General features: G+C 42.7%; 1 protein-coding gene across 1 annotated transcript; it reads right to left on the bottom strand.

Annotated features, from left to right (window-relative positions):
* Window positions 1-17,819: 17,819 nt before the first annotated feature.
* Window positions 17,820-69,060, bottom strand: TNFRSF12A (TNF receptor superfamily member 12A). Its single transcript, XM_030209102.1, has 5 exons — window positions 68,893-69,060; window positions 61,246-61,347; window positions 28,641-28,778; window positions 21,178-21,232; window positions 17,820-19,285 (listed from the first exon to the last, which is right to left on the bottom strand). The coding sequence occupies exons 1-4, from the start codon at window positions 68,969-68,971 to the stop codon at window positions 21,180-21,182; spliced, it is 372 nt and encodes a 123-aa protein (XP_030064962.1). The 5' UTR covers window positions 68,972-69,060; the 3' UTR covers window positions 17,820-19,285; window positions 21,178-21,179.
* Window positions 69,061-72,089: the final 3,029 nt, after the last annotated feature.

Here is a 72,089-nt window from a genome sequence, read left to right as displayed (position 1 = left end):
AGAAGGAAGAGGTTCCAAGGGATTGGAGAACGGCGGATGTGGTCTCTCTTCACAAAAGTGGTGATAGGGAAGAAGCTGGAAACTACAGGCCGGTAAGCCTCACTTCGCTTATTGGAAAAGTAATGGAAGCGATGCTGAAGGAAAGGATAGTGAATTTCCTGGAGGCCAATAAGTTGCAAGATCCGAGACAACATGGTTTTACCAGAGGGAAATCGTGCCAAACGAATCTCATTGAATTCTTTGATTGGGTAACTGGAGAACTGAATCATGGACATGCTATAGACGTAATCTACTTAGATTTTAGCAAAGCTTTTGACACGGTTCCCCACAGGAGGCTCTTAAATAAACTCGATGGGCTGAAGATAGGTCCCGAAGTGGTGAACTGGATTAGGAACTGGTTGACGGACAGACGACAGAGGGTGGTGGTAAATGGAGTCCGCTCGGAGGAGGGAAAGGTGAGTAGTGGAGTGCCTCAGGGCTCGGTGCTGGGGCCAATTCTGTTCAATATATTTCTGAGTGACATTGCCGAAGGGTTAGAAGGTAAAGTTTGCCTATTTGCGGATGATACTAAGATTTGCAACAGAGTGGACACCCGGGAGGGAGTGGAAAGCATGAAAAAGGATCTGAGGAAGCTAGAAGAATGGTCTAAGGTTTGGCAATTAAAATTTAATGTGAAGAAATGCAAAGTGATGCACTTAGGGAGTAGAAACCCACAAGAGACTTATGTGTTAGGCGGTGTGATAGGTACTGAGGGGGAGAGGGATCTTGGGGTGATAGTATCCGAGGATCTGAAGGCGACGAAACAGTGTGATAAGGCGGTGGCCGTAGCGAGAAGGTTGCTAGGCTATATAGAGAGAGGTGTGATCAGCAGAAGAAAGGAAGTGTTGATGCTCCTGTACAAGTCGTTGGTGAGGCCCCACTTGGAGTATTGTGTTCAGTTTTGGAGGCCGTACCTTGCGAAGGATGTAAAAAAAATAGAAGCGGTGCAAAGAAAAGCTACGAGAATGGTATGGCATTTGCGTTCCAATACGTATGAAGAGAGACTTGCTGACCTGAACATGTATACCCTGGAGGAAAGGAGGAACAGGGGTGATATGATACAGACGTTCAAATATTTGAAAGGTATTAATCCACAAACAAATCTTTTCCGGAGATGGGTAGGCGGTAGAACGAGAGGACATGAAATGAGACTGAAGGGGGGCAGACTCAGGAAAGATGTCAGGAAGTATTTTTTTCACAGAGAGGGTGGTGGATGCTTGGAATGCCCTCCTGCGGGAGGTAGTGGAGATGAAAACGGTAACGGAATTCAAACATGCGTGGGATATACATAAAGGAATCCTGTGCAGAAGGAATGGATCCTCAGAAGCTTAGCCGAAATTGGGTGGCGGAGCAGGTGGGGGGAAGAGGGGTTGGTGGTTGGGAGACGAGGATAGTGGAGGGCAGACTTATACGGTCTGTGCCAGAGCCGGTGATGGGAGGCGGGACTGGTGGTTGGGAGGCGGGGAATCCTGCTAGGCAGACTTATACAGTCTGTGCCCTTAAAAAGACAGGTACAAATCAAGGTAAGGTATACACATATGAATTTATCTTGTTGGGCAGACTGGATGGACCATGCAGGTCTTTTTCTGCCGTGATCTACTATGTTACTATGTAACAGGGAAAACAGAAAAAAGGAACAGAGCTTGGCTAAACACAGAGACTGGTTTAAACACAGAGCTTAACTATAGCAAGAGTCAAAAGCAGGACTAGACTAAAAGCAGAAGCCAAGGGAAGTCAAACAGATACAGACACCAAGGGCAGGGTGTGGCTCTACAACCAGGCTTTCAGGATCAAGGTACAAAAGCAAATACACAGAAACAAAGCAAAGCATTGAAACACAAGACTCAGGGAAACACAGAACAGACCTTCAGGAGCAAGACTCAGGAACAACGCCAAGCAGGGATATGACCTATACAGGTAACCCAGAGGCAAATTAAGAAACCCCTTGCAAAGGCAATGTAGGAAAGTTCCCTGGGTCCTTATAAAGGAGTAGGCTGATGATGTCACAAGTAGGAAATGAAGCAGAAGCAGGGAGACCAAAGCGAGGCTTGGCTGACAGAACAACAACAGGAAATGAAGCTGACAGAAAGAACAACAACAAGAAATGAAGCAGAAGCATGGAGACCAAAGCAAAGCTTGGCTTACAGGAACAACAACAATAGGAAATGAAGCAGACTGGAGAGGTCACAGAACTAGATAAGGAGAAACAGTAGGTCTGAACATAAGGGCACGGCCACAACCATGACAAACCTAAAGTGAGTAGTTAAAAGTAGCATATGGGGTCTGAATGCACAAGTGAATCACAGATGATGTTACAGAAAAGGGGAGAAGCAGAACGCAGAAGGGGCCATTTTCCCCATCTTAGATTGAAATGAAGGAGGAAGTGTATTCTCAAAAGCTTGCCAAGAAATTGCAGCAATAAGAAGAGATCACCTCATATTTTTCTGTTTGCCAACTTTTGATTGCATGTGTTTTAACTTGGATGTCAGCACAGAAGGAGATGGGCTACCGCAGGGACTGTAAGCATGTGTTGGCTCCAGTGGCGTAGCTAGGGTAGTTGACACCTGGGGATGGTCATTTTTTAACACCCCCCTCCAAAATCGAGTACTAGGCATGCCGAGAATACAAAACACTCAGGACCTATAGAGCAATTCTACCATACCATAAGCAGTCATTTCTACGAGTCACACAAGGAAAAGGAAAGCATCTTAAACACTACAGTGAGCACTAGAACATCAATTCACCTATTGTAAAACAAAACCAGACAGAATAGTACAGATCGTCGATCTGCACAGTCAATGCCAACTGAAAGCCATGTCTTTTTCACAAACACAGATACACCCTAATCCACTATAGAATAAGTAATCATAAACTTTCTATTTAGACAAAAATTAAACTGAACCCCCCAAGATGCCAGACCCTGCATACAATGCAACACCACAGAAACAGAAAATGTCCCCTAGTACTGTGCAAAATATAAAGACGGCAGATGTAAATTTGGAAAAACTAACAAGTACTAATGACCACTTTACAAATTAACAAATAGAAATAAAACAAATATAGAAAATAAAATAATACCATTTTATTGGACTAATACATTTAGCTTTCAGAGGCCAAAACATTCTTCCTCAGGTCAATATAGTATAGTGCTGTTACAGTATCCTATCCTGACCTGAGGAAGGGGGTTTTGTTCTCTGAAAGTTAGTCAAAATGTATTAAAATTAGTCTAATAAAAAGATTACCTTGTTTACGTTCTATTATAAACATTTATTAACACAGCTACAATACTACTTTATCCTAAAGCAAAAAAATAAAAATATATATTTTGTTTACAGTTTGTTGTCTCTGGTTTCTGCTTTCCTCATCTTCTTTTCACTGTCTTCCTTCTCTCTCTGCCATCCAGTGTCTGCCCTCTGCTGTCCCCTCCATCCAGTGTCTGCTCTCTCTCCCTACCCCTTCCATCCACATCTGCCCTCTCTCCCTGCCCCTTCCATCCACCATCTGCCCCTGTCTGCCCTCTCTCTCTCCCCCTTCCATCCACTGTCTGCCTTTTCAATCCACCATTTGTCCTCACTCTCCCATTCATCCAGGGTCTGCCCTCCCTCTTGCTCCCCCTTCCATCCAGGATCTGTCCCCTCTGCCCCTTTTTTTCAGTCCCCAGTTACAGCCCCCTTATCCCACCTGCCCTTAGTTATAGCCCCAGCCCACATCTCCCACATGCCCCCCTTTTTCAGCACCCAGTTTCAATCCCACTATCCCACCAGTTCCCAGTTTCAGCCCCAGCCCTTTTCTCCCACCAGTCCCGAGCTTCAGCCCCCAGCCACTTCTCCCTGTCTCCTTTTCAGCCCCCAGTCCCCCCAGTTTCAGCCCCTGCCCCTTTTCAGCCCCCAGTCCTAGTACTAGACCCCTTATCCCACCTACCCTCCTTTTCAGCCCCCAGTTCCAGCCCCCTTCATCCACATGCCTTGCATTAGGGCCCCCATTTTCAGCCTCAGACCCATTCTTCCACCTGCCCCAGGCATGCCCCATTTTCCCACCAGCCCCAGGCATGGCCCTCATTTTCCCTCATGACCCCTTCTCAGACCCCAGTTCCAGCCCTCTTCTCCCATCTGAGAACCCTCTCCCCACCCCAGTCCCCTTCTCCCATCTGAGAACCCCCTCCCCTCCCACCTACTCCCATCTGAGAACCCCCCCCCCCGACCTGACCCGACCTGCCTACTAGCTCTGTCGACAGATGACTGCCCTCTTCTCCTGCCACCACCCTGCCTTTAAAAAAAATCTGTGAAGCGACGTCGCAGGCAACGCCTTGCGTCTGACTTGCTTGTAAAAGAAGCAAATCTCGTCGCCGTCGGGCCTTCCCTCACTGTGTCCCGCCCTTGCGGAAATAGGAAGTTACCTCAGAGGAGGGCGGGACACAGTGAGGGAAGGCCCGACGATGATGAGATTTGCTTCTTTTACAAGCAGGGCAGATGCGAGGCGCTGCCTGCGATGCCGCTTCACAGATTTTTTTTTTAAGGCAGGGTGGTGGCAGGAGAAGAGGGCTGTCGTCTGTCGACAGAGCTGGTAGGTAGGTGAGGACTGCATTGCCAGCGGCCCTTTGGGTGGGAGCAGTGGGAGTGGAGCACCCCTCCACCTGCTGACACCCAGGGCGGACCGCCCCCACCGCCCCGCCCTTGCTACGCCACTAGTTGGCTCAGGAGGGATCAGATAACTAGGGATGGGCAGCCAGAAAATTTTCATGTTGTGCTGTTTCCCCGTATTGTTTCTGGAAATGTTTGTTTTGATCATTTTCATTTGGTCATTTTTTTCATCACAGGAGCAAAGTCGTATACCCCCTGATTCTATAAGTTCGCCAAAATGTACACATGCATATTTAGGTGTGTTCCCGATTTGTGCGTGCAATTTAATAGATTAATGAGCCAATCAGTTCCAATAACTGACTTTTTAACAAGCAATTATTGACATTAATTGGATTTAATTGGGACTTACCTGGGTAAAGTTAGGTGCGGGATCTCCATTAGGTGCAGAAAGGAGAGGGTCATGGGTGTTTCAGGGCAGATCAGGGGTGTAGTTTTGAGTTATGTGCGTAATTGTAGAATAATGGTGCTCCGCATGTAAATTTAGGGGTGGGCATTTGTATCATGTTTTTGTTGGTGCAAATGGCTGCGCCTAAATCTATGCACAACCTCTCTGCTTAAGTGTTAATTCTATAAACTGCACCAAATTTTAGGCATGGCTTATAGAATACTGTTTATGTGGGCTTTTTTTCCGCGCTGATTTTTTAGGTGCCATGTACAGAATCTAGCCCATAGTGTGCAGTCTTTTGAAAGGATGCACAATGGCGTCCTATCAGGAAAATAAGAGACCACTATTTCTGAAAGAGTGCACCCTTTTTCCAAATAGGGAACATTCTTTTGAAATATTGTGCATGGGTGGGCCCAAGTGGGCAGGTGCCCACTCACTTTGAGTTGAGGCCTACCCAGCAGTGGCGCACTTTGTTACTGATGCTGAAAGGGATCCCCAAGCCCTGCCAACTGAAGCTGTCCTCAGTGGAGCCTCTTGGGCCACCTGAACAGCAGAGAAATTGGCAGTGCACTTCCAGTCACCGATGCCAGCAACCCTGGCGCATGCTCAATTGCTTGGGGGAGGGGTGTTAATTTTAATGTGGGGGGGGGGGGGGGGGGGGGGGAGCGAGAACCAAGGACAGATAGGAAATACATGGGCCCTCCCAGCCCACTCCTGGCCCAGAAATACACTTCTGGCTACACTGCTGGTACGCATTATTATCAGCAAACAAACAAAAAAATTATACATTTTTGTGTTTTTTTCCGTTCATTTTCAAGTTTTAATGACATACAGTAACATGGGATATGTCAGGTAACTGTAGGACCCAGAGTTGTCCTACTGCTTTGGAGGAATGGGGAACCATCAGTTGAAAGCAGGTGTATGGGAGGAATAAGGTGTGATGCACACCCAATAGTGAAGGAAGTCTGAAGGGGGGGGGGGGGGGGCAGGAAGAAGGATGCTGTCAAATTTTGATGCTGCCTAAGGCAACAAAATTCTTTGCACCCACTTTACCATGTCTCCAAGGGAAGGTTTTGAGTGGCTTAAAATTCTGGCACAGGTCTTTTCATGCTCTGTTATTTCCTGCTTGACTTGAAGTGGATTCTCAGCTACTGAGTCAGGATTTTAGGATGCCTTGCTGCTAGAGATTCCTGCCCACACACACTGAGCTTTGACTCACAGCTCACATTCTTTCTGGGCCTCCGGTTTCTCCTTTCACATTTTTTTTCCTACTGTGTATTTCCTTGTTCTCTCTGGAATTAACCCATGCTTGTGCTACATGGAACTAAGAGTGCTTTGGCTGCTGATGTATTAGTGCAGCTGTATCTCCTTATACACTAAGTCTTTTTCAATCCTAAAAATGAGATGCTCTGGGTCCCTGTGCCAGTCCCTTGAACCATCTAGTTCTAGAGGTGAAAGGCTCTGTTAGCTTGTTCCAATTCTCTGAGTCACTCACTCCTAGAGACAAAATGTTCTGTGTTTCAAAGCCCATTCCCAAAGTCAAAGAGGTCCCAGATGTGTTCCTGGGGGAGTGAGGAGGTGAGTCTTTCACTCTGGTATAAGAGTGGGTCAATGTCAGCAATGATTTTAGGCTGGTATCATTCTTGTTTTACTTTACCTGAACCTATTTTCTTCCTCCAGTCAAGACTAGGGCACTTCCTAACAATATACAAAATATCAGTTATTTTACATGTAGCATGTTTACATTGCGATGTCATCAGGCTTTGAGCGCAGCTATATTGTAATGTCAGGTGCCATCAGCAGCCATGTATGGAAAAGGTGCATTGTGATGTCATCCAGTACTACCACAGCCTTAAGGTGATGTCATCAGGTGGAATTGAAGCCTGCTATGAAACAAGGAGGTTGGATGAAAACAGGAGATGGGATGCCTGTTATCAAGCAAGGAGGTTGGATAAAAACAGATGGGATGATGTCAAAAGGTTGAAGCCAATTATATTAACCACTGTTTCCCCTTCCCCACACAGCCTCATCCCAGTACACTCAGAACAAAGCAAACAAACCTATGAGCTGCTACATCTACTTTGTCATTCTTTATTGTTGGTAGCGTTTTTATTTAATCTCACTTATATTTTCAAACAAGCCAGCTTGTGCAGCATACTGATGTACACAGAAGTAGTATAATAATGGAATAACTTTTCATAGGTAGAATAATAATTTGTTATAAATCGTAATCTGTGTGTCATTTGGGGGGGCTGGTTATAGGGACATCCTAGCATGTATTATATCCATGCAGAGATTTGTTTTCTCCTGGTAAAGGGCCACGAAAACAGACATCATGTTATGAGAATCAGGTGCTCAATATTTAGAGTTTCTATCTATCTATCTATTTATTTACTTATTTATTTTTGACATTTATAGCCCACATCAAACATAAATTAGGTTGAAACCTGGGAATATTTAACATCTTTTTTGTCCTGTGCCTAGATCAAAAGAAAAAGATGGCATGTGGGAACTTGCTCCTTTTGTTTTGTGGATTGCAGTGGCATATTATAAAAATACACTTGATATTTTTTATTACTAGTATTTAAAAGACAGACATTGAATAATGAGGACAGAGCTACCTCCATGCAGAAGTTCAGAATAAGTCTAAATGTGCCAACATTGTCCAGTTCAACACACTATTAGCCACCAAGTTCATACAAAGTTAATTGTATTCAATGGAAAATAAATCTGTTGGCTCAGGCTGCTTGCTATGTGAATATTCCATCACTGTTTCATTATTGCTACCAAGTATTACGTGTTAAGGACATTTGCTTTAAACTTTGTTTTAATTCATTTAAACAGTCCTTACATGCACATGGTTTTGCTTTTTAAACCCAAAGGTTAATCCTACGGGTAATGGGACAATTAGGTATAAACTATGTTCTTTCTGACTTGTTTTGGACTGCTTTGGGTCCTGCTGACTTGTACATCTGCTGTCTAGAATTTTGGAAGATAGAAATGAGAAAATAAAAATTAAGTTTTGGATGTACTCTGTAGAAGTTGTTGTTTACTTTTGCAATGTGTGTATGGATGCCTGTTCAGGTATATGCATGTGACAATATTTGAATAACTGTCTATACTTATGGCTATGATTTCTGAACATGCAGCATCATTAAAGGATAGACTTAAAATGCCCAGTTGGGTATATATGCTAATCTCAACTTTGTTAAATGTTTCAGACATATCCATCTATATGCTCCCATGATATAACTGAATTCTATTATTCTGTCTCACTGAATTTTCAAATGTAAGCCACACTGAACCTGACTTTGATTAGGATAATGTGTGATATAAATCATTTATCCTCCACCTTTTAAGACACTGGCCTATTCAGCTGGATGGTAATGGCACAAGGAAAATAAGTTTGGTCCAGTGAAGACTAACTCAAAGTAACCTGTTCCTTAGCTGGGCTCTAGTATTACCATATTGAAAATGCGACCATACCATGTCTGTGTGGTTATGTTCTAATAATAAGTTAAACGATTAACTGGCTTTCTTGAAAGGAGTATATAAACTTTGGATGCATGACTAGGGACACAAACATACACTTATTTATTCAATATCACAATTCTTCATGTACAACCACAAAACAACCTTTTAGGGTGGATAGTGTTCACAATGAGCTTCTTTTATTATTGACCAGATAGAAGAGATGAGTTTTCAGTTTTGGCACAGTGTAACTCATCACGAGAACAAAATATAAGAAAAACAGTGGACTGGATTAGGGGGTTTATAGCCCATTTGTTTATACTTAAACAAATGAGAGAGCTGTATGAAACAAAATGTTTATTTTTATTTTGACTTATAAAACCACTTGTCCCTGAAACATGCCTAAAAACAGAATAATCCATTTGTGTATCTAAAATGTAAACTTTTACATAACAGATGAGGTGAAGATGTGATTTCATGTGCCCCAATGAAAGGAGAGTTTAATTTTACTTCCATTTAATTTCAATATATTCCATCTTTATAACACCAGGCAGATTACAACAGTTAAAATGAACCCATCAGGAAACAGGATATCCTCACTGAAATTTGGCCATCTGTATTGTATAGAACAGTGTAGAAAAATGAGTACAAAATACAGACTTTATTACTTCTATTTCTACCAGCTACAATAATGTTTAGGCTGTTTTAGTGATATTCAATTTTATTTCTAGATATGGGAAGCTTTCAAATAAATAAAAAAGATGTCAAATAAAAATATTAAAATCCCTTGTGCTCCTCCTTTAAAGGCAATGCCAATCCAACTGGAACACCTTTAGACTTTTTACAGATGGACAATTCACAGGCAGGGCCTTGTTTATAATAATCTTTTGCTATTCTTTTGGATGTACTAAAACGGCAGGCAAGCTCAGCTACTGCCGGCAAGCTCTGCCTACTGGCTTCAGCCCATATAATGGACTAGGTAGGCTTATAATATCAGAGATACCAAGTTACCCACTTCCAGGCAGGAGGTTTTGTAGGGTTACCATACATCCACTTTTAAGAGGATATGTCCTCCTTTTGGACTTCTTTAGATATGTTCTCCAGGTTTTTTAATTTTTAAGAAAATATTCTCTTTTTCTTTGATGTGCCTATGACAAATACACCTACTCACATAGTGGTGTGTACCAGGCAGTAATCAGGTAGTGCTGCATATGGCCCAGTTACCACCAGGTTTGCGCAGGAGCTCCCCCCCCCCCCACACACAAATGGTCACATTTCCTGGAGAAAAGCAGGACCTACCTTTTTACCTGCTGTGGTAAAAGGGGACCTCGGAGTGCATCAAAAACACGTGCCAACGCCAGTGAAGGCCCCCTTTTGCCGCAGCTTGGTAAAAGTGGCCCTCAATGAGAGAAATCATCTCTGGCTTATTAGTCAGTCTGGACACATGGGGGTGCTAAAGAGACAGAAAGACAATGCATGCTGATCTCCTCCCTGTTTCCCTGCTGGTTGAATCTGTTAAAGGAATTTTGTTCACGCAGCACAACTTTAAGCATATGTTATGCAAAGACTTTCACACCTATCTCAGAAGCCAGCCAAAGTTGTTGAGAGATACCTGCTCTTCTGATAAGCATACACGGGCTCAGACTCAGTCAAACACAAATCTGGAAGTTTTTGAAAAATAGATTATTGTCAACTGCTGTACAATGAGTCAGTTACTGTTTGATGTATGTTCACTAACTAAAATACATTTACACATTTGCTATGATAAAATATTTCTTTAGCAAAGGTAGCAACCATTTTAATTTTTTTGTGTCCTCTTTTTGTCTGTGCAAATATGGTAACCCTAAGGTTTTGGGACAAACCTGGTTTTGAACTTACCAGCCAGAGCAGGGTGGGATTTGTAGTGCCCAATCTTGCTCATTGAAATCAGTGCTGCAAGTCTCCTGGATGGAGTGGTCAGAAATCTAGGACTGTTCCAAAATCTCCAGCCTGGAACTGGGTAACTTGCATCTCTGTAATATCAGCACAGTAAGGAAAGGTCCTGAACTTTCTATTGCATTTTCATTCCTGCAGTGAATGTATAAAATGAATGATATGGGATTTAACCACCCATGGGGCCATGAGAAAACTTTTGTGGATGAGCTCCCAGTCCAGAACCCCCTGCTTCAGCAGTGCCCTTTTCTCCCTCATTTCTGGTCCAGCAGCACAACCTACCTTGCTTCCTGGGGATAAAAAGTGGCATCAGTCAGTGTCATTGTTGGCTCTACTGATTCCTCTCAGAAACATGAAGTGGGGGCAGGATCAGCAGAGCTGTCAGTGGTGTGGACTGATGGTGGCTGCACGCCTTTATGCCACTTTTTCGGAAAGGAAGATGCTAGGCTGGTGTGGAGTTTGCTTATAGGCTCCTCCTTGTTAAGCTGGGCCCAGGGCAGTTGCCCCCTTGCCCATTAGTAAAAGTGACCTTGATGAAAGCAGGTAGTCACAAAACACAGTACCCAAAGAAGGGTCATTTATACACAGTAACCTTTTGGCCCCAGAGAGTTAAATGTTAACACTTAGCAAGCACTGTTTCTTTAAGCGTTCTTTCCCCGGTGTCTACTTTCTTTTTATAGCTCTCCTTTATAAAAGCTTGTTTTCCACAGATTGCATCATTCGGGCATTCCTAAACTGTGAGATCTCAGGAAAGCAAGCCCTGCTCACTGTTCTTTCTGACCTGAACTATTTTATTTCTCTCTCTCAGAATTGCTTTTACATCTCTTTTATGCACAACTGTAAAACTGTTTTCCTCTCTCAGGCTCAACTTCTTAATGATTTACAGAAGTTCCTCGTGAGTGGGAGGGTGGAGATGGTACCGGGAAAATTCCAGAACATTTTTAAAAATGTGTTATCAACAGAAGTGTTTTACACTAGCTATTTTATTACATGTGCTGTTATCACTGTAATAGGTGTGCTATAAACACATAGCATAGAATAATGTCCATCAACATGTGTGAAATACATTATAAATTACATTTTAACACATTTTACAAGTGTGTTGTTTGTATTAACACAGCACAAATGTGTTATAATATGTATGCACACCCACATAAGCATTGTAAACATCTCATAAGTGTATCATAATTTATACCAAGCAGGGCTAGCCCAAGAGTATCTGACACTCTCTAGGTGAACCATTAGCCTTATGCCCCCACCTCATCTCACTCCACCCCAAGCCCAGCCTCTTCCCTTCCCTAGGTATCCAGCAGTTCTTTCTTTCCCTCCTCCCCAAGGTGTCAGCATCTCTCCCCTTCCCTCCCACCAGATGCCCAGCATCGCCCTCTCTTCCTTTGCCATCCCAAAGTGTCTAGTATCTCCCCTCCCCTTCCTACTGCCAGTGCTGTTACTGCCCCATCATCCTAGCTCCATGGGAACCCAAAGGAAATACAAGCTTCTGTGGGGCAGCAGCGCAGTACTAGCATAGCTGGCAAACACTGGCAGGCCAGCTCTTTAAACTGCTATTAGCAGCGGGCCATCTGCACGCACATGTTAAAGGCCTGCCGCATCCCACCCACTCTGACATCAGAGACAGTGGGTCATGGCAGGCCTTGAGCACATATACAGATGATCCAAGGCCTTCCTTGCTGCTTTCTCTCCCCTCTGTGCCAGTGCTGAACTGTTGCTCCTGCACCCCCTCCAAAGCCTACTGTCCTAGGGGATGCCCAGGCCATCTAGTGGTGGAGCCAGCCCTGCTATCATAATTTGCAGGGCTTCCTACAACAGGATAATGTGTAACTTGATGATGTATGCTTGCTGCTCTCCAGAAGCACCTCCTCCCTCAGAGAAAGCAGGCTGAGGCAGGACATGGGAATGCAGTGGAACTGATGTAATGAGACTGTGGTTCAGATCAGAGTTAAGTTTATGGTGCTGATTTTTTTTTTTTTTTTTTTACTACCCTAGAAAACTTTTGTGTATCTTATTAACTGACTAGAGTGGAAGTAAAGTGCACAGTAGTTAAATTGTGCACAGACAAGAAGGGAAGTTTAAAAAGGTGCACAAAAGTGGAAGTAAAGTTAACTTGAACTCCATTTTAACATTAATGATTAGGTCTTCCTTAATAAACAGTCTATTATTGACTTTTTCTCCAGGAACTTGTTCAAACATTTTTATTTAAAAAAATCAGATCTACTAACTTTTTTTTACATCATCCAGCAATGTGTTGCAAAGCTCAACTAGACACTAGAATGTTTTCTATTTGTTGTAAATGTACGACTTTGTAACAGTAGATTTGTGTTTACCTGTTCCAGTCCACTCAGGATTGTCCAGACCTCTACCATACCTCCTCTCACTTGTCTCTTCTCTAGCCTTTCCTTATAGGAAAAGCATTCCATCCCCTCCCCCTATCATTATGGCTTTGAAAATAAATATTGATGCTGTAACCTACCCAAGATTTCACTTCTATATTCAGGCCCTATCACCCTTAGCTCATTTTGCCTTCCTAAACCAGTCACAAATGTACTCTGTTCAATAAAAAAAAAAGATATCACCTATAACTTGTTTGTTGACTTTTATTTCCACAAATATAATTTTGAAAAAGAGGCTTCTCAGGAGTGCAAGCAGCCACCTCCAAGGACTCTAGATCTCTCTGTATTCCCTCTGTTTATGTGTGTCTCTGGCTACAGGAGATGAGTCACCTATCACGCCAGACTGCAGATCTGGCAGGGAAAGAACGTTTCCTGAGCCCTGTCCTTTTCACTAGCCGCAAAAGTGATGACTGATCCATGAACTTCCTTCCCTCCCCATTCCCTGAGGCACCCCCCTAGCTCTCTCTCACCAACTTTGTGTCAAATCTACGCCAGGGATTTACGTTTTACCATGAAGTTTATTGCCATGACTGGACTGGCAGCCCACACACCAACTCCCTACAGTCCAAAGTCTTCACTGCCAGAACCCTGCCCAGCTCCCTCCTCTCTGTAGTTCTGAATTACTCACTGTTTTCTTTGTTTCTCTTTGTCCTTTCGGTTGTCTCCTTTTTCTTTCAATCTTTCTTTTCTTTTGTGGTCTACATTTTTCTTTTTTTTTCTCCCTCGATCCCCCCCCTCTTTGTTATCTGTGTTTCACTGTACTTTATTCTTACCTACGAAGAAGTAGCCTAATAGTTAGAGCCATTGGCTGAGAACCAGAGAAGCCCAGTTTAAATCCCACTGCTGCTTCCAGGAGAGGGATAGAAAATAAGACAAAGAATATTATAATGCCTCTGTATCGCTCCAAGGTGCGACCTCACCTTAAATATTGTGCACAATTCTGGAAGCTGTATCTCAAAAAGGATAGAGCAGAATTAGAAAAGAGTAGCCAAAATTATTAGGGGGGGTGGAACTCATATGAAGAAAGGCTGAAGAAGTTAGGGCTGTTCAGCTTGAAGAGACAGTTGAGTTGGGATATGGTAGATATCTACAAAATCCAGAGTGGAATAGAACTGGTAAATGCGAATCGATTGTTTACTCTTTTGAAAAGTTACACAGTAATACTTTTAAATTAAACAGGAGAAATTATTTCTTTCACTCGGTGAATAGTTAAGATCTGGAACTCAATGTTGGAGGATATGGTAACAGCAATTAGCATGTCTGGGTTTAACAAAGGTTTGTACAAGTTCCTGGAGGAAGAGTCCATAATCTGCTATTAAGCTAGACATAGGGAAAGCCACTACTTATCCCTGGAATCGGTAGCATGGAATGTTGCTACTCATTGGGATTCTGCCAGGTACTTGTGACCTGGATTGGTCACTGTTGGAAGCAGGATACTGGGCTAGATGGACCATCAATCTTATCCAGTATGGCTGTTCTTATGTTCTTGTGACCTTGGGCTAATTACTTAAGAGGTCTTTTACTAAGCCACGGTAGTGTTTTTAGCTCGCGGTAGAAATCAGGTGGCGGTAAATGCTGAGACGCCCATTATATTCTTATGGACGTCTCAGTGTTTTCTGCCAGCTATCTACTGCAAGCTAAAAACACTACTGCGGCTTAGTAAAAGATCCCCTTAACCTCTATTGCCTTGGTACAAACTTGTAAGCCCTCTATGAACAGAAAAATACCTACTATAACTGAATGTAACTCACCTTGAGCTACAACTGAAAAAAAAAGGCATGAGCTACCGTAAATCCAAAATCCCATTCACTGAGGATGCTTTGCACCTTCCATGGTATGAACTTAAGGATGTCCTATGCCATGACAAGAAGGTAAGATCTGAGGTTTTACAGTAAAGCAGGGGTCCTCTCATTGCATTCATAGCTTTGCCCCCAAGATATCCCCCACTTCTTGTAATCCCCTGTTGCCTCATATTTCATCAAAAACAAACAAGAATCAGACACTATAGTTCAAACATGGTTTCTGAACTCTATTTTTTATTCATTTTCGTTTGTAAGAGCACCATATCTTCCAGGACTGTGACAATTTTAAAAAGTCTCTTATAAGCAAAATGTACAGACTTTATACAACTATGTAACAATATTTTATTTTCTTAACATGTCAAGGACCTGATTTACTAAAGCTTTTCTCCAATTCTGTGTCTACGGGAAAAAGCTTAAAAGGTCAATCTTCAAAAACGCTCAGCGCTTCTCTTAGCCAAAGTTTAGGTGCCTAAAATTTAGCTGAATTTTCATTTGACCTGCTTTCTGTTGAAAAATCACCATAGAACTAAGGACTCAATTTAACCTGCAATTCACTCCCATAAATTTAGGTGCTTAATGATAATAAAAATTGGTGATAGGCACCTAACTTTTTCTCCACCTCAGTTCCAGCCTCACAACCACCTGTGTTTTGATTACCTAAATTTAAGTACTCAGTGCTATTCAGGTTTCAAAGGAGCCAACTTTGGTACCTAATTTAAGTTGGGCACACAAACCCTTTGGCAACTAATCCCTTAGGTGCTGAGGACACAAATGGATTCAGGCAGATGGGTCTGAAGTGTAGTTGTTATGTTTATTTGTGTCAGGTTATGTAGCTGCTGTAAGCATGTGAGTGTATGTTTGTGTTCCTGTCAACAGTACACGCAGTAACTATATGCATGCACAACAGCACCTCTGCTTGTAAAACTTGCATCTGTGCATGTCTGTGTTTCTCTGTGGTTGTGTATCTGCAAGCAGATTGTGATTGTGTGTATATGTGTGTGTGTGTGTAAGAACACAGTTGTGCTTGTACCTACAGTCCCCTCTAAGCTGAGCGGGAGTCCTCCAACTGCATTGCTGCCAGTGGTGGGGTGGTGGTGGTGGTGGGGTGCTTCAATATTGTATTTTCAGTCACTAGGGCCAGACAGGTTCCTTGGAGTGCCGAACTTGCCTGTCTCTCACTATTGGAACATGGGATCGTGAAACAGTACCCCTCCCCCTTGGCAGGACTAAGTGGAGGATGTCTGCTCAGCTTAGAGCAAGGGTTCTCAACAGGGGCATAGCCAGACCTCACAGTGGGAGGGGGCAAGAGCCCGAGGTGGGGGGGCACATTTTTGTCTGCCGACCTGCCACACCTCACTCCCTCGCCCCCCTGCCACTTCCCACCAACTGCCGCAGCAAATGCCTTGGCTGGGGGGGGTCCCCAACCCCCGCCAGCTGAAGCATTGTCCAGCACCGGTCTCTGGTGCTACCGCATTGCCTGCCTTGTCTTCCCCTCATGTCGGGCATGCTCCTTTTAGTGAAATTGAGCATGCTCAGTTTTACTAAGCGGAGCGTGCCGGATGTGAGGGGAAGACAGAGCAGGGCAGGCAACGTGGCGGCACTGGACAACACTTCAGCTGGCAGAGGATGGGGACCCCCACCAGCAAAACCAGGGGACGGGAAATTTTGGGGAGCCCAGGCCCCCGTGGCCCCACGTAGCTAAGCCACTGGCTCTCAACCTGGTCCTTGGAACACATCAAGCCAGTCTGGTTTTCAGCACAAACGGTGGGAAGGGATACACGGGACAGCAGATTCTCCTAGCCATGGGCAAGTGAAACCCATTAGCCACCTAAACTATAGAAAGCCAGAAGCATAACTTTCAAATTCCTTCCTTCTTCCTTTCTCCCCTCACCCTCCCCTATGTTTGGAAATTCAGAGCAACCCATCTGCCTGATCCTCTGCCCTTGAGGATCATATAGCATATACACTATACATATATAAATAATATATTTATGTGTGTGTACATACACACAGTAAACAAATCACTTTGAGAACCTGCCAATATATGTGACTGACTTTTCCACCATTCATGGCTTGATGCTACATGCCTGTAACCCTTAGAGGTACTGTCTCTCCATGTTTAGTCACAGGTATACAAGTGGTGGAGGTAAATGGGCAGAGTCTGGCAAAAGATGGAAGGATTAGCCCAGAAAAGATGCACAGGCTTTCAAAATTTGCATTCTTTGAAAATACTCATACTCTTTAACAATATGTACATCCTTCAAAGATACATGCATCCTTTGAAAATATGTACAGCTTTAAAAAATACATACATTCTTTGCAATAGATATAGTTTTTGATATTGTACACAGCCTCTGGAAATACACATTTTTAAAATGTTCACATCCTTTGGAAAATATTATGAATAGTATTTGAACATCTGAGTTTGACTGTATGTATGTGATACACACACATACATATCCAACTACCCACCCATCCGCTGACACGTGCGCGCACACACACACACACACACACACACACATACATACCTACCTCATCCAACCACTGTGCAACGTTTCTCACACATGCACATCATGCATAAGAGATCTGTGACATTCCAATCATCCTGCTCCCTACTAAACTGAGCCAAGGAAGGGATATAGGGAAAGCAAAAGGTGATTCTAATTCCACTTCTCATACCAGGTTGTGTGATGCCATCAGCGAGGTTCCTTTCCTCTTTCTTTATGTCCAACTTTTTTTTTTTTTGCAGACCTTTGATGGAAGATGCTCTACAAATAACTCTTCATTTCATTAATTTAGGAATGATTTAGAAATTCCACTGCCCAAGTGATGAAACCCTCTGAATGAAAACCTTCTACATTTTCTAAAGCAAATATGGGGTCCCCAAACTTATCTCAAGTGCTCTGAGACACCGCAAGCCCCAGAAAAGCTGTTTCTTTCCAGAAGCCCATGGCACACAGCAAGCTTGACCTGTATGGTGCCTGAACCCCCTGTGCGCTTCTCTGAGGGGCCCTTTTACTAAACGGTTGGCACATGGCAACAGAAGCCCGGCAGTAGTTCCCACCCCCAGCGTGTGCCATTTGTGGCGCTACAAAAAGATTTCTATTTTTGTAGTGTTGGTGCTTACCCAGAGGTAATCGCTGCATGGTTACTGCCAGGATAGCACGGGAGCCCTTACCGCCACCTCAATTGGTGAGAGTAAGTGCTCCTCCCCTGATATGACTGTGTGGCAACTGATTCGCTTACCGCACGGCCACTTCTTTTTCAGAAAAAAAGGACAGATAGCCTTTTACCCGCTGTGGTAAAAGGGGGCCTCAGCGTTACTAGCACAAACTCCCTTTTACCGCAGCTTAGTAAAAGGACCCCTGAATCTCATGAGCAGAGTGCACAAGTTTGAGTACCATGCAGTGTCAAAAGGAAATAGCAGAAGATGCACTGCTGAGGTGGTGTACTCATATGGCACATGCAGGTACATCTGCTGCTGTTTGATGAAGCTGATCTGCTGGCCAGACTGCCCATTCCCCTCCCCTCCCCCACTGCCATGAAGTTCTATGGGACATTCCTTCCCCTCCCCCCACTGTAGTGCCTGCTTGAAAATACAACACTTTCACTCTGAACCCACAGCCCTCACTACTGTAACCTGAAAAGCATACAACCTACGGAAAGCCTCATAGTTGCCTTGGAGCAGTCAATAGCTTACCCGGAAGGGAGAGCAAAGCCTACATTCAAAGTCAATGAGGTTCAGGGTCACATAGCGAGGGACCGTTTCTCCTAGTCTAGCAATGTGCTCCCCATATGCATAAAGGCACCCACCCACACATACACAGCATCCATATACGCACAGCATATCCCAGTCCCCCCACCCTCCCCCCGGTGCAAAATACTGTGTGCAAAATTCAGCAGCATCAGAAGAAAAAAAAAGACCAAAAAATAAATTTTTAAGGCAATCATACAGTGAGCCAGCACCGCCTGGGTGCAGACCCTTACAAAGAATGAACTCGATAGATCATCCTGTCTTTAAAGAAGAAACCTGGCTGAATAGATGCATGTGCTGCTGGCTCATGCACTTTGTGTCAATTTGGGGGTTTAGGGTTTAATCCCCTTTTTAACTAAGGGGGAGCAAGAAAGCCAGTGAAGAAATACTAACTCATTTTTCATTTCCAAACAATATAAATTAGGGGTTTCAAGTACCCCTCTCTTCTTTTTCTATATATATATATTCAGCCCCCTTTGTATCTCTTGGAGAATAGAGCCATATTTATACACATTTTGCTTTCAAACAGTTTTTTTTTTCCCAAAGGAGCTACTCATTTACTTAGCTATAATTTTCATTGGGGAGGTTTAGCTTTACTAATGGTCTGCAGGAAGGCTTCACACGCTTTCTTCTCTCTTCCTTGGCAGGCAGTGCAGCTCCATACTGTGGATTTGAGGGTTGAGGGTCCTCCTGTGCTCTTCTCCTCTCCCTGTCAAGCAATCCCCAGGGAGGCTCCTGGAAAACAGCTGTCCACCTCTGGGGGCAAGAGGGGGAGGGGAGGGAAGAGAAGGGAAAGAAGGGGTTGTAGTTCCTTCCTGCCTCTGTTGCCAGCCTCACACACCCTCAGTGTTTCCCTGTAAAGAAAGAAAGAAAGACTCTCTTGCAAAAGTTGTTTTTGAACAGAGGCAGGGGAGTCAACGAATCAGTGAATTTCAGTAAAATATCAAAAGTTATAGTTCACCTTATTTCTTGATGTCCCTCATCTATAGATTTTTCCCCCTTTTATTTAACCACCTTCGCTCTAGCCCACTGTATGGGTTGTTTACCTGCTGTTTGGTCTTATGTTTTCATTTGTTTGCTGTGTGTATGGTATGCTTAGTCTCACTGGTCACCACTTTGGGTGGTCTTTTCAAGCACTGTGAAGGCAGACTACAAGAACATTAATAACTTCTCTCTCTATAAAACAGTGACAATAACAGCAAGATGAAATCCCAGGGTACAGAGAGGACAGCAATAGTGCGGTTCTAGAGCTGAACCGTAACAGTGTCTTGCTAAAGCAGCCATCCCAATTACATGTGTGTAGAGGGTTGTAAGGAGAGGGTGTAGTGAAAGCTGTCACTATGCCAGAGGGATTGTATAGCAATGGCAAGGACGTAGCTCAAGACTGTCAAAAATAAAGACCCTCTTTCCCTCCTCCCCCCCTCTGGATTAGAGACAGAAGGAAAGAGAGTGGAATATACAAGCTGTGCCTGGACATACAAAGAACAAGAGAGACAGAGAAGGCCATACGGAGAATCAGGAAAAGCTCTACAATTATCATGGTTGGAGCTCCTCTTTCTTTCACTATGCAACGTGCAGAATTTGGCTATGCATACTCATCGCAATGCCAATAAAGTTTCTTTGAATCCAAGCCAATGAGAGGGTATCCTGGCTTTGTTTCGCAGCCTCTGGCCCTGTTTCATTCCCTAAACATAGAAAGGCAGCTCTCTCTTCTCATTTACTGTCTCTCTGAGACGTACCCTGCTCTGTCTTGGAGGCTGTGCTAATAGGAGGGAGAAAGAGAACGGGAGAGAGGGTCTTACTCAGAAATTCCCTACTCTGAGCCAGCTGTTTTCCATTTATCCCTGCCTGCAGGCGTCAATCCTTTCCCGTCTGTCTTTAATACTTTTCATCTTCCTTGCCTCAAATCTCCTCAGCGGAAACTTCTACACATCATTCCCGAAAAGAATACAAATTTTAGCTTGGGAAATGTAATATATGCCTGGGGCTCATCAGTCAAAATCTAGGGTGGAGGCAAGGAAGAACAGAGTAGAACATCATATTGAATTATGAGAGGACTAATCCAGATCGGAATGGGGAACGCATGTGAATCCATTGATAAACTGGGAAGTGCTTCTGGTGTCTGGAGGGAGACTGTGGTGACACTACTTTCCAAATGGAAGAAGGAGGGGCTACAAGATCTACAATGCACTGGGAAATGTAGGTAAAAGCCTCAGGTAGCTGTCATAGCAAACAGACTACCAGTCCTAGTTTTACATCATTGTAACTGTGAAACTTGTAACTTCAGTTCCTCTAATAAGGTTCCCAAATCCATCCTGGGGGACCCCCCTCCAGCTAGTCAGGCCTTCAGGATAACCACAATGAATAGACATGAGAGAAATTAGCATATATTAGCATGTATATTGAAACTGATCTCATGTATATATGCGCAGCTCTGGGGTGCCCAGGGCAGGTTTGTGAAGCTCTTCTATAATGTAAGTTCTAAATCCCCTCTCCTGCATAAGGTTGCCACCTGACTCCATGTCATCTGGACAGACAAACCCAGTCCTGGTTTTACTCAGCTGCATGCATGAATGTATACTTCTGATTTTCTCAGAAAACTCAGTGGGACAATCAGAACTACAGGCTCATGTGTGCAATGGGGAAAACCAGGACTGAATTAGCCTGTTCCTTATGACATGGAGTCAGGTGGCAATCCTGCAAGACACCAGCCCCCATGTCCCACGGTCCCACCTCAAAGCCATACCTTCAGTGTATCAGCGACTCTTCTGCCGAGTGTCCTCCTGTTTCTTCAATTGGTGCTGCAATCACAATACAGTTTGATTTAATTTTAGTTAGAGATCCAGATGCATGATAACAATAATGAATATTTCTATCACATCCACATCTTTTTTGTGCTTCTTTCCTTGTGGGGCGGGGACTCCCAGGCTTGACTATATTATACTTCCATATAGTTCTGGGCTGCTCAATAACTATACTAAACACCAATGGGGAAGGAGGATCTTACATGATTTGATTTTGTCATAGGAGTTGTTATTGAGGGGGGGGGGGGGGGGTGGTGGCAAGGGCCACCCCCCAAAATTGACTTATTACTTCTTTGCCACTTCAGCCAAAACCAGACATTACATGTAAGCTACTCTGGCTATGACTGCGGCTCTGGTGCCATTATGTTCTAGGTAGCATGGCAGCTCCTTTCTGCTACCCACAGGGGCTAGGTCATGAAACTCCATCTTCCTCAGTATGAACCGCTGGCTCTGTGTCTATGGAGCCCTGCACAGTTCAAACATAATCTGTTATTAATATTCCATTCAATATTCAGAGTGAGTTAACCAGCGGCTGACCGATTAACTCACGTCTCGGTGGATAACCGGTCATTTTCAGAGGGATTTAATTGCTTATCACCACTGAAAATGCCCAGTTAGTGCCAAAAATAAAGCCAGAGATGTTGGGGGCGTTCCAGGGGCATGACCGGTTAAGTCTTGATATTCGGAATTTAACTGGCCAGGCTTTGCGGCCACATAAGGCCGCATAAAAGCAGGCTCATCTTTGCCCACTAAGCCATTGATGGTTAAGTCTGAATATCGACTTAACCGGTTGCACTAATCAGTGTTGAAAAACCCAGATATTCAATGCCGGTCACCAGAAACAGCCTGGCACTGAATATCCAGGTTGAACGCTGGCAACGGACAGTCAAAGTGTTGCCCACCGCTGGCTGAATATTGGGTGGATTATGTCTTCTTGAGCCAGTTGGCACATAAGGCAAGAAAACACACCAAATCAGGGCCACCGGGGGTGGGGGGGGGGCAGGGGGGGGGGGCAAGAGTCCCTGGACCCAGCCTTCAAAGGGGGGCCAGGCACCGGCAAGATTTTGAGGAAGCAGAAGGTTGGCTGCTTCCAGGAATAATCCCGTCCTTCTTTCTAAATCGTGAGATGCCACCAGACTGAGCGGGTGACTGATTGATGTAAACTGGAGAGCGTGCGCAATGGGAGGTGGCTATGTCGAACAGTTTAGCTATTTGAGTATGCACATCTCCCTTTGCTCCAGGAGACACCAGGCCGAGATCAGTGACAAGGCTGCTGCTTTAGAGGTTGCAATTTGCGAGCGGAGTGTCGGGTGAGACAAGGAGTGCGGGGGAGGTGGCGCTGCCCTGCTCAGACTCCCTCTTCACTGCATTAGTTTCAGGTTGAGAGTTTTGCTATTTTTTTGACAGATCGGGGGCAGCGGTTCAAGTGTGTGTGTGTGGGGGGGGAGGGGGGGGGGCAGCGGTCCTGCCCCCTGCCTGGCTGCGTCTCTCGGCAGCCCTGCACCAAATACATGTGGAGGTGACTAGAATACTAGCATATATGTGTGCACATTTGCATGCAAATGTCAACAATCTGCCTAAATGCTATTCTATAAAAAAGGCACCTAACTGTGATGGTGTCTACTTTGAAGATGGGCATACACATAGATGAAGTACTAGGTGGAGTGTGTGTGAGGTGCACAGTTACGTGCGTAAATTATTGAATTCTATAATTTATCTGTGTGTTTTAGCACATTAGGGGCAACAGCTCTACAGTGTGCCTACTTTCTTTATAGAAAAAGTGCCACATAGGCACCATCTATGCGCCTAAATACACGTTCACTGTTACAGAATTGCCCTCATAGTGGCCGATTCTATTAAGGGCGTTAAAAGGTAGGCACCAAAAATGTGAGCATTAAGCTAGTGTCTCATAATAGCAAATTTGCATGCCAAATTCATTATAGAGGGTCCGATATTCAGCCGGCGGCATGCAGCCAGTGGAGTTAAACCCAGATATTCAATGCCTGGCCATTTTCAGCGACCAGCATTCAATATCCAGGTTTATTTTGACTGCTAAAAGTTAAATGGCTATGCTAATATTCAGCACTAACCAGTTAACATTTTAGCGGTCAAAGATAGACCTAATATTTAAGAGGCTTATTTTGATCGCTCAACATATCCATTTTGGAACTGAATATCTAGGCCTAACTGGCTATGTCGCGCAATATAGCCAGTTAGCAGCTAACCAGGATATTCAGTGGGAGATAACTGGTTTTCTCCTGCTGATATCTGCAGTTCGGCGCTTAAACACTATTTAACTGGCCTGGAGCCATTCCTGACCAGTTAGATAGTTTTGAATACTGGGGAGAGAATTGCTAGCATAAGAAAATTCTTTATAGCTATGCTCCCATTTTAGGGGAGGCAGAAGAGGATCATGAGTAGCTTATGGATATACGTTGAGTAAATTGGACTCCTCCCAGTTGGGTATGGATGGGTTATAGGATGTGTGAGTGTGAGTGTGTTGGATTACAGGATAATATAAAATCGCTCAGAAGATTATGAGATTTCCACATAAGCCCCTTGGATCACAGTGCATCGGGGTGTGCTTGGCTTTGACTGAATTTGGTATTTTGATCTTCTTGTATTATTGTTTGGAGATCACAATGCCTTGGTTGACTGTAGTTGTATTTTTTCCTTTTGGTGTGGAATTTTGACTGAATATCTGAGTTGTACTTACAACTGCTGAGTTTTCAAATAAAATTATAAAGAAAAAAAAAATACTAGCATAAAGGACTAGATTCTCTAAATGGCACTGAACCCCCCCCCCCCCCCCCCCCACTGAGTGCTGTTCTATAAGTTGCGACTAAAGTTAGGCACGGTTTATAGAATAGTACTTAAGTTCTAGGGGTTGCACTTAAATTTAGATGCATCCATTTGCATCAACGAAAATGTGGTGCAAATATCCATGCCTAAATTTAGACACAGAGCCCCCTTATTCTATAATTTTGTTTGTAACCAAAAACCGCACCCATGATCCACTCTGAACCGCCCATGACCCTCCTATTTCCATGCTCCCTTTTTTGGGCTAATCGTAAAATTTAGGTGTCGACCATGTGCCTAAATATACGCGCATACATCTTAATTGATTCCAACCAGCACCAATAATTGCTTGTTAAAAAGCTAATTATTGGCGCTAAATGGCTACATATTCAAATAAGATGCACATGCAATTTGGGCCTGTGTCACCCTTTATAGAATTAGGGGGAAAGCACCTAAATTTTGATACAAATCCTTATGCCTGCTCCATGGCAGGTGTAAATGTTTGTGACTAAATGCGGCACTATGTGTGCACAAAGGACAGTATCCTATAAAGTGGTCACTGGAATGGTCAGGACTCCCATGTCCCTCCCACGTGAACACTCTCTTTGCAGTTACGCACTAGAGCCCTTAGACATCAAGTTACAGAATAGTACCTAAGTGCACTTATCATTTAACCATTGTTTTGGCTCATAACTGCTGTTGTAGCAGACGTCAGCTGCCAAACTGGTGACAAACCTTTGGTACACTATGGGGATCATTTTCAAAAGAGAAAAACATCCAAAGAGTGGCATAAATCCGCATTTAGACATTTTCCTCTGTCATAGAGGCTGGTATGTACTGTTTCATTTACATCTTTGCGGGGTGGAAGGGGGTCAGTGACCACTGAAGGAGTAAGGGTGTGTCATTCCTTTATTCCTGCATAAGTACATAAGTAATGCCACACTAGGAAAAGACCAAAGGTCCATCAAGCCCAGCATCCTGTCCACGACAGTGGCCAATCTAGGCCAAGGGCACCTGGCAAGCTTCCCAAACGTACAAACATTCTATACATGCTATTCCTGGAATTGTGAATTTTTCCCAAGTCCATTTAGTAGTGGTTTATGGACTTGTTCTTTAGGAAACCGTCTAACCCCTTTTTAAACTCTGCTAAGCTAACCGCCTTCACCACATACTCCGGCAACGAATTCCAGAGTTTAATTATGCGTTAGGTGAAGAAACATTTTCTCCGATTTGTTTTAAATTTACTACACTGTAGTTTCATCGCATGCCCCCTAGTCCTAGTATTTTTGGAAAGCGTGAACAGACGCTTCACATCCACCTGTTCCACTCCACTCATTATTTTATATACCTTTATCATGTCTCCCCTCAGCCGTCTCTTCTCGAAGCTGAAAAGCCCTAGCCTCCTTAGTCTGCAGTGGTCATCTGGCCATTTAGGACACTTTTTTGTGGCTTATTTGTTAATAATCTAGTAGAAATCCACCGAAGTGGAGAACTCTAAATCCCAAGGGAAATACCAACAGCAGAAAATAAGTGGGAAATTGACCGTGGACTCCAGAAAAGAGAGGGACAACCTTGATACTTCTAAGAAGATTTATTAATAAAAAGATGATGCGTCTCCGCATTTCGGTCAATGACCTGCCTCAGGAGTCTGTTGTTGACAAATAGATGACAAAATCTCCAATGTAGTATCTCTTACAATGTAAAAAAACATGAAAGAAGGGTCTTGAAAAAGACCGTGAGTTAAAAAAACAATGTGTCCTCTGGCACATCAGCTACGTGATGAGAAAGCATTGTTTAGAAATGATTTGTAGTAGTAGTTGTAGTAGTTTTAACTCACAGTCTTTTTCAAGACCCTTCTTTCATGTTTTTTTGCATTGCAAGAGATACTACATTGGAGATTTTATCATCTATTTGTCAACAAAAGACTCGAGGCAGGCCATTGGCTGAAAACGCGGGGCTGCGTTGAGGTTTTTTATTAATAAATCTTTTTAGAAATATCAAGGTTGTCCCTCTCTTTTCTAGAGTCCATGGTCGATTTCCCACTTATTTTCTGCTTATTCGTTAATAAAACAGGTCTAGACCAAAACGTCCAACTTATAGCCCTGGATGTTTTTTGTTTTGTTCCATTATGGCAGAAAAACTTTCAAGTGTTAGGAACGCCCAGATCCCGCCCTTAATATGCCCCTGACACATCCCCTTGTGATTTGAACATACTTCAGACGGCCTCCATAGAAAAACGTCTAAAAATTGGTTTTGAAAATACCACTTTGAACGTTTTTGTGAGAAAAATGTCCAAATGCAGATTTTTGCCACTTTTTGGACGTTTTTCTCTTTTGAAAATGAGCCCCATAGCTTATTTGTTACATTTAAAGTCTGTCCGGCAGATATTCAGGCTGTAGGAGGCAGGCCAGCTAAGGGCTGCAATCGGCGTTGAGCCCATATATTCAATGCTGGGCCATTTCCACTGACCGGCACTGAATATTCATGTTCTTTTTGGCCAGCTTAAGCTTAACCGGCCAAGTTAATATACAGTGCTGGCCGGTTACATTTATAGCAGCCAAAGATAGGACTGTTATTTAGGCGGTCCAATTTGGCCGCTATGCTGGCGATCACCTGAATATTCACAGCTAGCCAGTTAGCAGTGGAGGAGTGACCTAGTGGTTAGAGCACCGATTTTGCAATCCAGAGGTGGCCAGTTCAAATCCCGCTGCTGCTCCTTATGATCTTGGGCAAGTCACTTAATCCTCCATTGCCTCAGGTACAAATTTAGATTGTGAGCCCTCCTGGGACAGAGAAATATCCAGTGTAGTTGAATGTAACTCACCACTACTTAACATTTCTAAAGCGCTACTAGGGTTACGCAGCGCTGTACAGTTTCACAAAGAAGGACAGTCACCTTGAGCTACTACTGAAAAAGGTGTGAGCAAAATGGAAATTAAAAAAAATATATATATATTGCACAATATAGCTGGTTAGCTGCTATGTGCTAAGCACCAATATTCAGCAGAGATAACCAGCTATCTTGTGCTGAATATTAGTGCTTAGCCAGTTAAATACTATTTAACTGGCCATGAGCCGTTCCTGGCCAGTTAAATAGCATTGAATATCAGTCAATGCATAAGACATTTTCTATCACTCCCATGGGGACTGCAGGCAAAAAATTGGTTTTGTGTCATTTTCAGTGTCATTTGTGTGTTTTGTTAAAAAAAAAAAAGTGTTTCGGGTTTAAGTATCATTAATAATGTACACTGTGGAGAACATGATAAAAATCCAAAAATGCAGGGCTTTTCCTATCATTTTGTTTTACTAACTGGAAAAGAAACAGGATGGACACAGAGTTCACATTTCCAATATTGTTTCAAGCGAACACACATCCCTAGCATTTAATTGAAATTGACTGAAGCACAGGATGAAAAAGTACAAATAAAAATGGGATTTTTTGGCGTTATCTGAGCAGCCTTATCATGCAGCTCTATACCCTGTATGACTATTTCATTTGTCTTGAGACTACTGTTATATTAGCTGTGGTTATTCTCTCAATATTAGGTCTACATATCATTATTTCTGACAGGTGACATAAATCTACAAGACTGGTAGACAGGCAGTATATAAATACTTTTAAATACATAAATTTTTAGTGACGTTAACTTTTATGCAAAAAAATATGCAGATTTGTCATATATTAATGCCACAGGATTTGATCATCTTTGCTGTATAATCTAATCATCATCAGTTGCAGGAGATCTCCTAATAACACTATTCCCATCATCCTCTTATCTAAGTCATTTACATCCATAAACTCCAAGGGTATCAGCCTTCTAACCATGTCATTCATCTTTATAGATTTTAACGGTGTAACCTTCCTAAAAACACGCTGCCCAATACTCATAGAGATTTAAGTAGGCAGGAGAGGCTCAAAAGCTGTCTTAAATTTGGCTGGTTAACTATGTGGGTGCCAGCACTCGCGTGACATAATTCTAATGTCTGTCGTCCTGATTTTTCCCCACCCCTCCATCTGGCACCCTCCTAAAGCAGCCCCCTTCCTTCTGATCCCCCCTACCATGCCTCCAACGAGGGCCATACCTCCTCCTACTCCTCCTGGTGAGTCAATCCCCCTTCAAACACCCCTGCCATTCAGGATAGACCCCTCTTAGGCCTGCCTGAAGTCCCTGGTGGTCCAGTAGGAACCACTCCTGCCCCTAGCAACTGCTACTCCAAAATGGCTGAGAAGCAGTTTAACCCTTATGTGGGCCATGAATGAATATTGGCTGGGACCCACATAAACTTTGGTGGCTAGCACAGGGACAATTAGCTCTGAATATTCAATGCGGGTGTCTGGACGTGGCCTGGCACTGAATATCTGGGGCTAATTTAGCTGGTGATGGTCAGTATTTTAAAAACTGCTGACTGCCACCGACTGAATATTGATTGGACTATTTCCCTTCACAGACATCAGGGAAACTACTCTCCAAGCCACACAGTTCAACTTTATTTGATATATCGCTCATCAATGACATAGCTAAATGGTTTACAATCAACAATAAAAATAAAAAAGAGTAGGGAGAAAGAAAGGAGAGACACAAAGGAAAGCCTAGAGTTTACTTACTGGTGAATTTTTCCCTCTTTCGACACTGGGTGAAGAATATGACTAAGCCGATGATCACACAAAGCATGACAAAGATGGTAGCTGTGCCCCCAACAATCAACCACATGGGATCATTCTTCTTTGCTATGACATCATCACCTGAGGGAGGGAACAGACAGCAGGATATCAGATATCAGGTTCTACTGTTAAAGGTTAGGCAAGGGCACATTTGTTTTGGAGGACTAGTCTCGAAAGGGCTATTCTCATTGTTTCCGTCTCCCAATCCTATGATTGGGGGTGGGGGGGCGCACCACAGTCCTAGGGAACTCTTGTGACTAGTTGAAGTACAAGATGTATTATGAATGTGACATTTAAAATGTAAAAAACAACAAAAAAAGGGAATGCTGTATAAATCTTTACAGAAGTGTATTTCTTTCAGGTGCTATATATGCCGAGACTAGGGAGAGGACATAGGAGCCAAGTGCCTGCCCCCCAAACAGGGGTGTAGCCAGATGGCCAATTTTGGGTTGGCCTGAGCCCAAGTTGGGTGGGCACGGCATTCACCCCCCCCCCCCCCCCCGGTTTCTCTTTCCACCCTCCGCCAATTTCTGCCCACCCAAAATATTGAAAGCCTGAGCTGGTGGGGATTCCCAAACGGCAGCCGGCAGCACTTGCCTCAAGCTAACGCCACTGCCAGCAGGCCACATATTCAGAAAAACTGAGTATGTGCAGAGGGGCCAGTGTCGGCGTCAGCTCAAGGTAAGTGCTGCCGGCTGCCATTTGGAAGAGTGCTGCCTGAGGAGGAGGAAATCTTCAGCTGGCATGGTTTATGGATCCCCACCAGCCACAGCACGATTGTCACAATTTTTGATGGGCCTGAGTCCAAATTCCACCCAGACCCACCTGTGGTTACGCCACTGCCCCCCAAAAGAACACTTTATAGCTAACTCCCTAAGACTTCTAAATCACTTTTTAATTCAGTAAATGGGCTCTGCCCAAGGTGACAGCTAACCTTACTACAAGTGGTAAGACCACTGACTACCAGAAATTAACAGTGAACTTGGACTTGCCTGAACTTTTCAATTACTGAGGGCTGCGATAGGGCTGCTTGACCTTTCAGAGTGGATAGCTTCAATTCACAGCACTGTACTATTGCACAATTCAGACACCACGATTTCTGGGGTGAGCCAGACTAAAATGATCCATGAAGCAAGCAGGAGCGCTCTGTGTCATACATTCAGTTCCTATTTCCCAGGCACACAAAAAAAGAGGATATCCACTGCTCAGTCTTTATGCAACATGGTAACTAGCTCAGCAGCCCTGTTGGCTTCCGCACTCCAATCAGATAAAGTTCCTTCTGACTCAGAGGAAAGCCAATGTCTTTTCCTTCCTCCCTATGTCCTCTGACGTCAAACTCTCCTTGGTCTCAGCATATGTAGTGCCTGAAAGAAATATACTTCTGCAGTGTTCACTTTATAAAAAAAATTAAATGACCCATCCATAACACATTTTATACTTCAGCTAGACACAAGAGTTCCCTAGGACAGTGGTTCCCAGTCTGTTGCACCAATCTCTACTAACTGTATAGCTTCTCCTGCAGACACTTATAAGGACACTAAATAGGGATCTATAAAGGGATTACTCAAAACACATGTAAAGGGACTCCCAAGGTCTTGAGTGAAGGCTTAAATGAAAACATACTCTGTTAAAGGCCCAAAGTAAGAATGTGTAGGAGCACTTGGTCACACTGTGGGAAAGCCTGGCTCTTCATGCCTTTAATACATAGGGTGACTGACTATACACCCATTCTGCACCTGGACTAGCCTGCAACACAAACTGTAACTTAGACCAGTTTCTTATATCTTGATTAACTGTACGAAGAACTTGCCTTTAGTTTTGGCGCCCATTTATTTATTCCAACATACTCTGTACCACCCATCTTGCCCCCATCTATATATCTGCTTTTCGCCACTCAGTTATATGGTAAGGTTTATTGTAGAAAAGCATTAGCATCATATATATGTTATTTGAATACTCTAATTGTATGCTTATTAGGTGCTTCATTAGTATTATGCTGACATCGTATTATATCTCTGTTAATTTAAATTTCAGTGTGGTTAAATGTGTACATTTTTGATCCTGTTTCATGATAGCCCCATTATTAGGCTTAAATTTGCTGTTTTCAAGTTTTCCTCTTTCATTGTATTTTTGTTTATACTTGTTAATTTTACTGTTGTTATGCTGTTAACAAAATTGTAAGTTTGATGTTAAACTGTACTTGCTGTACACCGCCTTGGGTGAATCTCTTCATAAAGGCGGTTAATAAATCCCAATAAATAAATAAATACAGTGCAATCCGCTTAAGTGCAAGGGTCTGGGACCAAAGAAATGCATGCAGTTAACTAGAGTGTGCACTTAACCGTTGTGACCCAAAGAAGCTTGACATCTGATAAACATATGTACAATACTGTTTATTATTATAAGTACAGTATACAGTCTCCATTAACTGACATTAGGCTTGCTTGAAGTAATCAGTTATAGTCCTCTGTACATTCTTGGGTCTGTGAGTTCCATAGACTACGTCTGCCAGACAAAAAAACTGTCTTAGCACTGACATCCAGTGGCCTCCAGATAGGCCCGCACGGTGTTGAGGCTCTCCAGCGCTCTTGCAAAAGTGACAGGAGGAGGTTGTTGAATTTCGTCAGCATGTGCCTCGCTGCTCATTTCTTATCTGTTCCATCATCAGCCGTTGTTGCCTGCGTGTAGGCGCATATCTCGACATCAGTGCTGTCTTCAGCTGTTTGTAGATCGTAATCAACAGCTACGTAGCGATGGAACTCCTCTTCAGTAACACCAGCTGGGATGTCAATAACCTCTTTATCTGACGAGTTTGCAACAGCTGCATCTGTTTCATCCCTCTTCACATCCTTAACAAAGCTTGCCTGCTTGTAGCAGTTCACAATGGTTGCCTATGTAACATGATTCCAGGCTTCTTTCTGCATATGTACGGAATCCAACAGTGATAGATTACGAGCCATTTCAACAGCACGTTTATCCTTGCCAGTCTGGTCATCCATAACGCTCATCAGACGACGTAGCACAAGAGTCCGATAATGTTGTTTGAAATTGGCTATTATGCCCTGATCCATAGGTTGGATCAGAGAGGTAGTGTTTGGTGGCAGGAATACCACCTTGACGTTAGATAGCCTGACATCATCCCTGTGTGCTGCACAATTATCACAAAGCAGCAAAATCTGACGCTTTTGTGCCCGCATTCTAGTGTCTAACTTCTTTAGCCACTGCTTCCAAATTTCCCCAGTCATCCATGAATTTGCGTTAGCCTCGAATGACACAGGAAGTTGCTTAACTTTCTTGAAGCAACAGGGCTGTTTGCTCTTTCCAATGACGAGGGGTTCCAACTTCTCACTCCCATCCATATTGCAGCAAACAAGGATTGTCAGTCGGTCCTTCGATGTTTTATCTCCAGTAGTTTCGGCATGTTTGAATGCAAGTGTTCCATCAGGAATCGCTCGCCATTAGAGACCATTTTTGTCAGCATTGAAAATGTCACGAGGTGCAAACTCGTTCAAGATGGTAGGAAGAACTGAAACAACCCAATTTTCAGCACCAAAGTCACCAGCGTCTTGTTTCTCACCATGCTGTTTCTTGAATTTTATGCTGTTCCTCTCCTTCCATCTTTCCAACCATCCAACAGTGGCTTTGAATTCAGTTAGTCCAAGACTTTCAGCTAGCTGGTTAACTTTCTCCATAAGCAGTGGACCACTGACAGGAAACTGTCTGCTCCTGACTTGAGAAAACCACCGAAGAAGAGCATCTTCTACCTCCTCAGCTTTTCCCGCCGTTTTCGTTTCCGTTGTGGATTTGTATTGTTTTGCCAGTCTTCCAGAAGCTAGTCTTTCTGCTTCAAGACACGTAAAATTTGACTGGGATTGACACCATATTCTTTAGCAATAGATGCTTGACTTTGTTTTGTTTTCTAATTTTTTAAGAACTTCTATTCGTTCAGCTAGTATTAAAGTCTTACAGTTCCGCCGCGACAACGACCCCGGTGTAGACCCTAACAACATTCTTTCGCTTATTCTCCCTGTGGCAGTTTTAAAGAGGCAGTAAATTTGAAATCTCGTTGGTTGTCATGCGCCAATCGTCTTCCATATTCCATGTGCGCGCTTATGCAGAGTCTCTCCTGCAGAGGAGCGGACTTGAACCATGCATCTAAGCAAATCTTGCACTTATCAGTGGTGTGCTAAACCAAAGTTTGTCCCCATAGAAATTGATGGTGCCAAAAACGGGACCGAAGTACGGCATGCAGTTAAACAGAGCATGCACTTATCCGACGTGCACTTAAATGGAGTGCACTGTACATAAATTCTATAAATCATGCTAAAAACGGGCACGGTTGGCACTAAGCATGATTCTATAAAGGGTGTGCACCCTTTACAGAATCGCGCTTAGTGCTGACTTCTGTGCCCTAACTTTGAGCTACAGATTTAGTATCCTGTAACAACAATTTTTCAGAATGCCCCAACATGCTCATGCCCCTCCCATGGCCACGCCCCCTTTTACATTACACACGATGGGATTTTGGTGCCCATAGTTATGGAATAGTGCGCAACCAGATGCGTGCACAAAACCTAATTATAGAAGACTATAAAAATGTTCAGGAAAAGGATTTTCCACCCTTCTCCCAAGTTTATTATGTCCCAGAAAGGAACTTGAATCAAGAGACTGAAATACCTATTGATGTTTCTCTTTTGCTTGAGACTTCTGACTCCGAACTGGTGACAGCCGCTACTTTGGTAGCGACTGTCGCCCTACTACCTGATAAGAATTGGATCTTCTGCCTTTTTTTCCGTAACAAAGAGAACCCTTTTTTGGGGTCTCAAAATATTGTTATTTCCTGATGTCTCCAAGGAGACACGTCGACGGAGGAAACAATTTTTACTCCTTAAGCCAGAAATTCTGCGCTTGGGGGGTGCCTTTTTTTTAAGGTACCCCTGCAAGTGCATAGTAAGGCTAGGGGGGGAAGAAATATGTATTTACTGAACCTGAACATCTGTCAGCATTAGTAGCCTCAGTTAAAATGGAGAAGCTTTAAAGAATAATGTATAATTTCTTAGCAGAGAAGGATTTACCTAATAACTTTTTTCCTTTAGTATAATTCTCCCCTTAGATTGCCTGAAGTCTTGGATCTCCCATTATGGACTTGAGTGTCTTATAATTTTGAAAGTGTATAGACTTATGTGCTTTTTTGAGAGTATTTTCCTTTTGTAATAGTTCCTAGTTATATGACACTTTCCTAAGCAAGATGTTTCTTGTAAATATTGTTTAAATGAATAAATAATAAATTAAAAAAAAAAAAAGAATATAAGCGTTGCCATACTGGGACAGACCAAAGACCATCAGGTCCAGTATCCTGTTTCCAACCGTGGCCAGTCCAGGTCACAATTACCTGACGGGATCCCAGAACAGTAAAACAGATTTTATGCTGCTTATCCTAGAAATAAGCAGTGGATTTTCCCAAGTCCATCTTAATAATGGTTTACGGACTTTTCTTTTAGGAAATTATCCAAACTTTTAAAAAAAACCCTGCTAAGCTAACTGCTTTTACCAATAAATGTCAATAATTGGTTGTTAGCACCCAATTATTGATTGCTTGTAAAGAAGTTAAGTTGCATGTACATCTTGGCAGTGTGCCTAAATTTAGGTGCCCAAATATGGGTGCCATACATATTTATTTATTGGGATGTATTAATTGCCTTTATGAAGAGATTCACCCAAGGCAGGTATAGTTTAACATTAAACTTACAATTTTGTTAATAGTATAATATAACTGACCAAATATAAACATAAATATAATAAATAGAATCCAGGGGACTGTGTCATAGGGCTAGATCTAGAGCCCTATGGATGCTGCTTTCCTTGTCTTGCTATTTTGCTGGTGGCAACATGGCTGTGTTTTTCCATAATTAAGACCTCTTTGCAAAGTATATATATTATGCACCACTCATTACCTGTTTGTGGCCACCAGTGAAACAGTACTGACAGACAGAGTATGGATACCATGGTAGGGCTCTGTATCATTGACCTTCCCCAATCTGGACAGTCCAACTCTTTTGCTTCAGGTGAGACCAACCAGGTTGGGAGATCTTTGATTGACTCTCTGATGGCGTAAATGTTCCTCCCCCCTTCAGTCTTTTATTGGTTGCCTTTACTGACTGTTGCAGAGATATTTCCCTTCACTCTAGCCCCCAAAATAAAAAGGTTAGCTGTAAGCAGGAAATCAAGTAAGGGAATCATAAAAACCACAGCCTGCCTGCTATCAAGAACTCAGCCATGTGTGTGGTGGTGAGGGGGGAGGGGGGAGGAAGTAGAAAGTCCTGCAGGGGCTTCATCTCTTACACTGTCTTTCTTCCCCAGCAGAAATCGCCTCTGCTCCCGTAGGCACATGCTCAGCTATTTTAGCTCTCCTTCACGTAGCATCCAGGATATTTTAAGATTTTATAGCAGCATAATATGTTATGTTATGTTTATGAGATTCTTGATAATACTTCCTTTCTGTAGTATATATTTGTAACTGCTTAAGACCCAGTCTTGGGAGTAAGCATCTACTGGGTCTCCCATATGAAAGGAATACTGGGTAGTTCTAGCCTAATTAAAGGGGTCTTTTACTAAGCAGCGATAGCGTTTAGCTCACAGTAGAAATCAGCTGGCGGTAAACGACAAGATGCTCATTATATTCCTATGGGCGTCTTGGCATTTACCACCAGCTGATTTCTATCAGAAGATATAAATGCTACTGTGGCTTAGTAAAAGATCTTCTAAGACTGTATAAGAATTAGCAGAAGTTAAAAAGGTCAGTCTGTCCCATGGAAGGGTCCTTAGGACCTAAGCAATCCACCAGACTCAAACAACTTATCACGTATTTTGGAATTCCTCGCAATTTTTAAGCAGCACTCAATGTTGTATAGAGAGAAGACTAAATTAAGAAACAAACCGATGGCCCCCTACCACTAGAAGGACTAGGCATCCATTTAAGAAAGCAGAATTCGGGGGGGGGGGGGGGGGGGGGGGGGGGGGGGAGGGGCTGTGTGCTGGTGCAGCAGTGATTAAGCTTTGTCTGCCTTTTGGTTAGGAAGGAATGACTCAGATAGTGAAGGGAAAGCTATCACATGGGAGACCAGAAATACCAGTCAGTCATTGCGCTCTGAGGAGCTGATGCCATAAAGTGCACTAGGCTTTGCGCACAGGTTAGCTTGGCTTTTGCGCTATGTATAAAGAAGTTTTGTGAGGGAGATAACTGTGTGCAAAGCCTAGGGTAGACAGCGCACAACAAATTTAAATCCATGCTAAGGAACCTTAGCTATTCTGCGCAGATGCAGAGAAGTTTGCAGAAGATGAAAAGGCTAAGCACAATTCCAGAGCTTTAGGAGTAAAAGGTTAGCTAGTTCTTCTGCAGTAGCGTTTACCTTCCCTTTATGAATGCAGGCATAAGGACCTGCAGCTTTTTTCTGGCCTCCTCGCTTCCCTTCCCTCTCAGCATCCCGCCCTCATGGAAAGGAAATCACATCAGAGGAAGGTGGGACGTTGAGAGGGAAGGGAAAGCTGAAGGTGAGCCTGCCTGCTGCTTTCATTGCTGCTTTGCAGCTGCGACTTGAGGTAAAATAAAAGATTTCAATGCAGGGCGGCACTAACGGAAAGTCGGGGAGCTGAGGGAGGTAAGGTGAGCCGGCCCTGAGAGAAAAGGTGCTGGTACGTCGTACCGGTGCGTACCAGCACAAAAAAAGCACTGCTCACTAATCACTTGTACAGGGGCATCAACACCTTCTTCTGCTGGTTATACCCCACTCTATGCAGCCTAGCATCCTTCTGGCTGTGGCCACCACGTTGTCACATTGTTTTGTCACCTTTAGATCCTTAGGCACCACCATCCCAAGGTCCGTCTCCTGAGCTGTGCTTATCAATCTCTCTCCTCCCATCTCGTACCTCTCCTTTGCATTTCTGCTAGGTTTACAATATGGCTCCAGAGAAAGGAGGACACATTGATCCAGTCCAGGTTTTGCTCCCATTGAAAGCAATAGAAGTAAAACCCAGACTGGCTCAACCTGTCCTCCTTTTTCTAGAGCCATATGGTAACCCTAATTTCTGCACCCCAAGAGCATCACTCTGCACTTCTAAGCATTAAACTTTAATTGCCAGACCTTAGACCGTTCTGCTAATATTTGGATATCTCTTCTCATGGTTTCTACTCCCTCTGGTGTGTCCACTCTGTTGGCGATCTTCATGTCATCCAGGTCAGGACATATAACCAGGTATTTAATGCCAGGAGCTTACAAGCTGCTTACTGCTATGGGCTGAATATTACCCCCTATGTAAATCTATTTGCATATACAAATTTTGTATGCAAATTTAATTCAAATTTGTCCATTTTATCCTCCTTCTTGGAGGTCCCTGTCCTCCTTTTGGCACACAGTGTAGCCCACACAGCTGGGAAACCTCAAATAAACTTCATTTATGCAAGGTCTGCTCCCACTTAATCTCTTTTCAAACATGCAAATTGGCTATGATGTCTGCAACATCTGAATAAGGACAGAGGAGGTGCACAGAGCATTCCCACCACATGATATGAGCTCCACCTGAACCAGTAAGAGGTGTATTTTAATAAAGTTAAATTAAAATGCTGCAGAGTGAGGGAGTCTTGTAAAGTTCTTTGCCTTGGCTAGTTAATTATCTGTTACCAACATCTCGTTGTACTGTGAATATTGATTCTGCCTGCATTCCTCCATGTGACATCTCGAACAAACACTACATACTTGTCTGGTGAGATCAACAGGAGAAGAAAGCAACGGTCGGGGACCACTGGAAAATTTGCATAAATACTGCAACTATTTTAAGTCTAAGTGTGGCAGAAGGCGACTCTTGGGAATCGCTGAGCTTCAACCTAACTAATCCTACTTTCTCTAGTTCAGCCTCAGAAAGGACAAAACCTGGAACATGGCTTTTCACTTTGGTTTTAACACAGCTTCACCATCTCAGTGTATTAAACCATAGCTATTTATTTCTCTGTTTTAAATTCGTTTTAGAGCTCATTTAACCCCCAAAGGTCTTATCATTCAGCAAGGCTTTTCTTCAGATTGAATAGGTATTTTAGTTCTTTGCTGGTTTTATCACCATCCAGGTATGTTTTGGGACTTATAGGCTTATAGAACTATGTTACTAGGTTATATGTCTGGTTTTAGATATATAAAGGGAGGGCAAAAGGAAATCCACTTTCACTACATAGAAAAGAATGGGTGCAAATCTCTGCTGGGACTTTTCCTGGGACTCTGCTGGGCGTGTCCAGGAGAAGGCGGGTCGGATGTTTTCACATAATCCTGCCTTTTGATGCAGTGAGGCAGCACGAAGGAAGATAAGTGCTGGTTGATTAATTGAAACTATTGCCATTTTGAAGTAGCAATGAATGAAGTGAACTGGTGCAGGTTTAAACAGTTTATCACATAAGAAAGTTTTTTGAAATTGGGGCTGGTTTAAATAGTGTATCACTTAGAAAGTTTTGTGTAATATACCAACTTGATAGCACTTATGTGGTTCCTTAATTACACATAAAATGAGTAACCCAATGAGAGAAGTGCTATACCACTAGGCAGCAGTACAGTGCCGAAGATAGTGGAAAGATCTGAGGGTACTCAAAAAAATACGTATATATATATAATATTATTAATGTGAATGGCAATATAGTGGAATATTGGATTGTATTATTATGAGTCTTTACTAGGTAGCAGTGATCCTGGTTCCAGTAGGGGATTATATACTATCTATCTACCAGGGACTATTGGATATTTATTTTCTCGTTCTGTTGGGGGACTTTTCCTGCGGCAACATCAAGTACTGGGGATGTGTGTTTGTTAGTACATCTTAAAACATCCTATGGCAATTCTATAACTGGGTGCCAAAGTTAGATGCCTAATGCTAATTGTATAATGGCATCTGGGCACCAAAATTCCATTATAGAATACTAGAATAAATCGACATCTATGCACCTAAAATTAGGCGTGCTCACTTACGCCATGTCAACAGTAGGCATAAATGCGCAGCACTCTAGCGTGTGTAAGATGGAGCTCTGCCTGTGCTCCACTCTTTGGTATGCCTCCTTCAATTTACATGCTAAGCAAGTAGCAAGTGTCATTTATAGAACAGCGCTGAGTGTGCACATAGCACCTACGCAGTACGTACCAGATTCAGTAAATGGCGCTCAACATTGGGTGCTGAAAGAAAATCAGCACGGTTCTATAAAGGACATGTGCCCTTTATAAAATTGCTCTGAGCACCAATTCCTGCACCTAAATTCTAAATGTAGGCGCCAGACTTATGCCTGCTGAAATCTGGTGAAATGCTGGTGCCCAAGCTAGGCGCACTGAGGCCGTATTCTATAAATATATGCGTGACTTTTTGGAATGCCCCTGGCCGGTCATGTCCCGCTGAAAATTCACGGGTAGCTGGTAATGGGGCCAATTCTGGCTGGTTAAATGCTTTTGAATATCGGGGGAATGAATTACTATAGAGACTGATGATGAGGTGGGTGTATAAATCTCAATAGCAATATAAAATTTATGCTGTTGAGTAACATCGTTGAGGTCTTGAAAAGTTAAGAGTAAGGCTTTAACAGTTCCAGGTAAATGTGGACACGGTGGGATGTATAGAACTCTAGCACTTATATACATATGTGTTCACCTACCCGCAAGAGTGCCAGCAGAGCTTCTAAGTGCTATTCTCTAAAGGCCTAACTTAGGTGGTGTGTAAATGCAAGGGGTGAACACATGGTGAGGTTCTCACTGCATGTGCAACTTACAGAATGGGTATAGGTATGGTTCATATACCACCTTTCTGTGCCACAACCAAAGGTTTACATATTATATCAGGGCTGTGGAGTCAGTACACCAAGCCTTCAACACATCTATTTTTCTACTGTCTGACTCCATCTCTGACTCCAGTTCCAACTCTGACTCCTACTAATATTACTACTACTACTACTATTTAGCATTTTTATAGCGCTACAAAGCGTATGCAGCGCTGCACAAACATAGAAGAAGAAAGACAGTCCCTGCTCAAAGAGCTTACAATCTAATAGACAAAAAATAAAGCAAGCAAATATTAGACTTTACATTTTTTGTTGTGGATCTAAAGTACTGGTAAATATAATTGTAGATCCAGGAAATTATATATAAGTGTAAATTGATAAATTTATTATATATTATCGTGTTTTTTTATTTTGCAGCTAGAGTCTGAGTCAGAACAGACTCTTGACTTACTTCTTATACCTTTGTCTCAAACTATTTTGAAGCTTCTTAATGTCTCTGTTCCCTGGTCAGACCATCACCTTTTAAAGATGAGCTACCCATCTTCTATGTCTAATCCAACTTCCTCTTCTGTACGGCAATGTCACATGTTAGGCCACGTTAGTCCAGAATCCTTTGTTGCCAATTGTCCTACCTCTTCTGCAGATTTTACCCCTTGAGACTCGGATCTTCCTCTGGAATTCTACTTTATCTAATACTCTTGATAAAGTTGCCCCGCTTCATAATGTTAGTCTCTATAATTGTCAGTCACATCCTTGGTACCATGCTGGTCTTCATCTTCTTTGTTGCCAATTGCGACATCTTGAGCATAAATGGCGTATGACCTTCCACTGCACCTTTCATTGTTATTTATTTTAAAATTTATATGTTTCACTCAATGTGGAGAGAAAAAATATCCGCCAGAAGGCGGAGAACTCTAGACGCCCCACGGACAACAACAATAAATGAAATAAAAGTGGGAGGGCGACCAAGGATTCCAAAGACTGAAAGGATATATAATAATAAAGATGTTTATTGAGGTATAAAGACTCGACACAACGTCGTGTTTCGGCCGTTAGGCCTGCATCAGGAGTCTTAATGCCGAATGCTTTTGAGAACTATTTGATGAAGGCAAATCCTCAACAAAGGGAGGTCTTTAGAAAGACCGTTGTGAAGGTGAGTGTGCTTCGTTGTTTCCTCTGACACAACGCTTGTATAGAATGCTGCAATGTGGAAACTCAAACGCTTAAAACAATTCTTCCTGAGGGAAACATTTCGCACCCTGATACAATCAATGGTACTAAGCCACGCAGACTACTGCAATGGAATCTATGTGGGATGCAAAGAACAAACCTTAAAGAAACTTCAGACCGCACAAAACACGGCAGCTAGGCTTATATTTGGAAAAACACGATTTGAAAGCGCAAAACCCCTCTGCGAAAAGCTACACTGGCTCCCAATCAAAGAACGCATTGCTTTCAAAATCTGCACCCTGGTTCACAAAATCATCTACGGCGAAGCCCCGGGATACATGACAGACTTGATTGACTTACCAACTAGAAACACATCCGAATCAACACGTATATTTCTAAATCTGCACTACCCAAGCTGCAAAGGGCTTAAATACAAATCAACTTTTCAATTTCTCCTACATAAGCACGCAACTGTGGCATGCACTACCAAAAGCCTTGAAAATGACATACAACCGCCTAAACTTCCGGAAATCACTAAAAACTAACCTGTTTAAAAAGGCATACCCTACCAATCCAACTTAAATACCTGATCTCTGCAACACAACAAAACTAAAGTATGTAATGGACATAACTCAACTCTTCCATTGTATGATTCTCTAATGTGGCTGTGCTACATGAAATTTATCTTACCACAACATCACTTTGTATTTGTTCACACCGGAGTCTGCAAACGCCTCTCCAGTACTATGTAAGCCACATTGAGCCTGCAAATAGGTGGGAAAATGTGGGATACAAATGTAATAAATAAATATTCCGCTCTGTCAGCAGTCTTCTAGGCAGATTATACCATCAACAGACATAATAATCGTATAGAACAAATAGTACCTAGTGTATATGTATGTACACAAACAAAACAAATAGTACAGCACTTACTACATATACCACATATTAATACTTTTCAAGAATGCCACCTCCTATTACAGGAGGTCGGATTACTTTGGCTAAAAAGGATAATTTTCCAAACATAGATATCCCAACTCCTCCCACCTGTTTAAGATTCTCAAAAAAAGTTACAGGCTCATCTATTGCTTCTTCTACCCTTATGGCAGTTGACTTCGTATCAGCATTCCGTACCTGTTCCTGATAGGAATGATACTTCCTATTCATGCAATACCTTTACTACTTTCCAAATATCATCAGAAGCTGAGATTCTCCGCAGTATTTCCTCTATGTCCTCTTCTTCGATATCTTCTGACCCTATTCCAAATTATCTCTTGAAACAAATGTCATAAATTACTTATCTATACTAGTCTTTCTATGGGTGTGTTTTCTTCAATCTGGAAGCTTGCTATCATTTATCCCCATCCAAAGGGTACTAATGTTGATGCTTCTGACTCTAACAATTATCATCCCATCTCACAGCTTCCATTTGTTTCCAAGCATACAGAGAAAATTGTAGCATCACAGCTTACTTCTTTTTTGATAAAACAAACTGTCTTCACCCATGTCAGACAGGGTTATGTGATCATTATTTTACTGAATATTCTTTGTTAGCTCTTACCGACATTCTCCACTGTACCCTTGATGGAGGTAGGGAAGTTCTTCTTGTTTCATTTGAACTCAGTGCAGCATTTGATCCAGTGGATCACAGCATATTTCTTAAACGTCTGGAGGAAATAGGAGTCCATGTCTTGTCCCTCCTCTGGCTCAACTCTTATATTCAGGATACAACCTTTAAAGTGTCATACTCCTCAAGGCTCAGTACTCAGACCCATTCTATTTAACATTTATCTGTCTCCTCTTGCTCTTTTTCTTCAAACACTGAATATTACTTTCTTCATATATGTGAATGATATCCAGCTTCTCTTTCCCCTTGAGTCCAGTTACTCCCCTCTCATGGCCCACATCTCTGAAGAGTTATGTCTTATTGCTGACTGGTTTTCATTCCATTGCATAAAACTTAATCCATCTAAAATCATGGCTGTGCCTTTCCCTTTATGTGGCCCTGCTGATCTTCACTTTGTTCCTTCCATTTCTGGTATACATATTTCTCTTAAAGAGGAGGTAAAGATTTTAGGAGTACTTATTGACAATCGTCTCACATTTAAAAATCATATTTATGCCATTGTCTGGAAATCCCTTTTTGTCCCATGTCAAATTGGGCTTGAAGAGCTCTTTTTGACAAGTCCTCCTTCTGTTTGCTCATTCATTCCCTTGTTATTTCATGTCTTGGTTACTGTAATTCTGTTCTTCATGGCCTACTGCAATATCAACTACGTCGCTTACAACTGGTTCAAAATACTTCTGTTAAGCTGATATATGGAGCTAGAAAATTTGATAGTGTTTCCCCTCTACTCTTTGCTAAACATTGGCTCCCAATACAATATCGCATTCAGTTTAAGATTCTTGTCATAACCTTTCAAGTTCTTCATTCAGGTATTCCACTTTTTCTATTTAAGCACCTAATTCCCTGTTTCCCAATCAGTTCATTGTGTTCATCTCAGCAATCTGTCTCTGTGATACCTACTTTTCTCCATATTCGCTTGCATTCAGCTAGAACATCTGCTTTTTCAGTGGTCTCTCCCTCTCTCTGGAATAACATCCCCCTTCACCTTTGGTCAGAACTTTCCCTTTTAAGATTTAAGGCCATCCTGAAGGCCTATTCTTTTCTCAAGCCTTTCCACCTGAACATAAATATAAGAAAATTACTCGTGCTTTTGTATCCCATTTCAGCGAAACCCCTTTTTATCACTGTCTGATCTATTCTTTTTTCACTGCCCTCTCCATCTGTTGTGTTTCCCCCTTCTTTATTAAGGTTAGACCAATTTGGGATTTGTGAGAAAGTCTTTTTCTGGTTTCAGGGCTTCCTGAAGTCTAAGTCTTACAGAGTAAAAATGTCGGGTGCATTATCATCACCTTGGTCTCCAAATTGTGGTGTGCCGCAAGGCTCACCCTATCTCCAATATTATTTACTGTCATGATGGCTCCGCTAGAGGGGAGAATTGAGTCAATGGGGTTCCATCTTTTTATCTACACGAATGATGTCACTATTTATATCCCTTTTCTCGGTGACATCCAGGGAATTCTATATAGGATTAAAACTGGCCTTGATTTAATGGAATCCTGGGCATCTGAATTCAGGCTAAAATTAAATCAGGAGAAGACTAAATTTTTGGTAATAACTAATCTGATCATGATCCCTGCAGCAATTTCAGCACTGACTATTTCTTATCCTTTGGAGTCCACTGTAAAATATTTAGGGGTTGTTGTTGATCTGCACTTAACCTTTGAATCTCAAGTGTCCTCGGTGGTTACTAAGAGGTGTATTTTCAAAGTACTTAGATTTCAGAGTTCCACAGTAACCTATGGAACTTTGTAAGTCTAAGTACTTTGAAAATGAGTCCCTAACTCTTTTAAATTACTTTGGAAGCTGAAGCGTATTAGGCCCTTTTTTTCAATTGATAATTTCAGATTACTAGTCCAATCTCTTGTAATTCTATCTATGCAAGGTGTAAACAATGTATCTTAAGGAAACTGCAAACTGCCCAAAATACTGCAGCTAGTAATGCATTTACCATGCTTTGAGAGGGCTACTCCTTTGCTGATACATTTGCATTGGCATCCCATTAGGGCCAGGATTGTATTCAAACTCTGTGCTCTCATATTTCAGATTTAGTATTGGGGTCTTTTACTAAAGATTAGCTTGAATTATTTGCAGCAAAGCTAATTTTATTCCTATGGGCCCTGCTGCAAATAATTCAAGCTAATCTTTAGTAAACCCCCCCCCCCCCCACCCATATATGTTGACCCTTGTTACTTTGCCTTCTCCCAATTCAATGTTTGGTGCAAGAGACCACCTGTGTCTTCATTTTCTTACCTGTAAGAAAGTAGTTTATATATCTATATACAGTGGTGGAAATAAGTATTTGATCCCTTGCTGATTTTGTAAGTTTGCCCACTGACAAAGACATGAGCAGCCCATAATTGAAGGGTAGGTTATTGGTAACAGTGAGAGATAGCACATCACAAATTAAATCCGGAAAATCACATTGTGGAAAGTATATGAATTTATTTGCATTCTGCAGAGGGAAATAAGTATTTGATCCCCCACCAACCAGTAAGAGATCTGGCCCCTACAGACCAGGTAGATGCTCCAAATCAACTCGTTACCTGCATGACAGACAGCTGTCGGCAATGGTCACCTGTATGAAAGACACCTGTCCACAGACTCAGTGAATCAGTCAGACTCTAACCTCTACAAAATGGCCAAGAGCAAGGAGCTGTCTAAGGATGTCAGGGACAAGATCATACACCTGCACAAGGCTGGAATGGGCTACAAAACCATCAGTAAGACGCTGGGCGAGAAGGAGACAACTGTTGGTGCCATAGTAAGAAAATGGAAGAAGTACAAAATGACTGTCAATCGACAAAGATCTGGGGCTCCACGCAAAATCTCACCTCGTGGGGTATCCTTGATCATGAGGAAGGTTAGAAATCAGCCTACAACTACAAGGGGGGAACTTGTCAATGATCTCAAGGCAGCTGGGACCACTGTCACCACGAAAACCATTGGTAACACATTACGACATAACGGATTGCAATCCTGCAGTGCCCGCAAGGTCCCCCTGCTCCGGAAGGCACATGTGACGGCCCGTCTGAAGTTTGCCAGTGAACACCTGGATGATGCCGAGAGTGATTGGGAGAAGGTGCTGTGGTCAGATGAGACAAAAATTGAGTTCTTTGGCTTGAACTCAACTCGCCGTGTTTGGAGGAAGAGAAATGCTGCCTATGACCCAAAGAACACCGTCCCCACTGTCAAGCATGGAGGTGGAAATGTTATGTTTTGGGGGTGTTTCTCTGCTAAGGTCACAGGACTACTTCACCGCATCAATGGGAGAATGGATGGGGCCATGTACCGTACAATTCTGAGTGACAACCTCCTTCCCTCCGCCAGGGGCCTTAAAAATGGGTCGTGGCTGGGTCTTCCAGCACGACAATGACCCAAAACATACAGCCAAGGCAACAAAGGAGTGGCTCAGGAAGAAGCACATTAGGGTCATGGAGTGGCCTAGCCAGTCACCAGACCTTAATCCCATTGAAAACTTATGGAGGGAGCTGAAGCTGCGAGTTGCCAAGCGACAGCCCAGAACTCTTAATGATTTAGAGATGATCTGCAAAGAGGAGTGGACCAAAATTCCTCCTGACATGTGTGCAAACCTCATCATCAACTACAGAAGACGTCTGACCGCTGTGCTTGCCAACAAGGGTTTTGCCACCAAGTATTAGGTCTTGTTTGCCAGAGGGATTAAATACTTATTTCCCTCTGCAGAATGCAAATAAATTCATATACTTTCCACAATGTGATTTTCCGGATTTAATTTGTGATGTGCTATCTCTCACTGTTACCAATAACCTACCCTTCAATTATGGGCTGCTCATGTCTTTGTCAGTGGGCAAACTTACAAAATCAGCAAGGGATCAAATACTTATTTCCACCACTGTATTCAGCTACTTTTTACTAAATGGTGGAATTGATTGCCGAAAAATATAAGATCTCAACATGATTACTTGATTTTTCGTAAGTTTTTGAAATCTTTCCCTTTCAAAACATTTCTGTCAGTTGATCCTGGTGACGAATGGACCCCTTCCATTCTCCCCATTATGCTTTATTATTGAATTTTTTTATATATTTACAATTCTTTCCTTATTGATAAGTTTATGGGATTTATGTATTTTGTTTTATATTTTGTAATGACTTCCACACTGAGCTCGAAATTGTGCGGGAAAATGTGGTGTATAAATGTCATAAATAAATAATAACTCTCAAATGATTTTGAGGGGCATAATCGAACGTCGCTGGCGATCTATCTATTTTGGCGGCACGCAACAGCTGGCCGGAACCACATTTTCGAAAAAGATGGCTGGCCATCTTTTTTTTGATAATACGGTTTAGCCCGGCCAAATGCCAGAGTTCGCCAGGGTTGAGATTGCCGGTTTTGTTTTTCAGCGATAATGGAAAAAACTGCCGGCCATCTCAAACCCGGTGAAATACAAGGCATTTGGTCATGGGAGGAGCCAGCATTCGTAGTGCACTGGCCCCCCTGACATGCCAGGACACCAACTGGGCACCCTAGGGGTCAGTGTGATGGACTTCAGAAAAAGCTCCCACATGCATAGCTCCCTTACTTTGGGTGCTGAGCCCCCCAACCCTCCCCACAAAACCCACTACCCACAAATGTACACCACTACCGTAGCTCTTAGGGGTGAAGGGGGCAACTAAATGTGGGTACAGTGGGTTTTGCAGGGCTCCCATTTACCAGCACAAGTGTTACAGGTGGGGGGGGGGGGTGGGCCTGGGTCCGCCTGCCTTAAGTGCACTGCGGTACCCACTAAAAGTGCTCCAGGGACCTGCATACATGCAGGCCTCTAGGACTTGTTGCTGCTGTATAACCTTGGCACACCAGTTGATACCTGAAGACTAATCTCTTTTTAAAAAGTCCTTTATTTGAATAAGAACGTTTACTCACAGTTAACTGCAGATCAGAGGTTGTGCCCCACTGGCAAAGAGTCTCCCTGGTACTGAGATTAGCAGTAGGTCAGAGCTGGCAGAATGGTGTACAATGCCCTCTTTCAGCAACATTCAAGGTAATAACTAAGTTCTCTAACGTGGGTAACACATGAAAGGGATCTAAAACTGTCTGACAAAAATGGCCACTACCTCATGGACTACCGGAAACAAAACTGGACACACTCTGACCCAGTTAGCAGGGGGAAAAGCACCATGGGAGTAGAGCCCACTACCCTACACCCACCATAATGCATTGCTGATGTGACTCTGCAGTGCACCTAACAGAAAAGGTGTTACACTCAGCCGAGAGCCACATCACAACCAGGGAAAGGCTGTCAGAGGATAGAACACATTCTGCTGTCATGGAGGTGGGTACGGCATTTGAGGCTGGCATACAGGCTGGCAAAAAAGGTTTTTAGTTTTATTGTTTTAGTGTGGGAGCGGGTTGGTGACCACTGGGGGAGTACGGGGAGGTCATCCCCGATTCCTTCCGGTGGTCATCTGGTCAGTTGGGGCACCTTTTTGAGGCTTGGTCGTGAAAATTAAAGGACCAAGTAACCCCGGCGAAATACTGCTGAACGCCACTTTTTTCCCCATTATCCGCGAAAGCCGGCCATCTGGTAGCCACGCCCATGCCCGCCGACACACCCCCTTGAACTTTCGTCGGCGAGGTGATGGGAAAGCGGCGATGCTGTAAAAAAAAAACGCTTTCGATTATACCGATTTCGCCGCTTTTGAGAGATCACCGGCCATCTCCCAATTTATGTCGGGAAATGGCCGGCAATCACTTTCGAAAATAAGCCTGTTTATGGCCTAACTTTTCAAAACATTATTCAACACATCAGTACAAGACAATCAACTTATAGACCACTACTTACCCAAAGGTAAGAAATCAAGGAGGGAAAGTATTCCCCGAAAATACAATATAAAAAAAATAAAAAGTAAGAAAAGATTCAATATATCAAAATATTTTAAACAGAAAGGTTTTTAATAATCTCCTAAAGTGGAGATAGGAAAACGCCATCCATATTTCAGGTGATAAAGAATTCCATTACTTAACTGCCTGAAACAGAAAGGAACATAAGAACAGACATACTGGGTGAGACCAATGGTCCATCTAGCCCAGTATTCTGCTTCAAACAGTGGACAATCCAGGTCACAAGTAACTGGCAGAAACTCAAATAGTAGCAACATTCCATGCTACCAATCCCAGGGCAAGCTGTAGCTTCCCCCATGTCCATCTCAATAACAGACTATGGACTTTTCCTCCAGGAACTTGTCCAAACCTTTTTAAAACCCAGATACGTTAGCCGCTGTTACCACATCCTTTGGTAACGAGTTCCAGAATTTAACTATTCTTTGAGTGAAAAAATATTTTCTCCTATTTGTTTTAAAAGTATTTTCATTGAGTCCCCTGGTCTTTGCACTTTTTGAAAGAGTGAAAAATTGATTCACTTTTACCCTACACCACTCACGATTTTGCAGACGTTATTCATACCCCTCTCAGATCCTTTCCAAGCTGAAGAGGCCTAACTTTTATAGCCTTTCCTCATATGGGAGGAGTTCCATCCCTTTTATCATTTTAGTGCTCTTCTTTGAAACGTTTCTAATTTCACTCTATATTTTTTCAGATACAGCCATCAGAATTGAACGCAGTAAAATTGAGGCAGTAAAGTGTTTTTGATTTTGAGCAGTATTCATAGAAGGGAAGTGTAAAAGCAAAACATTCTTTGTAGGAGAACTTCTATTTGGAAAAAGAGGAAGAAGAGGCCTAAATATGTAACAAATCAATAACCAGGCCCATGCCATGAAGCGCTCTTTTAAAAAAAAAAAAAAACAGTGTGTCCATCTAGGTAACCAATGAAGTTTAATCAAATACAGGGTTGCTCTTTCAACATGATGAGCGTTAAAAATCAGCAAAGGGCAGAAATGGTTGGGTATGCTGGAAAATGGAGTCTTCTCTACCTCATATAAGAGTCCATCTCTGCCATACCTATCCTGCAGGACCTCACACAGAGCTTCCCCATCACATTTGTACTTATAGCATGGACTCTGACAATACTGAGGAAATCTGGCTACCACGTTTAAATAAGGAAAGTGAACTATGGGGCCCTTTTACTAAGCCCAGGAAGGCCAACGCACGGGTAGTGCGTGCCAAATTGGCACTACCGCCTGGGCAGCTTGCGCGCCTGACGGTAATTCTGATTTTGGCGTGCACCAAATCCCACGGTAGAAAATAATTTCCCATTTTCTACTATGGGGGGCGTTCCTGGTGGTAAATGGCAACACGCCCACATTGGCGCGAGCTGCATGGTTACCGCATGGGTAGCATGTGAGCCCTTACAGCTAAGTCAATGGGTGGTGGTAAGGGCTCAGGTCGTAAATAGGCACACGCTAGTTTTGATAATAGTGAAGATCTATTTTCCAGCCCATTAAAAAATTGCCATTTTCCCAGCCGCGGAAAAAGTGGCCCAGTGTGCGCCCAAAAGACACGCCCACACTACCGCAGGCCATTTTTTACTGCGGCTTAGTAAAAGGGCCTTTATATGACAGAAAACTCTCTTTGCTTTCCGTCCGCATGTTCTGTGATGTACAAGGATATTGCAGGTAGTGAAGCATATAGATAACCATGGTGTGAACAAGGCGACACACTCTTCTTGCCCCTGTGCATGTGATGTCTTTCAGCTGGGTCAAGTGTATATCATAAAGGCCATGAAAATGTGCAAACCATACATATTTCTAGTTTTATTATAAGTTGTTTTGCTCTCCTTGAGCTGAAAGCAGACTTAAGAGTTGCAAGAGAATTATAAATGTGCTTTTTTTCTGGTAAATACCTTTCCAAGGCTGTAGAAATTTGTGGTTTGACATTTTGGCCTGTGCTAACTTGTGATAACTAAGGACACCTGCTGTATCCAGATAAACAATCAGAGGGAGAAGTAAGGGTGTGTGGGCAAAACTGTAGGTTAAACCAAAGGGTGGAGGGGGCTAGTAGGATGACTGTGCATACCAAGGACATTAATGGTCAACTCATAGCAAATGGAAACTTATGCTTTATATGACAGATTTTAAAACTGTCAGAAGCTGGAAAAGGCTGGAACTGGATTTTTGCCATAAAAGGAACAGAATATTCTGGAAAGATTTATTATTTATTAGGTAGGAAGGGTAATTATAATTAAGATAATAGTGAAAGGAAAAAAAAAGTATTTAACAGGAAACAGAACTGAGGATGGAGAGCCTCAATGTGCCTACACTAGCAGGTGGACATATTGACAGCTCCCAGGGAAAACTCTGTTTTTATTTGCTACATATTATACTGTATTGGGAGTTTATTTGTTACTATTTGAATAATTACTGATTGGCTTGACAATTTGAATAAACATTTATTATGTCTAATACTTATTTAGTAGCCAGAGTTTTTCTTGCCTGGAGAGTAAAGATTTACTCTTTCAGAAGGTTACTTCTGTTGCAGAGGCAAGACAGAAGTGAACAAAAGTCAGCACCAGCAAGATGGAATCACATGCTGCCTTTCTTTATCTAATCGAGAATGGAAATTACAACATATAAACAGGAAGGAGCATTACCAGAGCTGCTACTGAACCATCCTCTTCCTCCACTTGGCCCACCAGGACCAGTATAGAGGTAGATCAGATTATTCCTAGAGGGTCATCTTGCCAATTCTGCTACGTGTCATAATGTGTTTTCCCATATCAGTGTGCGAGTGAAGTTTGTAGTTCTTACAACGGGTGTGCATTTCGGAGTGTGCGTTCAGATGTTTTGGCCACCTAAAAATTTAAGTGCTTGTATGCATGCATACCTAAAAACTAATAGGCATACTATTGATTGCACCTATTAAAAAGTTCTTGTGCACATACAATGCATGTCTAAAAATAAATAAACTAACACAAAATGGGAAAAATTCTTTTTAACTGAATACAAAGCACATTATTTTGGCTGTGCATACCCCTAGTTTTCACCCATTGTTGATGGGTTCTGGGTGAGAGAAAGGAGTGGTAATAGTGACTGTAGCTTACTCTGACCTTGGTTAGGCTGCAAATTTAATAGTAACATAGTAGTGATGGCAGATAAAGACCTGAACAGTCCAATACTAGGCCTAGTGGGCACGCAATGAAGCTACAAAGTAGTAAATTTAAAACGAATCGGAGAAAATATTTCTTCACTCAATGTGTAATTAAACTCTGGAATTTGTTGCCAGATAATGTAGTAAAAGCAATTAGCTTAGCGGGGTTTTAAAAAAGGTTTGGATAGCTTCCTCAAGGAAATGTCCAGAGACCATTATTAAAATGGACTTGGGGAAAATCCACTGCTTATTTCTAGAATAAGCAGCATAAAATGTATTGTACTGTTTTGGGATCTTACCAGGTACTTGTAACCTGGATTGGCCACTGTTGGAAATAGGATGCTGGGCTTGATGGACCTTCGGTCTGTCCCAGTATGGCAATACTTATGTACTTAAGATTAAACCAACAATGAACGTGTGTTGTCTTGTTAGTCTTTTCATCCTTTCCTGAACCCTATCATCATTATCTTGCCGGTCTGAGAGTTGGAGTAAAGCACTCCATAGGGGGAATATGTGGGTACAACAATGCTGTAATAGGATCTCAAGGTGTATAAGGGTCCACAGTAGCTAGTGTGTGGGTACTTTCTTTTGCAAGTATCTCATCCAGTGCTCAAGCATGTGTGTTGCTCTGCAAGTCTGCTTTCACATGCTTGTCTGGAATGATAATCATGTGACAGATATTAAGGGGAACCAGCAAATCAGTTCAAACACACTAATTTACACCTGCTCCAAGGCAAGCATAAATGTATGCATGAGTACATCAGAACTCTGGCACCAGGAACACCTACACATGGCACACATATATATTTATGGATATTAGTGTGCACACATCTGTGCATACAGCTGTGCAGTTTCAGAATAAACCCTTTTCTACATGTGAAAGAGGCTCTATACATATGAAAAAAGCTCTAATATAATCCTCATAGGGCCAGATTCTATATATGGTGCCTAAAAAATCTGCGTGGTACATATTTCCGCCTGTTCTATAAGCAGCCCCTAGATTTATGCTCGGTATATAGAATACGCTTGATATCCCCGCACCTAAAACTACGCACATCCATTTACACCAATGAAAATGTGGTGCAAATCTCTGCATGAAGATTTCCGCACACTGGGCCATATTCTATAACTACGCGTTTAAATTTTGGAATGCCCACAAAATGCCCATTTCCTCTCTCATAGCCACGCCCCTTTTGAACTGTGCACATTAGAAATTAGGCACAGTTTATTACAGTATACACTTAGTGAGTTGTGCTCTTAAATTCCAATTATTGCCAATTAGTGATTATTGATAAGTGCTGTTGTCAACGCTGATTAGCTTGTTAAGCCAATTTAGTTACACGCATTGTTATAGAATAATCTTGGATTTCCGCATGGATCTCTAGGTGCGCTACACAGAATCTGGCAAATAGTGTCTAATTTATGTGTATCATAGTTTAAGCAGGGCTTCCCACAGAAGGCATTCCTACAGGTTTGGGATTGTTATCTGCAGGACTTCTCACCTCGTGCACACAGTCTTGTTCTGAGTGGTTTAAGTAGTACATAAGAATAGCCATACTGAGTCAGACCAATGGTCCATCTAGCCCAGTATCCTGTTTCCAAACAGTGGCCAAGCCAGGTCACAAGTACCTGGCAGAAACCCAATTAGCAAGGATACGATCAGATTTCACTCTTCCAGGATGGGTGGGTGGGTTGGGATGGGGCCATCCTAAATATTTATCTTTTAGGGGACGGCAGTGGGTTATGGGGTTTGTGTATTCGTATGGGTATCTTCACAGTTGGGAGGGTGGGGAGTGTTTTATTCTCTTTAAAATTGGGATCGTGGCTTTGGTTATTTGATCCTTGGGATAGATTGTATGCCACATACAATGTTATACTTCATCTGTTGTTTGATTTTTGGTATTTGATTGTATTGTTGCTTGTGATGTCTTGTCTGTCTGTTTTTACCTAGATTGAAAGCTCTTTGAGCAGGGACTGTCTCTGTGTGTCTCATGTTCAGTGCTGCGTACGCCTGGTAGTGCTATACAAATGTTATTAGTAGTAGTAGCAGCAGTAGTGATCTTGAATAAAAACTGTTTAAAATTAAGTCAGTGCTTCTGAAACCTGTCCTGGGGACTCCACAGCCAGTCGGGGTTTTGAGATGCTTACAGGGAATATTCATTGTGGGTTTCCTGAAAACCTCATTGGCTGGGTGTGTCCCAAAGACTTGGTTGAGATCCCCTGCTCTAAAGCAATGGATGTTAGTCCAGTCCCTGGGATACACCCAGTCTGCCTGGTTTTCAGGATATCTACAATGAAGGTGCTGTACGCTCTCCCACCATACAAGGTTTCCCAAAAGCAGTACTTTTCAACCTAGCCCTCAGGGCACACCCAGCTAATCAGGTTTTCAGGATATCCAAAATGAATATGCACGAGAGAGATTTGCATACACTGCTTCCTCAGTAAGCAAATCTCTCTCATGCACATTCAATGCGGGTATACTGCAAACCTGACTGGCTGGGTATGTCCTGAGGATTGGGTTGAGAGGCACTGCCCTATAGCAGTGTTTCCCAAGTCAGTCCTGGAGTACCCCTTGCTAGTCAGGTTTTCAGGATATCCACATATACAAGTGATTGATTTGCTTACGCTGCCTCCATTAGATGGAAATCTCTTTCATGTATATTCATTGTGGATATCCTGAAAACTTGACTGGCAAGGGATCGACTTGGGAAACACTGCCCTATAAAACCAATGGCCATTTTGAAAGTGGTATTGTATACATTTTCACTGTCTTGTTTTCTATTTTCTGCACTCCTGTTTTCCTAGGGAGCGTGGAGGGGCATTTTCACTATGACATCTAAGTCCAAAATTCAAGTGGGGAATATAGCCAGAAAAATGTCTACTTTCCCTTGCTACATGTTTTTGTGCTCTGTGTGTTTATCTTTTTGGTCCATTAAAAAAAAAAAGTCCAAGTGAAAAACACACAAAGTCAAGCCATTGGGATTTAGGAGGAGCCAGCAATCATAGTACACTGGCCACAAAGGAGAGCAATGGGGCACCCTAGGGGGCACTGCTGTGGATTTCATATAGATGCTCCCAGGTACACATCTCATCATTGCTCCCTTATCTTGTCTGCTGAGCCCCCCAAAACCCACTACCCCCATCTGTACACACTACAGTAGCCTTTATGGGTGAAAAGGGCACCTATATTTGGGTACAGTGGGTTTCTGGTGAGTTTTGGAGGGCTCACAGTTTCCACCACAAGTGTAACAGGTAGGGGGAGGTATGGGCCTGGGTCCACCTGTCTACAGTGCATTGCATCCACCACTAGACTAATCCGGAGACTGCATGCTGTTCTAATTCAGTGTTTCCCAAGTCTGGTCCTGGAGTACCCTTTGCCAGTCAGGTTTTCAAGATATCCACAATAAATATGCATGAACTTGATTTGCACACACCGCATCCATTACATGCAAATCTCTTTCATGCATATTCAAAGTGAATGGGCAGTGTCTCCACTAGCACAGTCAGCCAGGCTAGTGGAAATGCTGGCACCAAAAGTAAGGCGTGCTGAGGCCATATTCTATAACCACGCATGCAACATTTCGGAATGCCTCTGACACACCGATGGCCACATCCTCTTTTGAGTTACATGCTAGTAGTTAGGTGTCATGCCTTATAGAATAACGCACAGCCAGATGCATGTGCAAATGTTAATGCGTGCCTATTAACTTCAATAATTGGTTGTTAGCACCCAATTATTGACAGTTAAGGGCTCGTTACCCCATTAATGTACAAGTGCATCTTGGGCACCATATATTGAATCTGGGGGATAATGAACGCATGTGAAAGGATATGTTAAGATAGGGCCTTTTTTACAAAGTCACGCTACCGATTCCTGGTACAGCAAATGAGAGGAAGCCCATTCAATTCCTATGGGCTTCCTCTCATTTGCCGAGTGGGAATCGATAGCGTGGCTTTGTAAAAGAAGCCCATAATGCGTTAACAGAGATCATATACTGAATGGTGACTCCTGCAATGTTGTTGGTACAATTGGCCTTGGATTCAGACAGAGAATGTCTTTTGAGACTTTTCTTCAAGAACAGAAATGTATTGTGTATGAACTGCAAGATTCATATGTTTCCTGACGTGTCTTGGGTAACTCAAAGAAAGAGAAAACAATTCTTGTTGCTAAGACCTCAGGTGTTACAAATGGGGGTTACTTTTGTTCTTCAATATTCTTGTAAATGTCTTCTAACTCTTCATGGAGGTCGATATATTTTTTATGATTCTTCATAGCCCTTGACGTTTGTTTCTTGTAGGCCCGACAAGGACTCTAGAGCTCCTCAGTGATTCCTTAATTCCCTTTTTTCCCCCCCTGTGGCCTAGTTTCAACTGTGTCTTAAGTTTCATTGTAACACTTTGGGGTTGATATTCAAACCGCAGGAGTTAGACCGGCTAACTCCCGCGGTCAGTGCTAAGCCCGGATATTCAATGCCAGGCCATTTCTGGTGACCGGCATTAAATATCCAGTTATTTTTTTTTTTTTACATTTGTACCCCGCGCTTTCCCACTCATGGCAGGCTCAATGCAGCTTACATGGGGCAATGGAGAGTTAAGTGACTTGCCCAGAGTCACAAGGAGCTGCCTGTGCCGGGAATCAAACTCAGTTCCTCAGTTCCCCAGGACCAAAGTCCACCACCCTAACCACTAGGCCACTCCTCCACTCCAGTGTAAAGATATCCGGATAAGCCAATATTCAGCGCTAGCTGTTTATCTTTAAACCGGCTAAAGATATCCCATATTTTCACATGGCCAAATATGGCCGCTAAACTGGCTCTAAAAATGGCGGATAGCCAATTATATCGGGTAATCTAACCGGCTATCTGCTAGCCACTAACCGACAATATTCAGCAGGAGATAGCCAGTTATCCCCCGCTGAATATTGCCAGAGAGCCGGCTATGTACTATTTAATCTGGCCAGGTGCCGTTCCTGGCAGATTAAATGTTTTTGAATATCAGGCACTTTGGTTTGTGATCTATCCCATTTATTTCTTGAATCTCTTCCCCAGAATGGTGGACTATTAGCATTGTATTTAATATGTTTCCTAATGAGATTTTAATTTTGTTATTTTTTTTCTTTCCTTTCTCTTATGATGATACAATGTGAATTCAGATGTTATGTTTTGCATAATATGTCATTTTGAAAATGTATAAATAAATATCTATATTTTTAAAAAGATCATGTTTATAGTCTATTATACCTATATGCTAATAAAAGGGAGGTGCATGATGATTACTGCAAATATCACACTGCTTGTATTAGTGGTTAGGTCAGGCAAGGTGTTTTTAAAAAGGCGAGTACTGTGATTTGCTGTGGAGAAAATGGCATTGTCTCCTTGAAAGTGGCTTTTCTCAAGTGCAACCAGTACGTTTCACAGAGCAGATGAAAAATAGTACACCTTTTTAGCTATTGCCAATTTTCTCATGAGAGGAAAAGAAAAATAAGAAAATCATTCCCATAGTCCAGAATAAGAAGTGAGTTACTGCAGCAAGGAATCTTCTAGTAGGATTCCAGCACTGAGCTAAACATAATTTGGCTAGGAGGACTCCAGGAGGTGGACAAACACAAAGCAAGTGTGTGCAATCCCTTGTGGGCTAACGCAATGTCTATAATGGCTCTTTTGCCTGTGCAGCTCAAATTGGGTTGTTTTTTTTGTTTTTTGGATTTGTGCCTGACAAATCTTTTTTGACCTTTCCATGTTTCACAAATATACCATTTACAACAGTTGCTATTCAGTAAAACTGAATCCTCCCCACATGTTCTCTCTCCAGGGCCCAAAGAGCAGAAATAAATCAACCCCAGTGATTCCAGCCTAAGCAAAGGACAGGACTCCATTAAACACCTCAAAAGGAGCTCAAGAATGGAAGCGATGTAAGAAGCCAAAACAGATAGCTCCTTGTTAGTGAGGAGACACAAAAACGAGAGAGTGATTTAAATTGTTTTAGTTTTTAAACAGAATGGCCTATATAATGATATGAGATGAGGCATTTCAGGATTGAGATGGGCCTTCTTCAGCTGGGAGCAAGTAAAACAAAAAATAGGACATGGAGCTCAGACCTCTGGGGCGGGAAATATTTTTATCTTGCAATTACTTCTGATATAGGGCTAGATTTACTCATTCAATAACATGTTAATGCACAGTGTTTCATACCAGCTCCATTCTTCTCAATGGGGCCTATTTACCACATAAGGGGGCAATTCTGTAACTGGGCACTTCCATTTAGGCATCTCAAGGGCAGGTGGTAGGAACCTAGTCTATAACAGAATGTAGGCGTCTAGCGTAACCCGGTATTGAAGCATCTAACATTTTGACAAACATAAGATAGCATTCTGTAAATTACGTGCTATCCCCCAGATTCTCTGTAGGTTGCTGAAATTTGGGTGTGGATCCTAGATCCATGTGCAAACTAATTGTTCAAATAGGCTAGGCATGGCTCAAAGCAATCTGCTGTCTTAGGTGAGAGATAAGACGGTGCCCTCGTCCCAGCACCAAGAACCGGGGGGGGGGGGGGGGGGGGGGGTGCTGCTCCTCAGAACTATAATCAGAGCAACCATGCTTATACATGTGACACACTGCATACATGACCGGCACGGACCTTTAGTCTGACACAGTGTAGCAATTCTGAGTTAAATGTAAACATACTCGGCATCCACAAAAGTCCAAATCCACCCCCCCCCCCCCCAATGGGTTCAGAGCATAACTAGGACATTTCTCCATGGAAGAATATTCTTATTCTCGCGTCATCAGCATAATAGCAACATACAATCTCTCCACTAACAAGCACATTGTGAATATAAAACCTGAAGAAAACCCAAACTCGACATACATGTAGCAAACATGTCATACAACAGTAGCAGTCTTCGTGTGTTCCAGTTCTCAGTGGGCTTCCTAGCTCTCCTGGTTTTGACCTTTGGACTGTTTCTGGATTACTCTGCTAGCCGCCTGCCTTGACCTTTTGCCTGTTTCAGACTACGCTGCGAGCTGCCTGCCCTGACCTGTTGCCGGTTTTGGACTCCTCTGTTTTCCACCTGCCCTCTTCACTCCTGGTTCCAGTTCTGGGTCAGTTCGTCAACCCCGCGGTTCCGGAAGTCCCGTTGATCGCCTGCAGCTGGGGGCTCAACCCTTGGTGAACGGCGGTCGCCGCGGGTGAAGACTTGGGGTTGCACGGCTGTCCTCTGAGGTCCTTCGGGGCCTTGCGGGACCTAAGGGCTCACCTTCTTTTCAGATAAGACACATGTGACCATGAATAATCTTTCTGAAAAAGGGAACGAGCAAATGATTTTGCTGAGAAAATCAGAGAGATCACGATAGACAATATGGGATCAAAAGGCGCGAAAGATAGAGTGGGTCACCGGATTGATGCACTTTAAAGGTCAGAAGCAAGGTTTTGTAAGAAATACGATGAATTACCGGTATCCAATGGGCTGCTTTCAGGAGTGGAGTTACATGATCATTTTTTTTTGCACCTACAATTAATTTGATAGCGGTGTTCTGTACTAATTGTAATCTCCAGAGATCTTTTACTCGGAGTCCGTTGTAAAGAGCATTACAATAGTCTAATTGGATAATCATCGAGTGAACCAAGATATTTAAGGCTAATAGTTTGATAGAGCGAATCAATCTGAGCTTAAAGAAGGATTTCTTCACTACAACCCCTACCTGTGGTGTAAAACAAAGAGAGCTGTCAAGAAGCACACCCAGTATCTTTGTAGATGACCCCAGGGCGACAGAAGCAGAACATTGACAAATGGGTAACAAGAGTTTTATGTATTTGATCAGTGAAGAGAAAGCATTTTGATTTGCCCCTGTATGGGTGGAGCTTAAAACATGTTCCACGAGATTTAGGTCTGAAAGAAGTATGGAAAAGCCCTGAGGGAGAAGGGAAGTAGTATTATCTAGATAGAAGTAAAACTCACCAAGTATAATTGTGGAGATAGTATTCAGGCAGTAATCAGTCATAAGCGCCTGAAGCAACTGGAAGGGTTGTGTGGAGAAGGGAGGTCAGGTGGATGGTAAATAAGAAGGAAGTTGGAAGAAAGGGACATATAGAGTTGAACCTGGAGGGATTCTACAAGAGAAACAGCAAGTGATTGAAAATGGTAAAGTCGTGTACGTGAAGAGTAGATTACCGCAACACCTCCATCACAGTGGTTGATCTTGTTAGAAGTAAAATTTTGGAATCCAGGAGGAGAGGCTTGATTAATATAAATGGCATCTGCATCTGTTAACCAAATTTCCGTAATACACAGGGTATCGAGTTTATGGTATTGAATGAGGTCACATAAGAGATGTGTTTTACCCTGATGGATCATGTATTGAGGAGACCGATAGAGAGGCTAAATGAAGATATATTGACAGATTGTGAAGGAAGTAAAATGTGGAAGCGGAACTAGGTGTCTTACCTACATTTGCGGAAGCAGAGGGCATGGTAGTGATGTTCAGCAGTCCCATAATACCGGAATGGGATGACCAAACACATTTCTAGAGACTGGAAACCAAGAAGAATGGTAAAAAGGTAAAAACCAAGGCAAGTCATATCGTATGAGGGGTGTGCACAAAGGAACAAAACATGCTCCTTTGATGTGGACTGCAGTGAGCAGGCGATCTCCAGATTATCAGTGGCACTTAATCATACAGTGTTGTTGAAAATCTGGTGTGACTGTCGCGACATTCACCGGTTAGTGCTGGGATAGTCCAGGAGTGGAGTCCGGGAGGAGCTGGGAGTTATACGAGCACTGGCAATATTCAATACTGCTGCTCATATAGTTAAGCAGGCATGTAGGACTACGCGAAAGGCAGTCCTTACTTTACCCAGCCAATTATGAGACTATGATACCGAATATTGTCATACCTCCATAACTTCCAGGCAGTGGCGTATTTATACAAGGTGTGTTAATAGAATTCCACCCCCCCCCCCCCGCCTGTGCCCTAAAATAATCTCTGCTCCAGTCTTTGCCCGGGAAGCAGTAGCAATAGCAGCACTCATAGGCTGTCTGTGGCCCGCACTTGAACTTTCTCTCTAAACCGTCCCACCCCTTCTGATGCAACTTCCTGTTTGATAAAGGGCGGGGCGATTCAGAGAGAAAGCCCCAGTGTAGGCTGCAGGCAGCCTATGAGTGCCGCTGCTGCTTCCCAGGCGAAGACTGGAGCGTTGGTGATTTTCAGGTACTGGGGAGGGAGGGGAGCACAGGAGACAAGGAGGGCATGGGAGATGCACTACCCTGTTAAAAAATCCTGGCTACGCTACTGCTTCCAGGTGTCACTAAAGACCCAGACTCGACGATGGTGTCCATATAGGACCTGGTACTGAATATTTGGGTCTAAATTAGTCACCGGCTAAATATTGATCTGGAAATATATTTTCCACAGCAGCCTCTATCCAACATCCAGCTCTCAATAGGAAGCTATTACAGATGGCCTCTCTCCTTACTCTTCCCAAAGTCTCACGATCTCTCTGCAGCATGCTCAGCTCAAGGCACAGGAATGGATCTGAGGTCTCCATACATCTACAACACTCCTAGGCTGAGGAGCAGGACCCTAATCAAGGAATGAAACTCATCGTTCTTAACCTCTGCAGAAGTTGCCTAATAGTTACTGCAGTGGGCCAACCCTGGGGAACTGGTTTAATTCCCACTGCAGCTCCTTCAGACTCTGGGCAAATCACTTAATCTTCCATTGCCCCAGGTACAAAACTTAGACTGTGAGCCCACTAGGGACCGAGAAAGTACCTGCATAGTATATGTAAACCTCTTTGGTTGTACCACAGAAACATGGTATATCAAGTCCATGAACCTTGACCTTGCTCTCAGTTCAAGGTGCTGCAGTGAGTGAAAGGAGTGATGTGTAGCACACAGTCTTTTGGGAATCATCCCCAGAGGTTATTTTATACTTACATGTCTGACAGAAATCACCCTTAGGTGACTTTTTACAGGAAAAGCAGTCCATACATTTCCCCAGGTCTGAGCTCCACGATTTGCCATTCTGACATGCAGACTCTGAGATCAGGGGTGAGGGAGAAGGAAACCCAAAGAGAAGAGAGACAGAAAAAGAGATTTGTTAATGTTGTTCACTTGGTTGAATTCATTTTCCAATTTGCAGGGTTTATAAAAAACAATTTTAGAATAAGGTTTTTCCATTTATAGTACAGAAAACAAACGAAAGACACAATAGTGAAATTCACAATTTACCATTCTAACCTTAACAGCCTTACAAATTAAGTGACACGCCAAGCAACTCAATTTGCAGTTTAAAACTGAACATATAACTTCCAAGGATTCGGGAGCTCCCTGTCTGGCAGGGTTGGGTTCCACTGCTGTAGCAGCAACCCCTGTATTCTATATATGACGGCTAAATACGTGTGCCAAAAAGTAAGAGAGCTATGTGAGAACAGTGACGCATGCCGAGCTCTCTTACTTTTTGAAATTTCTGGCTCCTGAAATTTGGGCACCACAAGTCCCTGACACAGTTATCAAAACACTGGCCACCGTCAGACAGCTGTGGTGGTTGAAGAGCTGAAGCTAAGTATTTATTTATGATTAGATATTTGTAAGGAGCTTCTTGATGTTATTGATAATAAAAACACAGGAGATTTTTTGTGCCTATGATCGAGACACAGAACTCTTATAGACCATTGCTTATGAAGTTGGTCTGGGTCTGCTGAGGCTTTTTCCTCCTAGTGTCTATTATTACATTGTACTTCATACGTCTTTGGTGTGAGGTTTTTTTGTTTTGTTAAATAGCCTTTACTTCGTCTCCAATCCAGCAGACCCTGGACCGCTACATGACAAGCTTCCCGGTGGAACATGGTTTGGCGAGTCCCGAATTGAGCGACGCCGAAGGAGTGACGTCTATCTTGGGGCCTGATACCACGCTATCGCCGCCAGAGCTGACGCAACCTCCGTGTCCTGCAAGTTCCAGGGCCGGGTTAGCAGGTCAAGCTGAGACGGAAGACGCCGACAGTTTGAGCCTGCTCGTCAGTTCCTCCCCTGGACATGCAGAAGGAAGTATACTGGAGCAGGGAGCCCCACAGGAGGTTACTCTGACGGCTATTTGGCAAGCGGTCCAGGGGCTAGCGGCTGAGGTGGCTAAATCAACTAAAGAAATGTCTACAATAGTGAGTAAATTGTCTACAATGTCGGAAGCTTTTGATAAAATTAAAACAGAGGTAACAAATCAAGTATCTCAGATAAAAGACGAGGTAAATATAGTGAAACTGACTGTGGACACCTTGGTTAAAGACAAAATGTTAACATCTCGCAAAATAGAGCAAATTGAGAACTTTAATCGATGTCTTACACTTAGACTATTGAATTTTCCAATATCACCAGCATTATCGTCTTATGATTTCTTTAAAAAATATTTACAAGAGATCTTGAAGCTCTCTCCTAAAGACATTCCCCCTTGTAACAAAATCTATTACCTTCCTACCATTCAGAAGCGTGGAGAGGCTTCCCAACCAGCAAACATGGTGAATGTAGCCCCTCAGAGAAATGATATTGATTTGCAGAATTTAACTGCACTATTAGAAGACTCTATGGTTGAAATATCTAATTGGGGGACTATGATTGTATCCTTAGTATTTGAGCAGGACTTAAATATGATCATGAAACTATACTTCAAAAATTCTTCTGCACTATTCTGCGGTCAAAAAATATGGGTATATCCTGATGTTACCAAGGTGACCCAGCAAAGAAGAAAACAATTTTTGACCCTGAGAGAAGATGTAAAAAATTTGGGAGCAACTTTTACATTAGTTTATCCCTGTAAATGTGTAATACGTTTATTAGGTGTTAAATATGTGTTTTTTGAGCCAAGTCAGCTGAAAACTTTTCTGGACTCTAAAAATCCAACTAGCCGTCAGACTGGAACAACTGTATCAGCGAATAGAGAATGATGGGATAAAGAACAGGACTATGCCAATTCTGCTTTAAATCTTGATTTGCCTTATTGAATTCTCCTTTTAGTTTTCTAAATCCACTCCCTCCAAAACAAATGTTGTGGTCTAAGGAAGAGTTAGAATATTATGATAAGATATATATATCTTTTATTTCTTAATTGCCTTATAATTGTTTCTCTGTATTACCTTATAAATTAATATTCATTTGTAAAAATTTGAAATTTAATAAATATAAAAATTAAAAAATATATATCATTTTCAAGTGCTTCATTTACCTGGGTAAATAACTTTTGGAAAGTGCTCTCACTGAACACACACATATGGAGTTTTGATACGATTGTTGTAGGAGGGATGGTGTTAGTATGATCATGATTGTTGAGTTTAATTACTAAATCTTGGTGGGAAGCCAGCATGGGAGTCTAGGAACTTGAAAGTTAAATGAAAGGGATGGGGGGGGGGGGGGTGGACATAAAGCTGAAGGTTCTTCTAGGGCACCCAATATCGAAATCAAGGTAAGGTGTACACAAAAAGTAGCAATGAGTTTATCTTGTTGGGCAGACTGGATGGACCGTGCAGGTCTTTTTCTGCTGTCATCTACTATGTTACTATGAGGCTCATTTTCAAAGCACTTAGCCTCCCAAAGTTCCATAGAAACCTATGGAACTTAGCCTCCCAAAGTGCTTTGAAAATATGCCTCTATGTATGTTCCATTGGTCCTGTATGTGTGAGGGTGCTTTCTAGGGTAGGGAGTGCTGGTGTTACCCCAAGGACAACTTTTGGAGTCTTCTTGGTAGAGAGAGCACTGAACACCCACAGAATTCTCTAGTGTTGTATTCTCTTGCTGACAGAAACATTACTTAAACACTATTCTTGGCCCCAGTGATAAGGCTGACAGATATTTTGGGCAGTGATGTCAGGAACAGATGAGGCTGGGGGCTCTGGGGGTGGGCTCAGGTGACGGCAAACTAACAGCATAGCTGAGAACAAAGAAAAGAAGAGCATAACATTTGTCTAATGAAGGAACAAGACAATGTGCAGCTAACAGAGCCCAGCTAGGAAAGGGGGTGTGCCTCAGTGTAAGGATATAAACAGAAAGAAAAGAAAAGAAAGGAGAAGAAAGTACTACCTTTTTCATTGGACTAACTTAATACATATTTTGACAAGCTTTGCAGAACTTTCTTCTTCAGATGTGAGCAAAAGATGACAATATATATATATAATTGAAACATGAAAAGCATTCCTGTGACAGTCTAGAGGGAGAGGAGGTGTGAGAAACAAGGAGAGGTGGATAGGTAATCAGAAGGTGACAAAGTAGTATAATTTTTATGGTTTATAAAGTGATAGGAAGCCCAGTGTAAGGAAAAATACACTTTTTATTATGCTGTATATCTGCCTCAGTGTAGGAAAAGAGGATAATGGTAAAATTCTCACCATCAGGAAAAAGTTCAGAATCCCTTTCCTTAAAACCACAAGATAACAGTGAATTGTCAGCTTGAGAAAGGGGGTACAGTCCTTTCAGTTCCCTCCCTTTTACAGCATTTCAATCTCTCTATTGCTGCCTGTGACCTCCCCACACGACCTTCGCCATCCTCCCCTGAAGAAGGCTGATCTCCAACATTCCAGAGGCCCCGGTGACTCATCCCCAGCCTCCCAGACACGTAAACCAGAGCAAATTGTCACTACCCTTCTCCTCTGAATCCAGACATAGCCCAAGCCCTCACCAGACAGATCATCCACCTCCCCTATGAAGGGAAAGGACTGGGCGTATCAGGTAGCCCGTTTAGAGGTACCCTTATTCCTGTGCAGTGTTGACTAATTGGACTATTTCATGCCCACTTGTAGGGATTTAAAACACTGCTGAAGACTGATTATTTTCAATTAGCATTTACCACAGGATTCTATATATCGTGCCTGAATTTCCACATGGAAATCGAAGCGTATTCTGTAACAATGCGTGTAACTTAATTGGTTAACTAGCTAATCTGTGCTGTCAATTGGATGTTAACAAGCAATTAGCACTAATTGGCATTAAGATTTATGCATACAACTCGCTAAGCGTATTCTGGAATGTGCTACGCTTAAATTCTAAGTCGCATAGTTGAAAAGGGGGCGTGACCATGGGCAGGAATTTATGCGCATTGTTATAGAATACACCCATTCTCACCTAATTTAGGCATTGGGATTTAGGACAAGAAAAACGTGATGTAAATGGCATCGACTACATTTGGTCACGTGGAGAGGAGCTCAGTGTTATTCTATATATTGCGTAGAAATTTAAGCCTATTCTATAAAATCTAGGCGTGCTTTAAAGAATACGCCTAGGTGTATTTTTTTTCTACGTGGAATTTTCAGGCACCATATATAGAATCTAGCCCTTAATGTCCCTTTTTGATTGGCCTACTAGCCGTGCCTGGTGCGTGACCATGGAGTTCTGCTTGGTATGTTTCAACTAGTCTTTCTCCTTGAATGGTGTGAATGTTGTCTTTCTGCAACATTTGTAGTTCCTTTCCTCCTTGGTATTAATGGTTTGATCCATATTTGTAAACTGCCATGACATTTTATTACTAAAGGTGGTATACCAAATTTTAATAAAACATTAAAGGGTCCTTTTACTAAGGTGTACTGAAAAATGGCCTGTAGTAGTCTAGGCGCGTGTTTTGGGCGTGTGCAGAATCATTTTTCAGCGCACCTGCAAAAAAATGGCTTTTTAAAACTTTTGTTGAAAATGGACGTGTGGGAAAATGAAAATTGCCGCTCATCCAATTTGGGTCTGAGACCTTACCGCCAACCATTGACCTAGCGGTAAAGTGTCATGCGGTAACCAGGCGGTAATGACATACGCGCGTCAAATGCCACTTAGCGCACGTCTGAAAATAAAATTTTTTGGACACGCACCAAAAATGAAATTACCATAAGAATCACACGGTAGCCAGGTGGTAACTCCATTTTGGTGCACGTTGGGCGTGCATAGACGCTTACATGGCTTAGTAAAAGGACCCCTAAAACCTTTTGGTTCATTTTCAGGTTTTATTCCCCAATTTTAGACATTTCCCTGTTTGTTTCAAACTTTTTTTTGCCAATAAAAGTGTTTAAACGCATGTTAGAACTTTTTAAAGTGTGGAAATTAACTTTGTGTACATTGTCGCAGGTTAATGCGTATTAAATTTTACATGTGACTTTTTTAAGGCAGCTAAATGAATGGAATGTACGCTGAATTAATTTAGAGCTATTTCAGCTTCGCCAGAGAGAGAGACATTTCAGAAATGAGCCTTTCCCTCTGCTCTTCTGAGGCAAACATACATTACTGGAATCTTGAAGAGGAAAATTTTGGCTTGTTTTTGGGCTATAGTTTTTAAAACTTGGCCTAAAAACCCATTTTAATTACTGGCAACACCGATTTAGTAGTAGATTTTCTTTCACCTGACAATCACCAGCAATTAGTCAAGAGTCAGCTCAGCAGGCAGGACCTTAGTGTCAACTTAAATGAGCACCCTGGGGGGGGGGGGGGGGGGGGGGGTTGTTCATGCTCTCTTGAAAATCAGAGAAAACATTTTCAAGCTGAACTTGACTCCTCTGCAGACAAATGCAAGACAGTACAAGTTTCACTTTACATGCTGTCCCACTACTACAGACCACAATCAGCAGGAGCAGATGTTTCCTGTTACTTTGCCACACCACAAAACAGGTACACGCAGTACATACAACTTGTGTTGGTTGGTTAGTTATGTAACTATATATTTTTTTCACTTTCTATATCCTTAATGCATGGACTGCACACCCAGACCAGTTTTCTTTTTCCTCCCACAGTCCTCTTGTCTGCATGTGAATTCCAGAATTGTGAAATCCAGACAGTTTCTGCTTCCTGCTTGCTCCCTCCCTTCCTGCCCCGCTCTGACGACAGTCGGTGCTGTGTGAAGGCTTTCTCCTTCTCCCTGTCTAGCAGATGTGGTGAGTCATTCTCTGCAGCCTTGAACTCGGGAATACCTCACTCCCCAGGCACTCAGCTCTCCACCCCTGTAGCCACCCCCTCCCTGGGCAGCTGGCCATTTGTCTCCTACCAGCATCTTTGGAGAAAGTGATTAGTCTGGGCATAGTGTTGGAGTGAAGTCAGTGGCTTCAGGCAGGTGCCTTCTTCAGCTCTGAAGGGACGGGGGGGGGGGGGGGGGGGGGGGGGGAGTGCAACAGTACCAGCCTCCTCTCTACCCCAGAGAACATAGTAGATGATGGCAGATAAAAATCTGCTTGGTCTATCCAGTCTGCCCAATAAGATAAACTCATGGCATGTGGTATGATGCAATATAACATATGCATACATGATCTTGATTTTTCCTTGCCGTTTTAGGGGTATAGACTGTAGAAGGCTGCCCGGTACTGGTCTTATTCTCCACTACTCGACTGTATTCTGTAGCACTGCAATATACAGACGATGGAGACCCTATATTATGTAGATCAGTATAACGAGGTGAAGGGCTGGACCATTTTCCCCCTGTTAATTACATATAACACTGTAGACCTCATAACGCACTTTCTGGAACCTAAGCAGAAATTGAACCCAAATGTCCAACGTCAATCAGCGTCATTGCCCTGCCCCTCACGCCCCCATCGTGTAGCCTTATGTCTGGAAACCAATCAGAAGTGCCCAAATAAACAGGACTTCCCAGGGGCCTCCCTGAGCTTCATTCACAAAACTTTAGAGCCATACTGCGTAATGCTCTGAATGTAACTTTCTCTTAATCCCTTTCACAACACATATGAGATTCCTTTATTATTATTACCAATTTCACATATGCTGCCAATGTAAACTAATGATAACAACAGGAAAAAGCGAAAAAAAAATGAATTATTTGCAAAATAATAACATTAAACGGTACACAGGTGACAGTAACAAGGTTCTGGTGCTGGTTCTGTCTGTACTGTCCCTGGCCAGGTTACGTTTCTTGCTTGTTGACAGGCCATAATATATTTTGCCGTTATAGCTGTTCTTTCTCCTGCTTCCACAAAGGAAGTAATGACGGAGCAGCGATCCTGTAAGAGGAAAGGGGGGAGGGGAAGGGAATACTCCACAGGGAATCGAGCATAGGCAGGCAAACAGGAATCATAGGCGCAACTTTTCAAAACGCTAAAGTCAACTCAAATTAGCCCTTCATTGATGCGGTTAAGAAGTGCCCTCATACTTGGGTTGCTCAAACAAGCAGAGCTGCCACCTATGCCAAGAACCAGACAGCCATCCAGCCGGTATTGGTCCCTCAACAATTTGTGGTTGGACACAATATAAACACAGGAAACATGTACAGTACCAGACAGATCCTGACACACATATTTAGCTATACGTATTAGGCAGAGAAGCAGGTACACAAACAGATTCACACATATAGACGAGCTATCTATTTTTATTTTATTTACTGGGATTTATTAACCTCCTTTATGGAGAGATGCACCCAAGGCAGTATACAGCATGTATGGACTGACATAAAATTTACAGTATACTTTTGGTTTATTATTTTAACATTGTACATATACCGCTCACTAAATAATCACCCCTTTACTCATCCTCCTCCGATCCCCATTCCCCACCAATTCCTGCCCATGACTTCTCTTCCTTCTCAACACCCGATCTGCGGGCTCTGCCCCCCTCCCCTCTTACCTGCTGCCTGTTCGGCCCCAGCCAGCCCTAGAAGCAGTAGCACCAGCAGCGGCAGCGGTAGTCCCTGGGCTAGCAGCATTCCGAACGTGACTACCCTGGAAGGGGAGAGGGACAGCGTGAGACAGCAGCAGCCAGAGCGCTCTCTCTGCAAGAATGAATGAGTCAGTCAGTCTCCCTTTCAAAGAAACTTCCTCTCACTTTTTTTTTTTTTTGATTTATGAAATCCGCCTCCAGAGAAAGAGGGGGAGGAGGCAGGATAGGCGGAGTTAGGCTGTAGCCAAGGGCAACCACCAGGACACAAAACACACAGAAATCTGGCCGCTCTGGAGCAGAGGGGCTCCGACTCTGGAAAATAAACGTAAGAGAAGAACACATAAAAAAGCAATTGAATAAGAAAGAGCTCATTTCCCCTGTTGTGTTAGCAAAGAACGAGGTCTGATTAAAGAAAAGCATAACTTTTCAATTTATTGGGAAACAATTCTAGATCCGTTTTCATGCTTATAGCGGCAATGTATTTACAGATGTTAGCAGGGGTGATGGATCAAATACCTGGATAGAATAACAGATGCCTGGAGACCAGATGTTTAAAGATTTCAGGGGGCTACGCCCTTCCGATCCTATTAAAGTCAGCAAAAGCGATCCAAGAGCATGCATGGTTCATTCTGATATTTAATGTTCTTCCCCTCCCCCCCCCCCCCCAACTCTGCAGATCTGGTACAAATTATTTACATCGTTAGTTTATAGCTGTGGTTCATAGGATATTTCTGTACTGAATCACTAACATTCAGGGTTAAAAAATGGTTCTGACGTCAAAGTCCTTTGTGTGATTTTATTATTTTTGGCAAGCTTTTCCCCACATGATTCCTGGGATCTGTGGTCCACAGTGCTTTCTTTCGAGAGCTTCCAGTCCCAAAGGGGAATTAACGATCAAGCCTGGCTCTAGGATTTTGCTTGTTTTGGGAAGATTGCAGAGCATGAGATGGGAGCCCATGCAAAAAGCTGAAAGACACCTAGGTCACCTGAAACCTTGCCCCTTTAAATACTCTGAGATGCAACTCAAGCAAATTTCTGGTTATCTTTTATACTTAGCAAAGTCCAGGATTTTCAATCAGATTGCCAGGTTTTTTTTTGTTACATTTGTACCCTGTGCTTTCCCACTCATGGCAGGCTCAATGCGGGTTACATGGGGCAATGGAGGGTTAAGTGACTTGCAAGTCGCAAGGAGCTGCCTGTGTCTGAAGTGGGAATCAAACTCAGTTCCTCAGGACCAAAGTCCACCACCCTAACCACTAGGCCACTCCTCCACTTTGTCAGATGTGGCTATTAAGCGTTGATGTCATGTTAGGAAGGTTTATTTTTGCAGGAAAAAGTAGAAGGGTCTTCAATGACAGGTGAGTGCTAGGAAATCAGAAAACAAGGGGGTCCTTTTACTGAGGTGCGCTGAAAAATGGCCTGCGGTAGTGTAGGCACATGTTTTGGGTGTGCGCAGAATCCTTTTTCAGTACACCCGTCAAAAATGCCTTTTAAAACTTTTTGCTGAAAATGGCCGTGCGGCAAAAATGAAAATTGCCGCGTGTCCATTTTGGGTCTGAGATCGAACCACCAGCCATTGACCTAGCGGTAAAGTCTCACGCGGTAATTGGGCGGTAATGACCTACGCGCATCAAATGCCACTTGGCAGGCATCCGATCACTGTTTAATTTAGCCAACTATTAGCCTTCCAGGTGACAATCAAGGAAATACATCTCTCTGTACTAGATTAATCTCGTAAATATTGGTGGAAGTCGGAATTAGCACTATGATATCATCAGCATACATAAATACCTGGAAACCTTCTGTCTCTAATATAAACCCCAGTGAGGACATAAACATATTAAACAGGATGGGGGAGAGTAGTGGGGGGAGGTAATAATGGGGGTGAGACCTGGATTTGTATATGGGGTTAAGCAATTTGTTGTTCTGTTGCTATTGTACGAGGAAAAGCAGCAACAAAATAGTCCTCAATGCTATAACAGCAAGACAGTCTCTAAGAATAAACCAGGTCTTTAATGCTTGACTAAATTAGGCATAATAACCTTATATCTTGCTACAGTCGGTATGGTCTATTCAATCAATATTCCTTTCCATGAATTAACGATTCAGTAATGTGTCTTCCATTACTTTTAAGGGGCAGTTATTTTGGCAGCGTTGTGTTTACAGTTCCTGAAGAAGCAAGTGTGAAAGCAGCTCAGTGATAAAGAAAACCCATAAGATCAATTATGGGAGGATAATATTGGCATTGCTGCAGTAGTGCCTATATGCATTTTGTTATAGGGAAGGGATAAAAGAAAAAATGGGTAGGGGGGAAAGGATAGGAAGATAATTTAAAGACTGCAGTGCGCCCAAATCTCAAGGGGGCGTGTTGGGGCATGTTAAGGGTGGGCTTTGGGCATTCCTAAGACTTGGACATTTTTCAGCCATAATGGAGCAAAACAGAACAGTCCAGGACTAAAACTAAGATGTTTTGAGCTAGACCTGTTTTTATAACAAATAAGGCACAAAAAGATGCCCTAAATGACCAGATGACCACTGAAGGGAATCAGGGATGACCTCCCCTTCCCCAGTGGTCACTGACCCCCCCCCCCCCCACCCCAAATGTAATTAAAGACTTAGGAAATTAGAAATTAAAATTAATGAAATTGATGGGTTAAATTAATTAACAAATTAATTAGCAAAAAGGGGTAAACAAAATAAGAAGGTATTACTGGGAAGATATGTTGAGGTTTAGTAAGGCATTCAAATTAGAACAGAAAGAACGGTGATTTCAAAGGGTATGTAAATTTTGGTTTGTTTTTTAAGGTTGGAGCAGAGCAAAAGAGCACGAGAAAGTCAGGAAAATTGGCGGGCTCCAGACTGAGAATTGATGGGCAGCAAGGAGGAAAGCTAGTTGAGGGAACTGAAGCAAGAAATTTCATCCCACCCAATCCCTCCCAACGTTTAGAAGAATGAGGGTTGGGATTGGGATCTTGGGTAATTTTGTAGCTGGGATAGCGATGTTTATGGATGTTAAAATGGGGTAATTTAAGTCGCAAATGTAATTTAAATGAGAATTTTTCAAGCAGAATCATTTAAGGACAATGAATTTACTGGCTATATGGATTTTACAGTGTAATCTGCTTGTGTGCGAAACCGCCAGAAGCAGGCCTTGACGTCACCGC

The sequence above is a fragment of the Microcaecilia unicolor genome, chromosome 7, assembly GCF_901765095.1.
Source record: "Microcaecilia unicolor chromosome 7, aMicUni1.1, whole genome shotgun sequence".
NCBI classification, from domain to species: Eukaryota; Metazoa; Chordata; class Amphibia; order Gymnophiona; family Siphonopidae; genus Microcaecilia; species Microcaecilia unicolor.
Note: the sequence above shows the minus strand (reverse complement) of the source record. Positions and strands in the feature narration are given on the sequence as shown.

Bases quoted from the DNA above. Each gene is read 5' to 3' on its own strand.
- TNFRSF12A (XM_030209102.1), bottom strand. From the start codon at position 68,971: ATGCTGCTAGCCCAGGGACTACCGCTGCCGCTGCTGGTGCTACTGCTT. The intron at 61,348-68,892 runs GTAAGAGGGGAG...CCCTGATCTCAG, and splicing joins TGGGGCCGAACAGGCAGCAG to AGTCTGCATGTCAGAATGGC. The intron at 21,233-28,640 runs GTAAGTAAACTC...TTGTGATTGCAG, and splicing joins AAAGAGGGAAAAATTCACCA to CACCAATTGAAGAAACAGGA.